The following is a 62,235-nucleotide window of genomic DNA, read 5'->3' as shown; positions in this document are numbered from 1 at the left end:
GGGGGGGGGGGGGGGTTGCGTTTGGCCATTTTCTCTTTTGCTAAATAAACCTTTTGTCATCAAACTTGGAAGAATTCATCTTAACAAAAACAAAATGTAGAACTCATAAGCTTCAAATGCTGACTCCGTCTCTGTATATAATATCTCCACAATAATGAGCTTGACAAGCTCCAGGATACCATCAAATCCATGTAGCTGCAGAATAAGCACACTCAAATAATAGATGGGAAGTTGTTCATCAAATCCATGTAGCTGCAGAATAAGTACACTCAAATAATAGATGGAAAGTTGTTGCATCCATGTTGGATCCGATGCGCACTTGTTGATATTTTTGAAGAGTCCAACCACAAAGCTTGAAACGATTCTGTGGATTGTAAGGCAGACATCTAAAAACTTGGTGACAAACTAGTCATATTAGAGATAACAACTAACTAACTAAGGTCGAACAAAAGTCGAGGTGATCTTTTGATTCCTAAAAGAAAGCTGACTCTGGAGATAGTGTGATGAAAGAGTTCATGGACTACCAGAACTAAGATTGTGGACTGTGCTAATAAGGAAAATGCAGAAATGAAGACTATATATATTGATATAGGGTGTGTTTGGTACAAATGAAGTACCTCTGATGTCTCGTTGATCCGGTGAAGGGCTGACTCAACACGTGCACATATTATGTTCCTCTGCAGGTGATGGTAAATGATGAGAGTTTATTTTATGCGAATTACAGGAAGCAAGTAATTTGAGGTCAAATACGAACAGGAAGCAAGTAAAGATCACGAATGTGATGCATGCAAGGAGAATAAATATCAGAAAAATTTAATCGAAGGTTTGGAAGTTCACCTAATGAGAAATAATTTGAGGTTGACTTCTTTTACCACATTTCGTGTTTCTCATAAATGTATTAGACAACACCAAATCATAAGAACACTTCTGATAAGCAGAACAATAGTCTAGAGAAATTGCATGAAAAATATTTTAGATGCCTAAAGGCCGAATACAAGAGAATATGAGGGAGGCGAGGGTATTAAAATCTCGCTATATACGTGGAGTGTGGTTCTCAATGACATTTCCTCTATATTCGTTTTATATAGTCAATCCAATTAGCAGAAAAGTTAGATTGGTTGGAGATCAGAAGTCATCAATATCCTTTTAAATAGTTCCATGATTGTAGTATACAGTAGAAAGTCATATTGAAGGACACCAAAACAAACAAGATAAACAAGGCAAAGCAAACTAAGTAAAAGCTTCACGTACCTCAAAGGTATCTTATCATTCTGATGTTGGAGTACAATAACTACATCTTTACATGTCCAAACAAGACTTCCGTCTTCCATTATAAGATGTTCATCCATATCTGCTAAAGACAGAACAAACCTGTAAACAAGGAGGAGATTGTTAGAGCATGGCACTATCGTTCACAATGGCGGTAATAGGAAAAAGATCTTGTGGAATCTAGGTTTTTAGATCTTGTTGGGGGATTTTTATGTCAGTGTAAAAGGTAGAGAATCTGATTTTTAAATTTTTGTTTTTTGATAAAGGTTTAGTTAAGAGAACTTGACTTATTGAGTATATGATGGAGATATGTCTAGATGAACCGAAAGGGGTGGTGAGGATTCACATAGCCGACCCTGACTAGGTTGTGATTAAGACTTAGTTATATTTTTTTCCATTCATTGTCAAACGAACAGAAGAAAAAAAAATCAAACTTCACAAGAAATAATCAGAACTACCAAATAGAAGAGAGATGTATCAAAGACAACTCCTTTTGTTTTACAAGTCTATCAAAGGTGATGCTTTTTTTGGCATTTTCTGATATATATCCTCTAATAATTCAGCAATAATATTGCTTTAGGCCAACTATGTAAAAATGGACCAGCATGCAGTACAAGTTTGTTTTAATTCATCAATCTTAATCATCACATAAATAAAAAAACGACTACGGGCATAGTGTAATATGCTATTATTGTTGTCCATGATGTCCAATATCAAAGATCAATTCAATGATTAAAGCAGAAACATTTGATGACCATATCTAACCATTCAGTGCAATATGTAAAAAAGTTCCTCATAAAATACACACAAACTCCTGAAAATTGAAGACAAGTCTTTTAGTAGAACTAGTAATTGGTCACTGAGCAAAGAAAGAAAGCTGCACTATCAATTTAGCTCCCAAGTAGGCACATGTCACTGGTTCGAACCTTGCAACAGATCAACCTTGGTATCTAAATGGAGAAGGGTAGATGAGCAGGCCTATTATCCACCGAGTATTGAGCCATGCACCACTGCTCCTCGGTGATTTCTCAGTTATAAGAAAAATAGTACAATCGATTTGTATAGCAATATTTCTGATGTGTTTATTTAGTATCAAAAGGCAATGTTAAATATCAGAGAGAGAGAAGTGGCATCAATACAACAATTATAAGCAATCGATAAAAGGCATGAGATAATAGATTGTTGCGCTCACACTTGAAAGACTTTGGTACCATATGTGCCGTGCAGATCACCTTGTTTCTTCTTTTCTACTGTTCTTTTCTTCTCCTTCTTCCACTTCGGGTTATAAGTAGCGCCAGATAGGTTTATGCTTTAGTACGGAATCACTTGTACCATCACTCTCATCCATCCAGTACTAGAAAAAGAAATAACATATTTAGAACAAGCAGGCAAGGGGTAGAAGGTATATGCATGTGCAATGGATAAATATTGATCACGTTACAACCTGCCACAAACATTCACCAATGCCATCACAAAGGAAGTTGTGCGAAGCAACTTTAATCTGCTTACTGATACAACAAGATAGCATTGCAAATAAAGTAGAAAGCTCAGAAATATTCTATTGTATGTTGTCAATCTCGGTACGTCTTTGTCTGTACAGATAATTAGCCCTTGTTTCATCACCCCTCTCCAAGTGTCTTGCGATCAATTTCTTATAAACATGAATGCTTGGTGTCAAGGATTGACCAATCATTAAAGATAGAAATTCGTCCGCTTCTTTCAATCTCCCACATTCACACAAAGCAATAATTAAATAATCAAAAATAGAAGTATTAGGAGAGATCGACCTATATTGCATTTCATAATAAAGCTTAAGTGCTCCCTCAACGTCACCGACGTTGGCATAACCAACAATGAGGTAACTATAGATGCTTTGATCTGGAATGAAACCCTTATCCATTAGAGTAGTCAATAGCTTATCAGCACACTTTGCACTTCCATTTTCACAAAGCTTGGCAACAAGCGTATTAAAAGATAAACAACTAGGAAGGAGCCCATTTCCTATCATTTTATCACAAATTTTCAAGCTTTCTTCTAATCTTCCCACTTCTGAACAAACCTTAATCAGGTGATTAAATGTTTCACTAAATGGTTTCATATTCAAACACTCCATTTCGTCCATCAACTTAATCGCTTCATCTATCCGCTTCTCCTCACAATATGCCCCAATGAATGAATCGTACACCAGTGCATTCCCTTCAAAACCCCGCCTAAGCATTTCATCATAAACCCCCCAAGCAGACTCCAGATCTCTCATCTTCACCTTTGCAAGAACGATCAACGAACAAGAAATTGTATCAAGTATCATATTCTTTTGCAACATTCTCCTCATCAACCTCAACCCGTCTTCAATTCTACCTTCCTCAATCATCCCATATATCAAACACGTATTCACAACAACCCCAGGTCGACATCTTTTTCCATGACTTTTCTCCACAACATCCAAAAATCTCTGTAACCTCCCTTGTTTGCACAAAGCACTAATCATAATTCTAGTTGTCATTTCATTCGGGTATATCCTTTTTTCAATCATATACTCATAGATACCCCAAACCATCGAAGTCTTTTCTGACTTTTGCACGACATGTAGCAGAGTATTATAACTAATTAAACTAAGCATAAATCCATTTCCATCCAACAATTTACAAACATCAAGACCCTTATCTATCATTCTCAACTTAGCACAACATTGCACAAACAAATCAAACACAAACGAACACGAATCAGCTAATTTATAACTTCCAATTAAACAATCAAGAACACTAAACACATGTTCATCAACCCCTGATTCTTTCCTCAAAACAGATTCAATCAACGCATTGGCATGTCTAACAAGCTTAGATTTAGCAAGAATATGAATTATAATGCAATAAATGAAAACCCCATGTCGAGAATTAAAACTTTTTGCTGACCAATGGAAGAAACTGAGGGCATTTTTGGCATCATGAGGTTCTTTGAGCTGTAAGAGCACTTCTTGAACAATTGGGTCAGTAAAGTGAAAAGATTGAAACTTTTTTGTTAAGACTTGCCAATTTTCTCCTCTGCGTAGTGAATTACATATAGAAGTGATGATGGGGTTGTTCGAATTGGGGGAATTTTGAAGAGCTTGGAGTGAATGAGTTGAATATGGATTTTGGTGGAATTGAGTGTAGAAATGGGAAGTTTTTGTGAGTAAATTGGAAGCTAAAGGGGAGATTATACGAGGTGATAGGTTCATTTTTTTCCCCATTTGAAGCTCAAAGAGGTAGTTTCATCTTCATGGCTGATTGAAGAGGATGACAGCAGAGCTTCATTTACGCAGATAGAAGAAGGGGAATTATACCAAGAATGGGGGCGGCGATGCAGAGTGGCGCTGCCGATGGGAGGGTAGGTAGGGCGGCGGCGTCGCGGTGGAGACGGCGAGTTGGGGAGGAAGAGCTGAACTGTTTGGATGAATTGGCTTAACTCAGGATTTTGAAGATAAAAAAAATAGTTTTTTTGTGTAACTTTATTGCGTATTTTTATAGTATTGAGTAAAAGAATAAAAAATAATTAAAATATTTATTTTAAGTTAAATTTTTTATTTAAAATAAGTCAAATGCTATATTCCCTCTCTATGGCATATCTTTCTTTTTATTCCTCGTCTTTGCATGCAAATTTTTTTTACATGAACATTTTTTGTTTGTCAACACTTTATAACATAAAACAAAATATGTCGAATCATCACTTTATAAAATTCACCTTTAAATTTTGACAATCATATTCTAACCGCAAAGTACCCTAGATGATTCATCCATTTTGCTCCAATACGATGTGCAACATCATCTCCAGTCTCAATGCCTCATTGAATTATGGAACAAAGGTACTTTCAGCTTCCTTTCTCGAGTATGACTAATGTTTTGATCTTCATTGAACTTGCATTCCTGAAAGTCCCACTTAGTCCGTAACTTCTCGATTTTTAAACTCCAATATCTCGTTAACCCTATCACATATCTCATCAATTAATATTATATTATTCGTGAATAACATACATCACCACACTTCTTATTAAATGTCACATCAATTCATCAAACACTTGTATAAATAGGAACAAACTAAAGATTGATTCAAATTGCAATCTCATCACGATGAGAAAATGATGTGATTCATCTTTCACTATCTTAACTCAGATCTTTGTCGTCATCACTCATATTCATGTATTCGTAGTAGAGCTGTCAAAATGGGCTGACCCAATCCAACTCTAATGGGCTAGAGAATTAAATGGGTTGGGGCGGACTGACCTTTTTAATTAAAGGGTCAATAATATAGCGGTTCGACCTAACCCTAAGCGGGGCCCTTCAACCAAAAAATGATTAATATTACTCTCTTAGAAGGAGTATCTAAGAGTATCAAATGTTGACGTCCATGAATACGACATGAATACATACAAATTTTTCTTCCGTTTATGAATCACACACTTCAGTAAATACTTACAGAAATACATTTATAAATCTCACACTTCGGTGAATGCTTACCAAAATTCACAATAGTCAACATAATATTTAGCGGAAAATGTTGATCAAGTGATGTTAGTCAACATATATATATATATATGTTGAACTCTGAGCTTTGCGGATTGGGCCTACAAAGCTAAAGGATCAAGTGATGCTGGACTAAAAAGTTCTATTTCTAAATGGGCCAAAAAAATTAAGGGAAAATTATATATAATAGCAAACTAATAACCTAAAATAAATAGAATAGTTAGGGTTTGATTTAATTGTGCTCCATAGCAAACGTTAGCTAAAATTTGCCAGCGTCTCTCTCCCAGAAATCTCGCTCGCCACTCTCCATTCTCGCTCGCCTCTCTCGCTTTATATACAGAAGTGTATAATTATGTTTTTGTTTTGTATAAAGCGAGAGAAAATTGTATATACACATGCAAAAATATATATCTTCGTGTTATACACTTAATTATACAATTTACAAACATTTTACTTCAAATATTGCAGAGAAAAAGGTCAACGAATTATACAATTGCGAATTATACAATTGCAGTAAAATAGGATAGCAAATTATACAATTGCAGCGAAATAGACCAGCGAATTATACAATTTAGGCCAGCGAATTATACACTTGTATATGTATAGCGAATTATACAGTTTTATGTTTGATATGGAGCGCAATTATGCAAAGTTTGCTATAGCATACAAATATGAATTTTTTATTTGCTATATATAAAAGTTGCCCAAAAATTAAACCTAACCTCACTTAATTCAAGAATTGAACCGACCTCGCGGATCAATTCCATTTCAAGAGCTCTAATTCCTAGTATACATCACATATACACCTTTAAATTTCAAACATCATCAAAGGACCATCATATGAATATTTTGTTTTTTAGATCAATAATCACCATATACAAGTCTCCCTTCGTGTCACTATACTACTCCAACAACCTATTTATAAGATAACTAACTTTTATAATAAGATCAATCGTAAATTCAAATTGGTTCTCGAAAATATGATAAATTCAATATTTGCAAATAATAATATCCAATTACTTAACCTGTCTATTTTACTAGTAATAAATTTTGATTAGATTAGTCATTAACTAAAATTAATTCCTTTTTTACAAAGTCTTAACCCTAAACCGAAAGTAACGCTCAAACCAAATTAAAACCAAATCACAAAATTAATCAAAATCTCAAATTCATGAACACAATAGCACTGTTATCGTCTTCAATGGTTCAGCCCTTAATCATATAGCCATGGACTCCACTCTTCCTCTTTCTCAATCAATCCAAATAACTCAACCCATTTTACCCTCTTCTCCTAATAAACTCCCTGTCAAACGCAAAGCAACCGACGACCCCTTTACCGGCGCCGGCGCCGGTGATGCCAATGGAGGAGTTGGAGAAATGGGTTCGGACCCACCATTCAAATTTCATAGAATATGGACTGAACCGGATGAGATCCGGTTTCTTCAAGGTCTACTTGATGGGTCATCGGAAAATCTCTTCTTCCCTCGTGATCTTAATGTTTTCTATACTCGTTTTTCGAATACTATGTCGCAGCCTTATACGAAATCTCAGCTTTCAGAGAAGCTTCGTAGGCTTCGGAAGAAGTTTCGGGTTATTTCTTCTCGTTTGAGTAAAGGGTTAGATAGGTCGTTGTTGTCTCCTCATGATCGTGCTTTGTATGATCTATCGAAACAGCTATGGCATCCTGATTTTTCTGATACATCGCCTTTTAATGCTGAGAAATCGAAGAAATCGAATTTGGTTGGGGTTAAGGTTAGTTTTTTGCCGAATATTTATGACCCAAATCGATATGGTATTGTTCCTTACCAAGATGAGAATGGGTCGAACTGTAATGGTGTTTCAGTGAATGAGGAAGTGGAACAGGGTGAAGAAGATAAAGAGAATGATGGTAATGTTGAGTTTGATGATGAAGATGGGAAGTTGAGTGAGGTGAATGTGGAATTGGATACAGGGGAGATAGGGGATGAACGCGTTGAATTTAGTCGTGTGAATGGTCCGGTTCCAGTTGGAATTGAATTTGGTGTTGGGGATACTGCTGCAAAAGTGGTAATGGATGTGTTTGATGAGTGTTTGAAAGATTTTAGAAATGGAGAAAGATCAAATCTTGGTGCTGTTATGAAGGAAACAAGCTCGAACGAGTTTGAAGAGAGGTGGAAGGAACAAAGAGTCGCGGAGTTGAAAGTATTGGCTCGTCGTATGAGGTTGGTACTTGAGCATTCTCTTCAAAGTCTATGAGTAAATGTGTTAAACTGTATATGGTTTGAGTTTTGAGTTTAGATTTCCGTAGTAGCTTTTTTTCGCTCATATAGTAGTATTACTACCTTTTGTTCAAGAAATTTTGTAAATTTATGGCAAAAGAAGAGGTTTCTTTTTCATATGGTGTTATTCTGGCTTGCTACTATTTGATTATCTCTTTATCTCGAAATGTAAAATGAGTTCAGAAGTTATCGGCTTAGGAACATGTTTAAAGAGAATGCAGTTACTAGCCATGTTTCGTGTCATAATGGAATTGATTGAATTGGTATGCTACTGATTGATACACATAGTTTTGTTTGAAAACGTAGTTACTGGCTCGTTAGTGATGTGTTGATAGAATGCTCGGATGACAGTGGTTGTGCAGGTTATCGATCCTGTTATGCATCACTTGCAAATATTAGTGTGTTTCACAAGAAGCTGTAATGGCATGAGTTGCGACTCAAGGTCGTTTTATGAGATATTAGGATAGCGTATAAACATAATTCACACTTTATCTAAAATATCAAACATAATAAGTTGAACTTACAGTAGCCAGAGAAACAATCGTAGCGTTTGGACAGTGATTATGGTACCAAAATATGCAGTTGTCCTGTTTGTGTGGTTTTAGAGTTGGCATGAAACCTTAAAGGTCCTAAATTTATGAACATAGTCCCCCGGGGAGTCGTCCTGTACCTCAGGTAACTCAACGAAACGATTTCATAAATGGTGTGGTCAAGATATGAATCTTCTCTTCTCTTTACTTTTGATCTGTCTTCCCAGATTCTGGTTATTGTCTTCTGTTCTGTCAGTGGACATTGCCATTCTTTAGAACTATGTCTTGTCTTCTTCCAAAGCTGAACTAAAATCTATGTTGCTCGGACTGTCAAAAGAAAATATTGTTGACATGATGAAATCCTCAGAAAATGCATTATTTTTGGAGGATAATACATTCAAACTTTTACAAGTGAATTATAGCGCAAGTAGTCTAGTCATGCAGATCGTGAAAATCGAGAAAGTAGTTTTGTAGAGTCGCAGTTTGTGTTGGACTAATTAATTTTTTAAAATATTTAGTTAATATTAGAATATAAATTTGTATTTAATCAAGCTTTTAAAAAGAGTTTTGTGTATCCAAAAAGTTTGATAAAAAACAAGCTTTTCAACTGTAATACCAAAACGCAAACAAAATGAACCAACTAACATTAGTTGACACAATCAATCCAAACAAAATAAGATACCCAAAAAATGGCTCTTTTTACTTTGTCATTATAAAAGAAAAAGTATAAACAAGGAGCTATGTCTTATCTTACTAATCCTGTTATGTTCGTAATCATGGGTGGATCCATGTCTTATCTTACTAATCCTGTTATGTTCGTAATCATGGGCGGATCCACAGGTAAGCTAGGGGTTCACTCGAACCCCCTCGGTAAGAAATTACATAGTATATATAAGGTAAAATTTATGTATTTATGTGAATATATATATTTTGAACCCTCTCAATGATAAGAAAAATGAGATAGCCCAATAGTAATTTCCTTTGAAACTATGTGTGACGTCCAGGGTTTGAATCCCTTGGCTAGCATTTTCCTTTTTACTTTTTTTAGTTTCAATTTTTTTTAGTTCCAGTCCGTTTTTTTTAGTATTTTTTTTAAAAAAACATGTTAAAAGTGTGGTTTTAGATCCAATAGAATTCAGGGTCACATTTCTTTTTTAAAAAAAATTATCGGCTTATTTACACATTTATACTTTTATTTTTCAAACCCCCTGAATGAAAATTCTGGATCCGTCACTATTCGTAATCCAAAAGAGATCCTTTGAAACAATTTTGGGCAGCAATGGAATTAGGAGTACTATAGGATGTAATGTAAATATGGTAATTCACATCAATTTTAATTTGCAAATAAGTTTAGGATTTGAACTCTAATTTGCTACTTATCCTTAAATATCTGTGTTCTGATTTTTATAATCATATCCAAACATGCTCAATAATCTTTTTACAAAATTTAAGATAATTTGCATCCAAGAATATGAAGCACAACTATGTTTTCAGCCCTTGAAATTCAACAAATCTTGAAATCATGAGACATAGTAGTCCTCTTCTTGCAAGTTGCAACAAAAAAATTACCTTCTAAATCGACATAGATCCATAACTTCAACTTCAAGCGCTAAAAACTAAACTCTAAATTCAAAACTTGTACATATTCAACGAATTTCTTAACACAAATACAAGATTCAGGACAATCTTACTAGCTCTAATCGAACCGTACGTTGCCTTCTAGTTCCACCCCTCATTGAAAAACACTATTTTTGTTTCTTGTTTAGGTCAAATGTTTGGTACTTTGCATCATCTTGGATAAAACTCCACCAAATACAAGTAAGAGGAATTGTTGTGGCATGCCAAAGTGCATGTGCATCTATTAGTCCTGCATATGGAGGAAAGTCACAATTCTCTAAGAACATAGCAACTCCACTCCCAAAAACAACTGTCCATATTTTGCTTTTAGATGGATGTTGACTAATTCCAGCCCAAATTGCCCAAATTAGAAGCTGAGCAACACCCATTGTAACACAAACTTTTGTATTCCATCCTGAGAAAAGTTTCAAAATAAGTATCAAATATCAAATGTGAAGAGTAATATTCATAGCAAAAACATAGATGAGTATAGTCTTATTATGCACGTGACAAAGAAGGGGCGAATTCAGAATTTTGAGTTTATGGTTCTGGACAAATTGTTTATGCATATTAAGCGGATTTTTTGAACACAAATAAAGAGTCTTGGACAAAACCAATAAGTTCTGTCGAATCTGTAACTAAAGCTCTAGCTCCACGTACCCCTTGGTTGGAGGTAAGTATAGTCACGTCAACAACTCACTTTACATAATATTTGTGTGATACAATAAAGAAGTAGAAAAAATAATGAGATGGTGAAATTACCATGGTCCATTTGATAGTTGTTGAGGTACAAAATATGAGTAATTGTAAAGGCAAAGAGTGGAGAAGAAGCCAATACTCTTGCAGCCTCATTATTTATGTTGAAACTTCTTAGTATTGATATAATTAGTGAAAATCCAAGTAATGCCACAGCAGATGTGCAATCTAACTTTTCTGTAATTTCCATGCCTCTGTAATAAAATTAGATGAATCAAATACAAATTCTCTATTATTATGAAAAAAATATTGAATAACAACTTACACAGAGTATAGTGACGGAGTCAAAATTTTGGATCTTTGAGTAGAAAAAGTGGGCTTTGAAATGTATCTATACTTATTTTTTCACACACATATTTATAACGAATATTGACACGTTTGACCTACTATTTAGCTCATCTTAATCCAAATAACTTTAGTTTGACAAGTAATGGACCCCACCACTTTATAAACTCGCATTCATTATAAATCGTCTTTAACTTTATCAGTTCAACCCGTCCATTTGACACCTTAATTATGACAAATAAACTCACCTGCTGTGGAAAACAACACTCCAAACACATGAATTTACAGACAAGAAGCCATAAATATGCCACAAAGCAGCATAATTATAGGATCTCTTCTTATTTAGGTTGAAAAATGACAAACATCCTTGGACATTCTTTGCAAGATTAAGTGCTGAGAAAGCAACTGAGAGAGGCTCCTGGAAAGTCAAGATAATAAAATTAAGTTATATACATTGACATTACACGTAAAAATTATAACATGTTAGCTATATATGACGTAAAAATTTATGTATTAAAGAAACCAATAAATATACAAATTAATGATGGAAATTCAATATTAATAAAACATAATTCAAGTATATCACTAAAAGGATTTGTATTTCTAAAAGTGTATCATTGAAAGGCTAAAAATTCCATCCTAAATAGTAACACGTAACATAACTAACATGCAGGGTGTACGTAGCATATCTTATAGTAGCAACCTACCCTTGCATTTTTGTTGTATTATTTTTATCAATCTGTGAGTTAACGTTTATCATAGAGATTTATTTACAACTATCTAACAAGTTACACGATTGTGTAAATAATTGTGACTAACGTATAAAACTTAGGTCCAAGATTCATAAAATTACAAACCTGAAGTCCAAATACTCTTTTTAATGGCCATTTACCATAATATTTGACAGGTCCAAATCCAAGTGAAGATCTTTTTTTCTCTCTTTGAACCATGCAATGGTACTTGCAATCACTTGGACAATCCCTTTGATTCAATTGCATGTATAGAGGCTCTTTTTGGCTATTTAATAAAGAGCCATCTAAAGAATATTTGCAATGTTGTAAGCATATTTCTCCAGCACATCCAGTCTTTTCACATTGCACAATACATGCCCTACACTCATAAAAATTCAAAAATTTAGAAGTGGTCATGTTTTAAATAATGTGCTAGATGATGAAACACAAATAAATGAATTCTTGGAATTAACGACAATTTGTGTTTAAACTTGAATGTGAGAAAATGAAGAGGTAGCCTTTTAAAATAAAACTCAATAGTTTTGATTCATATCATGTATATATGTAAAATGATTTAATATGAACATGATACATTAACATGACTACTGTTAACTTGACATCAGCTGACAAGTATGATCTTTAATTTTGAGTGTATATAAGTAGATACTTAAATGATTTTAGTGAAAAGGGAACGTTATTAACGCGCAAAAAAATAAGATGAAAATGATCAAATATTTACCTGTACAATGGATCGATATCCCCAATACTTGCATCAAATATTCTGAAAAGACAAGAAAAACATACAAAGAAAATGACCCAACAAAGATCTGCCATCTTATCACTATTTTAAAAGACAAAATTCAAAGATGTCATTTTTTTTTCATGAATCAAGCACATCGAAATATGTATGTTTATTGATGATGAAACTCAAAATCAAGAATGTTGTGAGATTTATATCTAAATCACTAAATGGATGATTGAATTGGATTTTGACTTGAAACAAATTTTAGAACCGAAGAAATCATGTATTTGTCCAAGAATGACATATTCGAAATCGTTTTTAAATCCAAAAGAGACACGTTGTGAGCAATGACAAGAGCTGAAAAATAACTTAATCGCGAACTTTAGTCTTTTTTTATTCACTTGGCTGATTATAAGCTTTTAGTAAATGTATATGGAATAGCGGAAGACCATAAATTCAGGAAAAATATTAGATCTTGAAGTCATATTGGAACTCATGTGTATATTAGTTAGGGGAAAAGTACAATAAAATTATGATATATACTTTTATAAGCAAACTTTTCTCTTTTTCTAAAATTACTTTTTATCTTCAATCTTATTTGCTTTGAATTATTCTTTTTTTTGAGTCGAGGTTTTATCACAAATAACCGCTCTAATTATAATATAAAAATACGATTTCCATATACAACTGCAAGGAGAAATCATTTTGAAACTTTAGAAATTTATTTGACAAATACAAAATGATTTCAACAACAATCACTATAAAATATGCCACGAAATACTCTTTTTAGTCCATATTAAGTGAATTGTTGGGTTATTACGGCACATCTTTTAAGAAAAAATATTTCAAACAGAAATTTAAGGTTACTTACTATTATCCTTCTAATTAATCATAAATTATTCTATTAGAAAACGTAAAGTAGTTTTATTTTTAACCTCATCAAAAGGAAGGATAAATAACACTACAACAAAAATAACTTGTAGCGGCATTAAGTGTTGACATTAATAAAGAGTGTTAAATCTTTATCGATATTAGTTAAGTATCATTAGAATTAATGTCGTTAAAAGCTTTAGGGACATATACTAAATATGTATTTTTAGTGACACTTAAGAATTACTTGTCGTTAATAATCATTTTTATGTAGCGTAAGAAAAAAAAGCGTAACTTTGGGATGATCCAATGGTTTGAGCTTGAAAGTTGAGACTTCTAAGTCGGAGGTCTCAAGTTTGAAACCCCTTGCCAATAAAAGCAAGAGTATCGCATCGGACTTGCCTAATGTAGGTTACCTCTCCTATTGGTTTGTGAGGTTTGTGAGGTATTGCACAGGACGCAGATATTATAACAAAATAATTCAGTCTTTTTTTGCTTTTTGCTTTTTTATTTTTCCCTCCCATTTCATTGTTTATTTTTAATTTTCATTTCCATTAATTACCTGGAGATGATTTTTGACGTGTATAAGTTTGAGATATCTATTAGCTCCAATATTGATTGCGGATCAGCCTCTAAAAATAAAGAAAAAATTAAAGATTAGACTTTTATATATATAAGGAAAAGAAATGTGAAAACAATCACTAAAATTTCGAAGTTATCAACAACTTTTGACTATGTGAAAACAATCACTAAAATTTCGAGGTTATCAACAACTTTTGACTTATTGGCAGGTCAAAATATAAGATGACATCAAAAAGAGAAAAAAACAAAAATATTTGTTAAACTTGTATTATATTTAATATTAATATGAGTATAATAAAATATTTTTAGGTTAATTATTGTTCTTTTCATGAATAGTGCTAAATTCAAAATAAACAATTAAAAGTGGACCAAATAAATAAGGCAATACATGTGAAGAGTGATTATTTGTCTCAGACTTGTAAAATATTTATTGTAACATTTAAAATTTTGATTTTTATTTATATGATATTTCAAACTTGAATTATTTATACATAATGTAAACAAGGAAACATGAGTTCACCTGAATCGGATATCGCCATGAAAATATCCATGGCTTTATTGGGGTTGTGTATATGATGGATGAACCAAAATCGAACCGAAATTGATTGACCTGGATCTGTTGTGGCACCATCGTGTTATACAATTTTCTGGAAAATGCTATTGATGGGTGTCTTCTTCTTTGTTAAAGATATTGTCATTTCTAGTTAACCAAAAGTATGTCATAAGCAAAATGGAATTAGTTCTTTCCATGATAAAGAAGTTAGTGTTGTTAATTATTCATTAGAAGAAATTAAAGATGATATTGTTGAGTAGAGTGGGATTAGAGCCCTTCTTCTTATTGATTAATGGTCTTAAGAAGTGTAAATATAAAATAAAGTTGGACATGCCTTTATTATTATTATTGGTCATAATCCAGCTGGAAAATGCACTTATAATATACAAATTTGTCCTTGTAACTTGACATTTATGTATATATATATATATTATGCCATTAAATAAATAGACACATTAGTCGTATGTGACGTCCTACAACGATAATTTTGTATTTTGTGTGGCGTTCTACGTGTATATTACGCTATGTAGGACTTGTGTATCTATATACTTGTTCAATTTTATATAAATTTAAATATCTACTTGTACGCACTCAAAATTGAAGGATATAGATGCAAGTTTAAATCAAGTTAAATGAAATATTCATGTATTATATCTTTATTTAACTAAAAATTATATGATAGGTTCTATTACATCGACTAAAATCAGAATTAATCAATAATTGAGGGATCAAAAATGTTATTCTACCAACCAAAAAAAAAAGTTGACAATTCCAACACCTCACTCTTTTATAGCAGAGCAGGAAGAGGAAGGTTAACTCCAACAATTTATTTTTGAAAAAAAAAAGAAAGAGTTTTATAGAGATGTCAATGAACACAATCACAGAAGAAGATTCAGATTCCTTTGATTCTAATACAAATGCAATCATCTACGGCATTTATTACGATTCTGGATCTGGTGAAAGCTTGATCTCTGATCCTAATATTCCTTCCTCTTCATCGTCTTCATCCGAAGAAGATGAAGACGATGACTTCCTACAGCAGCAGCAGAAGATGATCTCAACTGCTGCTGCTGTTGGCGGTGTTGGTACAGTTGATTTGACTGTACCAACAAATGCATCTTTCAGCTGGCTTACGAATAATGATGAGGAGATTGATGAGCCCAAGGCAATAATGATATTTAATGTTGATTTCAGGGCAATTACTTCACAAGTCAATAATGAAATTGAAGAATTGAATTTAAAGTTTTGTGGGAAAAGGGTAAGAGAAGAGGAAAATGAAGTATTTTTGGTGAATAAGGAAATGAGAAGTGAACAAATGGTATATCCATTAACATTAACACCATCAAATTGGTCCTCAATTTGGGATGGAGATGGAAATGGTATTTTTGATGTGCCACCGTTGTCACCACTTTCAAGTTTTGATTGAAGGAAGTACTGGAACACTTTCGATCTTGCAACATGTGACATATATCGTAAATGTTCATCAAGTTTAGAGTCGTTCTCGGCACTTCTTCTGGCTTTTTATTAAGAGAATCATGTTTCTACTAAAATTTGAAATTATTTGTTATGTCATGTAGGGCTGGGCATAAACACCTGAAAATCAAAATTCCGTATCAAATCGAATTTTTTTGGTATTTCGGTTTCGGTTTTTCGATTTTTGATTCGGTATTCGATATATATTTTTATATTTTTCTGTATTTCGGTTCGATTTTTCGTACGTAATTTTGTGTAATTCGGTATTTCGGTTTACCGAAATATATTATATTGTAATATATATTTATATTATATTAATTATTAATATTAAATAATAAATATTATAATTTAAAATAAAAATTAAAAAGTAAAAGACTTTTTTATATAACTATTTTTAGCCAATTAAGCTGAAAATCAAACAAAAAAAATTGTAAATTTTTAAAAGCCCAACTAAGCAGGCCCATTAAAAAAACCGAAATAACAAAATTGAATCGAAATAATAAAAACCGAACCGAAATATTTCGGTTCGGTATTCGGTACGCAATTTACAAAAATCGAAAACCGAAAAAAAAACCCGAAACCGAATCGAAATACCGAATGCCCACCCCTAATGTCATGTGGCAGATTGAGATGTATATAAATTTAGTTAGTCAAATAAAGACGTTTTTTAAGCTATGAATAGTTTTATATAAAATTAATAATTTGTCGTGAATTTTCTAAGTAAAGTCCTCGGAAAACTCATGTTTTTGATGGATCTTCTTCGTGAAATTTCATGTAACTTAAAATTATGGGAATGTTTTGAGTCTTGTTTGCTTTTATATTTCACAGATTTAAGTTCTATATTTATGTACAAATAAAAATAAATGTGAAAATTTTGTTTGACTAGTTAGTAACTCAAAGTTAGTAATTTTTGTATTAAAAAGGATAATTAAGTGATCATAGTGTAATAAGACCTAAAGGACTATTATCGGTTTCTTACATTAATGGTCACCAAATCTACTCATTTGCAATAAGATCTAGAGGATGAGAAAGTATTACTTATTGCAATTTCCCTATATTTTTACCTATATATTAGTGCACATTAAAAGTAAAGAATTCAGATGAACTGCGGTAGAAAGTCGTATTGGCCCTTGTGTGAACGCAGAAGGTTCTGTACTGAAAGACCATTTAGACCCTCTAAACGTGGAAAGTACATTATGGTATGAAACCAAGAAAATGGAGAGGAACAAAAAATAATCGAGAAAATTGGACTTCTGAAGAGTTGTATAGCAATATAGAGAAGATGTAAATAAGTGTCTTCTTGCCAAAATAGCGGTGAAATTAGAAATTTTATAGAGGGTGTTCAAAAAAAACTTTAATTGTTGCAACAAATGAGATTCAAAGTCAAGACCTTCTTGAGCCTAAAGTTTTCAGGCATGCCAGGAATTACTAGGCTATAACATTTCATTGTTTCAATGACGTTTAAAATATGTTATTTCACCATTTAACATATCATTTTACTTGTATATATAATATAATTTTTCAACTAAAGGTATCCGTTTGGACACCCTGAGTATAGTGTAGCGCTGCGCTATGCCACTGGCTGCAAGCCTGCAATGTAAGTTGATCTACTATACCTGCCTGATCTTTTGTTTTCTCAATGCAGTTTTAGGCTACACCAAGCATTTAGTAGTAGTGATTAGGAAAAAAAATAAGTAAATAAATAAGTACTCTTACCAATTGGTTAAGCTTTTAAATAAAATATGATCACACAGTTCAACATAGATAAATTCAAGATAGAGAAACATGCCGATGTTATATATGTACTTATGACAACTGTTGGTTTCATTTGTGGATACCTTATTGCGACTCAAATGTGTAATTCATGAACAATTCAAATGATCCAGAGTCCAGATCAGCTGGTAAAATCACTCTGTGACTTCAGTTTCCACCTATATATTAGCTGGGGCGGACCTACAATGTGTCAAAGTCGAGCCATTTCAGAAAAAACTAAATACACATAGTATTTAAGTTTGATAAAAACAATTCAGACAGGCTTTAAATATGCCAAATACAGAAGTAAGTATTGTCAGGAGTAAAAAATTTTTACAGAAAATTAGACTTTTCATCGTTACCTACCAATTAATTGAATAACATCAGCAGTTCCGTCTTGCCAAAACCCATGTAACATTAATGAATCTTTGATTGGCTCATTATCGCAGCTTTTGCAAACAGCAAGACGAGAAAGTTCCCCAAAATCAACGTTAAATATCATTACCGCTTTTTGCTCAATCTGCTTATTGTTATTATTATTATTATTATCGGTAAACCAACTAGAAGATGCACATGATGATACAGTCAAATCATCTGTCCCATCACCACTAGCTGCAGCAGCAACTGGTATTTGTTGCTGCTGCTGGTGGATGATGTCATCATCATCCTCCGACGATGATGACGAAATGTTGGGAGCAGAGATCATGCTTTCATCAGATCTAGAAGGATTAGAAACGCCGTAGACGATTGCGTCTGTGTTAGAATCAAAGGAATACTCATATTCTTCCATGATTGTGTCCATTGACATCTCTAAAATCCCTCTTCAGTATTTTTCTTATTGCAAAAATGAATTCTGATTTGTCAACTTTAACTATCAACGCGCTTATGCAAACGCCACCAACTAAAGCGACATTCACCAATACGAATAGTAAGAGAAATTTTATAGGAAATTTCTAAAATATATGTTTCCTCCATCCATTTTTTATTGTTATATTGCGTTATTTGAAAGTCAATTTAACTAAAATTTAAGAAAGAAAAAAAGATTTTTAGAATTTGTGGTCCAGAATGAATGATAGAAATTTATACGACATTAAATCATTTAATTAAGGATAAAACAGACATTTTATAGTTAAACTATTATTTAATATAGAAATGTGTCATTCTTTTTAGGACCAACTAAAAAGAAAAGTTAGTCACATAAATTGGGACAGAGAGAGTATAACTTACAATTTTTTACCTAGCAATATGATAAAAAAAAAATACATCGTAAAATGTTAGTTAAAATTCTTATCGTTTGACTCTAAAAAGAGAAATCGAGACAATTGAAAGTGAACATAGAACAGTATTACCTGCTTCCAATACCAGACATTTTATTACAAATATATGTTCCATATTACTTGATCACTTATTAATTAGGATAAAATTAATTATTTTTTTTCTCGTTTTACCCCTACCATTAATATGGCTTTGGAATTTTGAACAGCCAAAATTTCATTTTTTTCAAGAGACTAATTGATATAAACAAAGGGCAAAACAGTAAAGTTGATCAATTTATCAATGAATTTTTAATAATCATGTAAAATAAAAAGAGTTGATTTAATTAATATAGAAGGAAAAATCTGCAAGTTACCCCCTAGATTATGACCGAAATTCCATAGACACGTCTTAACTAAACTAAGGTCCTATTACCCCTGAACTTATATTTTTTAATAATTTTGTGCACCTTTTGTCTTATGTGGTACACTCCATGTCTCCTCGCAATTGAGCCTCATGAGAGATATTTGTATGCCACATAAGCAAAAAAAATACACAAAATTACAAAAAGAGTAAGTTCAGGGAGGTAATAATACCTTAGTTTAGTTAAGTTGTGTCTCTAAAATTTCGGTCATAATCTAGGAGGTACTTGTGCATTTTCCCAATGTGGAACTGAGGGAGTATACATATAGTCCAACACAAAATATTAGAGATGAGTGTTAAAACACACTTAAAACTATTCTTTTTTTTTGTTTCATATCTAAACTATTGGTAGCATGTGTTTCATATTTAAACTATCACTTATAAATTTGACAAATGCTATCTCTTTTATTGAGTTAATACCTCATATGGTCACTCAACTATGCACTCTTCTCTCAGAAAGTCATTCAACTTTCAATTTTCACTCAAAAGTCATTCAACTGTGCACTTCTTTCTCAGAATGTCATTCAACTTTGAATTTTAACTCAAAGTCACTCAACTATCCACTCTATCCTAGAAAATCACTCAATCTATTATATTGTTTTTTAATTAAATTTGTTGATATTAATTGTTTATATAACAAACCAATTTTTTTTTAAAAAAAAAATCATTTAAACCATTTAGTGATCCACCCTTCTAACTCGATCCATTAAAAAATGTAATATGACCCATTTTATTTTGTCGTTAATCCTAAATTATTCCTTTCTTTCTCATCTGCTCCTCAACATTTTTCTTTTTCATTCTCCATTGTTGGTGCCTCTCCTATTCTTTCCCTTTTAGCTAGCTTTTAATTTGGACATCACAACTTGTAGCTCTATTATTACGTTGATATCTGAATGGACTCTCCTCTTCCTCTATTTTGATTTAGGCATCTTCCATTATAGTCCAAAATTCAACTTCTCAAGATGGAGTATGCTACTGAATTAAGAGAACAACAATTGAATCTAAAATAAATAGCTCCACTCATGTCCCAGTCCTTGTTTCACGAAAAAAGGGACCATTACGCTGTTAACTCTCGAGAAAACAAGGTGTTATGCGGAATTCGAGATAATACGAGAAAATATAAACGCGAAAAACAAGACAACAGATTTACGTGGTTCACCAATAAATTGGCTACGTCCACGGGGAAGAGGGGGAGCAATTTTAGTATGGAGAGGCAAGAACATAATACAGAATAGGATTTGCCATACCGTCTATATATAGTGCTAAGCTACGCCCTAACAGGCTTGGGCCCAAAATACAGAATTGACAGATAATTAAGGGCCCAATACAACAACATTGTATACCGTCGGGTCGGGGGCGACTCCGTCCCCCCGGACCCCAGGCCAGGGGGCGCGTCGCCCCCCTAGACCCCCGACTCGCTGACCGGGCAGCGAGACCCCCGTTCTTTCTGCTGTAACGGGTCCGATTCAAGGCATTCAACACAAGGTGTACTTAAATTTTTTTTATTTAGTTATTTGTTATTGAATCGGAACGACGAGTGAAGTTAGGATTCTTTATCCATGTGGGTATTAGATTTTTCTCAATAAATAAGGTAAGGATTTATTATTTTTAGCACCTTAATTTTATCTGTTTTATGATATTTAGCTACATTGTGTTTAATCTGTGTTTTTAGGAAACACCATCACAATGTGAACATTTTTTTAGCATAATGTTGACTGAAGAAGTTTGGGGTGGTAGTGTACTGAGTTTAAAGGATAATGTAATAGGTATTATTCAAGATAATATGATTGGTGAGGTAAATGATAATAATTTCAATGATCTTGATTATAACTTGGAGGAAGAGGATGAAGATTAGCATGATGTTGTCATTGAGTGTCGTGGTATGAGGCGAAAGGTAGACGCAAAAAAAATTCTAATGGTCGAAGTGATGGTGTTGGTCCATCCACTACTGGAATTTTAATTTCGCAAGTGGATCAAAATGCAGAATCAGATTATGACGATTCTGATGAATTGTTGGAGGGGGGTACTGATTCAAAAGACGAGGTAGAATACACAGATTATAATGCAGAAAATGACAATCCTACTTTAGAAGTAGGGTTGAAGTTTGCTAGCTTTGATCAGTTTAAGGAGGTTTGTATGAACTGGAGGATTAAACATATGAGGCAAATATTCTTCACCACCAATGATAAACAAAGATGTATTTGTAAATGCAAACATTCTGGGTGCCCACTCCATGTTTTGCAAGTCCAATAAGTAAGTGTGATCCTACAATTCAAATCAAAACCTTGAATATAAATCATAGAGGTCCTACAATATCTGACAATTTCCATATGACACCTCAATGGATTGAAAGGAAGTACTTTAATATTTTTAGAGCTGATCCAACTTGGAATGTTACTGAAATAATTGCAATGGTGCAAAAAGACCTTGGCTACACTATAGAATATAGGAAGGCATGGAGAGCCAAACAACAAGCTTTAAAATGGATTTATGGGGATGGGGGTGCACAATACGGAAAGATGTTAAGGTGTAGGGTTGATTTGTTGAACACAATGTTAGGTTGTGGAGTTGTTAAAGAACTATTTCTAGAAGCAGAACATAGAAATTGTGTTAGACACATGTATCAAAATTTTAAGCAGAAACATAAAGGCAAGGCACTGAAGGATCTAGTATGGAATGCAGCAAGAGCAAGTAATGAGGTAAAATTTAAGATTTGTATGTAAAGACTCGAGCAAGAAGACAAAAAGGCTAGAAAATGGTTTGATCATCCTGAAAGACCATTTCAGACCTGGACTAGAGCATTGTTCAAGACACATAGTAGATGTGACATGTTCTTGAATAACCTTTGTGAAAGTTTCAATAGGCACTTGTGCGTTCTCGTATCTATTTAAAGTATTACACATACTTATCAATTCTCTAATAATATTTTAATTTGTAGGTACATACTTCATACAGGGGATAAACCAATTATAGCTCTATTGGAAATGATAAAGAACAAGCTTATGAAAAGGTTGTATAAGAAGAAGGAATGGATTAACAAGTATCAAGGTATTATCTTGAAAAAAAATTTGAATCAAATAAGACTTGAAGCAACATTGTTTAGACCAAATTTTTCTGGTGGACCAAGGGTGTCGGTTGAGGGTCCAGGAGGACCATATATTGTGGATATGCAATAAAACAGTTGTACGTGTAGGAACAGGATTGTCTTGTCCGCATGCTTTGGCTAGTATCCATGGAAATAGTGATAAAGTTGAAGACTATGTGAATGTATACTACAAGGTTGAAACTTTCAAAAATGTGTACTCAAATTTCATTAACCCAACCAACCCCGAAGATCACTGGCCAGATGTAACGAATGGTGGTGAGGTTCTTCCTCCTAAGATAATAAAAAAGAAGAGAGGGATAAATCCTAAATTAACACGAAAGGAAGTTGAAAAATTAGAAAAACAGAAAGGAAAGCTGAAAGAAGGTCAGCAAAAAAGGATGAAGAACTGGCTCTAAAGAAATTATCGAAAAAAGACTGTTCATATAAAGTGCTCGATATGAAAAAAAGATGGACACAATGCAAGAGGTCACTATAAGTATGTCAATATTGTTGTGCATGAAGCAAGACAACCTTTTGAAACTCAAAACCTAGTGTCTAATTATGTCTCGTTGGGATACTCAGACCAATTTAACCATGATATGTTGGATAATTCTCAATTGGATGTCGATTTGACAAATCAATCTGTCATAACTCAGGTTGTGATTTCAATTTTAATTTTTTTATACTTCTTCAGATGTTTATCAAATTGCAGATTTTAAATGTTAAAATTTTCAATTAGGAACCAAGCTAACAATCAACTGGTGTTGAATGTGTTCAAGATGAAGTTGTTCGAAGCACAAACATTGCAAATGTGAATGATGTGCGAGGAGTTTAGTCTGCTCAAGATGAAGCTATTGATTGTGCACGAAGAGCTTAGTGTGCTCTAGAGAAGAGTGATGATTGTATGTGAGGATCTCAGAATGATCAAGAGGAAAGTAGTGATTGTTTGCGAGGAGCTCACTGTGCTTAAGATGAAACCGTTGATCGTATACAAGGAGCTCGATGTGCTTAAGATGAAAGTATTGATTGTATGCTAGGAGCTCGGCACACTCAAGATGAAAGTGCTCAGGCAGGCTTATCAAAAAGAGGTAGACTTTACAAGAAAAAATGTTATGAATGATTATGTTTGAGAAGCGTCGATGAAAAGGTCTAGAAAGTATTAATGATACTGTATATTAAGTGTCTTATTTTGTTAAAACTTGTGGTCTTGTGACCTTGACTCATTAGTTAGGAAGTGCTAATATGAAACTGCATAAAATGTCTTATTTTGTTAAAACTTGTGGTCATGTGACCTCAACTCATCAGTTAGGAAGTGTAGATATGACACTATATCTTATTTTGTTAAAACTTGCGGTCGTGTGACCTTCACTCATTCGTTCTATGTGTTATGTTATATGCATTATGACCTTACCTACTGTGTCAAGCAAGAGTGCTTGATCTGCTGCTCGGATGACTGCCAGTAAAAAGAAACTAAAAGCAAGTTGTGTATGTAGATTATGAAAGATATATGGACTGCAACAAGGTTATGCTTCTCCTAGTCTAAGATATCACATATGAAATAGCTATCTGTAGTTTTAATGTCATTGCCTTGATTACATCTTCCTCAACAAACAATTCTCGAGAGTTATCAACGTAGTGGTCCCTATCTTCGTGAAAAAGGGATTGGGGAGATGAGGTGGAGTCGTTTATTTGAGATTCAGTTGTTGTTCTCCTTGATTCAGTAGCATATTCCATCTTTACAAATTGAATTTTGGACTATAATGAAAGATGCCTAAATCGAAATAGAGGAAGAGGAGAGTCCATTCGGATTTCTGCATAATATAAAGCTTGAAGTCGAGATGCCCAAATTAAAACCTAGCTCAAAGGGGAAGAAGATGATAGGCACCAACAATGGAGAATGAAAAAGAAAAATGTAGAGGAGCACATGAGAAAGAGAGTGAATAATTTAGGATTAAGGGCAAAATAAGATGGCTCAGATTATATATTTTTTTAATGGATTGACTTAGAAGGGTGGATCACTAAATGGTATTTTTTATTTTTTAAGTTTTTTTTGGTTATTATATAAATAATTAATATCAGCAAATTTTAATTAAAAAATAATTAAATAGATTGAGTGACTTTCTGAGGAAAGAGTGCATAGTTGAGTGGCTTTTGAGTGAAAACTGAAAGTTGAGTGACTTTCTGAAAGAAAAGTGCATAGTTGAGTGACCATATGAGGTATTAACTCCACTTTTAATTCATTAATCTCTTTATGATATGTACTACATTCTCTTTTATTTAAAAAAAAATTATCATATCACACCCTATATAAACAAAATATTGGACGAAAAATTAAAGAAGTGATCATATAACCATATGTGAAATAAGACCTTGAGGACTATTATCGGTTACTTATATTAATGATCACCAATTAGCAAATCTAATCTTTGTAACACTAATAAAGTAACCAATTAATTTTTTTAACAGTAAAGTATTTAAAGTAATTTTTGTAATCATAAATTACTAATTTTTTTTTTAAGCCAAAGTTGGTATTATTAAAGACAAAAAAGGTTCAATATTTGGTTTTTTATTTATATAAAAGAGAACCGTAGGCCCGCCTACATGGCGTCATCATTAACTAAGATTTCCTTTTAACTTATTTATTTTCAAAATTAGTCTTCCCTTTCATGAAAATTGTGACTTTTATGAAAAATTGCAACTTTTACGAAGAGTTGCGATTTTTATAAAGAGTTGCAACTTTTAAGAAGAGTTGCGACTTTTATGAAGAGTTGCAACTTTAATGAAGAATTGCGACTTTTATGAAAAGTTGCGGCTTTAATGAAAAATTATGACTTTTATGAAAAATTGTGACTTGTCCAAAGAGTTGTGACCTTTTCGATAAGACACAATAACATTTATTTACAATTCATTTTGTTATCTATAAATAGAGGGATTTCCTATCCTTTCAAAATAGCAAAAATTTTGAACTACTTCTTCTTCTCCTTCTCCTTCTTCTTCTTCCTCCTCTTCCTCTTCCTCTTCTTCTACTTCTTCTTCTTCTTCTTCTTCTTCTTATTCACAATATAATTTTCGTGTAGTTTGCTCCGTTGGGTGGCTCACTAACACCATTATTTTTGTATCAACATACTAGTGAATAGAATCGTCATGTCCTGAGAGGATCTATTCCTTTAAACCTCGGATGTTGGAATGGAATAATTTTCTTAAGGGGAAAATGTGCATTCAGTTGGCTCGATTTTTCTTATAAGTTTTATTTTATTGTTACAGATTCTGGTATGTTTTTTACCGTCATTAATTTATGCTTATATTATTAATTTTGTTTTAGAGTACATGTTTTAAACTTTATTGTGTATGTTTATACTTTTGATCATTATGTTGAAGTAAAGATATGTTAATCAAGAGTTTGATGTAACTATTAGACTATTGGTGTCACATATATTAGAAATCTTAAACTTGTAAAATAAATAGCTTTGATCTTCATAGAGTTCTTAGTGGGTAAAAGATTCATGGGATGTCCAAGAAAGAATTTTGAGTGTTAAAAAATTATGGTGGTTCTACACTACCTTGAAGTTTTATTTATTCAATTTTCTATCTTATCGAGGCATTCGATTGATTAGTGACATCAAAAAGATTAAGAAATGTAGTGGGATGGTAAGTATTGTACTTAACCTTAAACAAAAGTTTGGGGTTCAAATGTTGGTTGGAGTCAATGAATTGCCCGTCAAAGTAGGATGAATCTATATTAATCAAATATTAAAGAAATAATTATCTCCTTATAAACTTTAGATTAAAAGTCCCCAAAAATAATGTTTTAACCATATTGGTCGAAACATAAACAACAAAATATGTCTTTTCGCTATCAAAGTAGTGTAATCGATTGCGAGTAATTTTGAATAAGGAACTTGCCAAGACATCATTTCCTCCAAATTATTTGAGCGACATACGTTATTGCATTGAACTCCAAGAGATGTGTTTTTATTTTGGGGAAATGCATGAGTACCCCCTCCCCCCCAATTTATGCCCCGAATCCCAGAGATACACTTATATTATACTAAAGTCCTATTATCCCCCTGAACTTATTTTATAAATATTTTTTACCCCTTTTTGGCTTACGCGGCACTATCAACCAAGTAGTTTGAAAAAATTCTCAGCACGTGCGGGACCCAGAAGATAGTGCCAGCCTGCCAGGTAGGACAAAAAGGGATTGAAAATTATTTTTAAAATAAGTTCAGGGGGTAATAGGACCATAATATAGTATGAGTGTGTCTCTGAGACTTTGATCATAGATTTAATTTAAATTAACTTATCAAATACACAACTAATTATATAAGATGTATATTTTTAGATTGTGTAGAGGCCTTGAATAGGATAAATCTCTCGCAATTGATGAATAAAATATTTGTACCACTTTTTTAAAATACAAATGTACACACTAAAACAATTAAATATCTTTTCTAAACACTTTGATAATGAACAATAACAATAAAATGAAGATTTAATAACAAAATTCATAAATACTTAGAATCAAATATTTATGAATTAAAGATTAAAAAAATTCTTTCATTTCTTCTTTGAATAATATATTCTTGACAATTTATCGTAGAATTGTACCCTCTCAAAAACACTTATATTATAAAATGTTCAAAAGTAGATTATTGATGTAGTTCCCACTGCTCGAAGCGCGAGCAATTTACCTAATTTACCAATAAAATTACTAAATTAGTACTATGTGTTAGTTGCTGAGAAACAAAATAAAAAAATGGGTGAAGTCAAGTTTGGCGCCGGAGAAATCGCTTATCATTTTGCTACTCATGTACGTGCCATGTAAGCTATTTTATTAGTATAATTAAAAAAAGGAATAATTACTAAACTACACAATTTTACTTTACCTATTCTCAATATTTCCTTACTCTTTTATTAAAATTCAAAAATCCCCTTTTTATACCCAATGATACTTAACCTACTTTTTATGTTGGAAATCAAAACTGGAACTTTCCCATCCCAAAAATTTCGCCCAAATTTTTTCTCCCTAAAATTTTTGGATAAAATTTTAAAGTAAATTTGAAATTCAAAAAAATCCAATCCCTATTCATCCGCTTTAGAGTTCAGAATTTGTTTATCATCTTCTCCATTAAGATTTTTTCCCTTTTTTTTTTTTACTTTTTTGTGTATCTAATGTTCTTCCTTTTCAAAAAAATTTATAGTTTTTTTTCCAGAATCGAAGGTTTCGAAGATTTGAGTTCTAAATTGTTGCATGACCCTATAATCATGACAAATCCAAGTTCTAGCAAGAGATCTTCTTCAAAGAACAGACATGCATCAACTTCGAAAGACCCAAAAACCCCAAAGAAAAGGGATAGAAAGGCGGCACCTCCGATTATTCGACTAACACTACCTACGGTATCTACATTTGTATCCCTATCCATCCTGATTTTTGTATCTTTTTCAATAGTTTGATGATTGCTTTTTTCATTTAAGTATCGTTTATTTCAAATTTTTATTGCACTCATGGAACACAAAATTTTTTTGATACTTTTATGTCTTACACATAAATATTAATGTTTCGTAGATAATATTTTAAGTATCAGTTTATTACTTTTTGATACGTTATTTTTTGTCTATTTATATAATGATAAATTAAATATTTAGATATTTGTGTATCTTTTATGTGTTGGACAAAAATATTAACGTATTTAATCTTTTTAAGTTGGATATTTTGTTGATATTTAGTATAAAATTGCATGAACATTAATGTATCTAATATTATTGTTTAAGTATCATATTGGTATGTAGGTGTTATTTAGTATCAATTTTCATGAACTTTAATGTATTTAAAGTGAAAAGAAATCACACTAGGAATATTGATTTTTGTGATGCTTTTTTTAAGTATCAGTTTGATTATTTAGTATAAAATTGCATGAACATTAATGTATCTAATATTATTGTTTAAATATCATATTGGCATGTAGGTGTTATTTAGTATCTAAAGTGAATAGATTTCACACAAGGAATATTGATTTTTGTGATACCTTTTAAGTATCAATTTGATATGTTTATAAAACGACTAATCAAATTTGTGTATTTGTGTAGCTTTTATGTGTTGCGCATGAAAATTATTGTATTTAATATAGCAATATGTTTAAGTTTAAATGTTTGGTTGTTATTTAGTATCAAAGTGCATGAACATATATATATGTAATACTTTTGTTTAAGTATTGGCATGTGTGTTTTATTTAGTATCACTATTCATGTACATTGATATATGTAAAAGTTAACAGTGATACTCGTCAATGTGATGTTGTGTAACATTCTTCTTGTTATTTAGTATCAATTAAACCACAACATGATTATATGTCGGTAATAGTATAGAAACTGATTATATCTGTTAGAAACTGATTATATCTGTTGGAGATTGATAAAAATTATTTATTTAATTGCAGAATATGATTTATGTAACTAAACATATTTCAGGAAATGCTCTAAAGTGTGGTCCAACCTACAACACCGTTTATAGATTTCCATTGGTTGTTGGTTGTTGTTGTTTTAAAGGAAAGGTTGATAAGAGCGTATGACTCATCTATGGGGTCAAGGAAAAGAGTGCATTCCGTAGAGATAAATCAGTTGTCTGTAATGCTTTCAAACTGTCTACATGATAGTGGTTCCTTTGATAAAACGGAGAGAATTAATTGATTGTTATTGAAGGCGTACAAAGACAAGGAAACGGGTGAACTGTTGGATCCACAACATTCCTTTGCAGTGGAATATGCTCAAGATATTATGAAACAACAAAGTGATAGCCTGTTAGTATTGTAAATCAATTTGTTTACTTAGACATTGAATTCTTTTTTTAATGTATCTTCATGTTCTTTTGCAGGGATTGTGGAATGTATGTAGCTGCTTATGGAGAATACTTGAGTTACGAAATCAACATTCCATCTGTTAGTTTTCGCAACAGATACGGAACAGTGTTATGAAAGTATGGTATGGACAAAGTCAAGGATGGATATGTTAGTGATACCGACGATCCTGCAAGGCCAAAGAGTGGTTACACTACACAGGTAGAAGGTGGATTGGTTAATTTAGAGTAGTTAGGTTTATATTCTGTTGAAGTTAAGTTAATTAGTATTTTGTTTTATAACTTGTCCTTCCAGCACGATATTAAAGAGCAGTTATTAATTTGAAGAATTCTTTTTGTCAAGAAATGTATTTCTATTTCAATTTTTGTCTTCAGATATATAATTTAATTAACAGTAACTCGCTGTAAATTAATTTTGTAAAAGTAATATACACACAATTATTGCTGATACACTATAAACTTTGTTAACAGTATACATGATACTATGTTTACACAATTATTACACAAATGATACAAAATAATTAACTTAAAATGTTTAGTATTTCAATAAACCACAACGTCTGCTACAATATTATCATCAGATACACAATATTCATAGAGTTATTAAGTATATGATACACATTTTATTATCAAAAATAAATTTATGCATCTTTAACAATTAATGCACAATAATGTAATTAATATATTTAGTATCGTTCAACATGCTGCAACATATAAAACTCTATATATATTTAGTATCGGTTACAATTATGTGTCTGATAACAAAAATTTGTTATCAGATCCATTATATTTTTACCGTTTTATGTAAATGAGACTATACAAATTATCAATATTATTACACTTGATATAATAAAATCAAAATCGATATATTTAGTATCACTACACATTTTGTATCTTGTGACATTTATATGAAGTTATAATCACAATAAATGAAAAAGTGCAAATCTTATTAGCAAACTAAAAATATCCAGAAACATTATTACACATGAAGCATAAAACAACAACAAAAAATAATCATCAAGAATCTTTTGGAAAGAAGGGACATGTTCTTATATTGTGACCTTCTTGTCCACAACGTCCACAAATATTACTTTTTGTTGCTAGAGGATACATTCCGAATCCAACCTCATGTTTCTTAATTTATATGTACAATTTCAAACTCATATCAGTCCGAATACACAAAGGAGACGAATTACCTTCAACAACATATCTATTCTCGACATTTTTTTTCGATTCATCAACACCCAACTCAGCCGTAATTGCTGAAATAAGATTCATGAACGAAATATTTTCTCCAACCATTATCCCATTACTTTTGTATCGCTCGTATATAACATCACTTTCCCATGTTCTGGAATGTCTTAACAAGATCGAAATATTCATTATTTGAATCTTCACAAATTGCGTTCCAGAACTTTTTTAAGACAAACTTTGTGTGTGTTTTTCGAAGAACAAAGTGAAGGTTTGACAATTTGAAATTCACTAATGTCATCAGTCAGTTAGAGGTTTTTGCAAATTAGACGCTAATTTTGTTAAACGTCCGCTTGAATCGTGGGATAAATTTTATCCCTTTTTTTACGTTTATGCAGATTAGACGCTAATTTTGTTAAACGTCCGCTTGAATCGTAGGACAAATTTTATCCCTTTTTTTACGCTATAGCTGATAAGAACAAATTAAATATTAAAGTATCTGTCAGCTCTAATTTAAGTATCATTCCTCAATATTAAGTATCCGGATTTATATAATAAAGGGAATTTTTGGTAAATAAATAAAGAGTAGGGATAAAAAGTAATTTATCCATTAGACTATGTGATTTGCCTAATTCTTTTTTTTTAAAAGTACTTTGTCGTAACCTATTTAAACATAAATAATCAAAAAAATATTAAAATTTTAAAAAATGAAAAATAATTTTAACAGGAAAGACGAACCTCTGGTCTATATTAAGCGTATTGTTGAAATTTTTTTTATCACTATTCAAATAATTGAACTTATTGTTATAAACAATTTGTATCATAGTGAATGTCTAATTAAGTGGAGTCCTTGTAGGATATGGTTAGGAATCCTACTTGGGGACCAAGTAAGGTTTTCCCTATAAATAAAGGGTTTTCTTTCGTTGTAAATAAGATTTGTGAAAGATCTATGAATCCTGAATATACTTCAAGAGAAATAAGAAGTCTTTTCTCTTCTCCCTACTTTCTTCTTCTTCTAAATTTATATAGTTTCATAACACGTTATCAGCACGAATCTCAAATTTTGTGATTAAGTTTAGATAATTCAGATTGAGCAGGCTTCTGCTCTCAAGAATCGTGTTAATATTGCAAGTGGGACACCAAACATGTATGTGTAATATTTTTCTTGATTAACATTTATTGTTAATTTTGATAATCTACAAACTAATTGATAAAATAAAAATGTGGGATAATCGCATATAAATTCAAAAAGAAAAAAAAAGACGGTGGCAGTGAACATATTTTTTTTATTTGAGCATATGTACATGTTCAATTTTAATTTGAAAATTATTATTATTATTATTATATATGAGCAATTAATTCAAAAAGATTATTGGAGTTGATGTGGCATAATATCATTAGAGACTCATGTGAGTCTCCATTGAGAATAAGATGATGAATCAATTTTCATCGCATCAAAAGCATAAGACGATGGATTCATGTTCAATTGCACCAAGAGGGTAAAACATCATGATTCTTGATGCTCTGTGATGAAAGATGTTGGGTTCAAGTCCCTCATTGAATTATGACATAAGACGTTGGATTTGAGTCTCAAAGCACCATATTGATTATATAATAATGACTAAGGCAAATAATGAGTTTTTGATAGTCATGAAATATATCTCGTTGAAGCAGATTCATTTCCCGAAGTGAATGTAGCAGTGCATAAATGTCTAAAAGAAGACAATTGATTAAATGATGCACATGAATATGGAATGAGGTACTAAGTAATCAAAATTTGATGTACTTAGATGATTGTGTTCTATTCATGAAGAATGAAAACTTTTGATAAATGCTAAAAATATAGATTCATTCTCTAAAGGGAATGAGGTATAAGCCACCATGCTAGGCATGAGAAAGATTGCGATCTTTAATTAACGATGTGGTATCATCAAGAATGTCTCTAAGAAGACATGTATTATAGAAACGTTACATGCTTTATCTTCAGACTTGTATTGGACAAGAATTAGTTCAATTGAGGCACGTTCTATGATAAATAAGAAGTTTTCTAATTTCAATACTTTCTTAGTTGGACACGATTGTCTGGGACATCGTTAGTCTAAAATGTTTAGACGAATTATGAAAAATTAAAATGAACATTCATGGAAGAAACTAAAAATTCTTTTAAATGGTGAATTTTCTTGTACTACATGTTAGCAAGACAAGCTAATTGTGAGACCATCATAAATGAAAGTCGAGATTGAATTCTCTGCGTTCTAGGAACGTATACAGATATTTGTGGACCTAGTCATCCACCTAGTGAATTGTTTAGATATTTAATGGTCCTAATAAATGTTTCTTCTATATATATGGTCTCATGTGTGCCTATTATTATCTCACAACTTGATGTTTGCAAAAATATTGGCAAAAATTATATGTTACATGCACAATTTTCTTCAGATTAGTTCATTCAATGATGGGATCACGACTCACCTAAAGGGTGAAGTAATTGAGAAGAAATAAATCTGAAAATTACTCTTGGATTAATAAAATTGAAATTTACTCATATAATAGTAAATCAGAAAATTACTAAAGCAAAAGACACATGACGTAGTAAACTTGGAGTTTACGAGTACTAATAATTTTCTTAGTTGGCATGAATAATTTGGTCATCCCAAAGATGTGCTTACTGAGTAATGGACATAAATTGAAAAACTAGAAGATTCTTCAAGAATTCTTTACATTGCTTGTTCTCATGATAAAGTTGATTGGATCAACTAAAGTTGGGACTAAATCCCTAAATTCTGAAAAGTATAAAAGGTGAATATGGGCCCGTTTACCTATCATGTGATATGATAAAAAGATGCATCAATAAGATAATCACATGTGCGTTTGTTATCAACTTGTAGTTTGACATTCGCAAAATTGTTTGTGCAAAAATAATTGAGATAAGAGCACAATTTCAGAATATGTAATCAAGACAATTTATCTTTGATAATATTGATAAATACTCAAGATGTTGTGATATTAAATGTCTGAGATAGTGAAATCATTGCTTGTGAAAATAAAGCTCCATATATTGATATGAAATACGATATTGCATACAAAAGTAATTGTACGCATCAGACCGATAAATTATGATCAAATTTTCTTTCAATTGATTTATGGTCGGGGACCAAATATTTTTCGTCTGATTATTTTGATATGTGGTATATAATCAATGAATATACACTGATGCACAAGGATAGATTCTCCAAAGATTGATATATATATGTTAGTTTGTTTAACATAAAGGGGAGATTAGAAGCAACACAAGAGATGTTCCTTAAGGATAGAGTCTACTACATGCATGAAGCATGATAAACTAATCAATTCTAAATAAAATAATCCTTGAAAAAGGGGTAGGATCAAAGAATCAAAATAATCATAATAAGAATATAATGTGCTCTTGGAGAGCCTACGACATAACACTTTATGAAACCTCATGAGAGGGGTAGCTACCTAAAAATAATGAAATGATGAGATCTCAATAAGTTGTGTCATATTGTGAATCAATGAAAAATGATATATCATTGACGGTATCTTTGATGCAATAGCATGCAATATTGTAAAAAATTATTATGATATAAATTCTACGACTATTAAAGCATGCTTGTGTAGAAATAATTATCAAGTGAAAAGTGTAATGATGCATCATGGTAAGCGTAAAGCTTATTTGACATGCAATCTAGACACTAGAAGATGTCATACTTCTAATATTAAATGCTGTTACTTGACAAAATTGATATGAAAATATCCAATGGGTTCAAAATCTAAAGCATATACAAGTTTTTGGAAAACTTGTTTATCATCCTCATAAGGATTAAATAGATCCAAAATGCATAGAGCATATACAAGTATTGTAATGCAAGTTGATAACTATAATTTAAACTCTTGAAGAGTTTTCAAAAGGCAATAGATTATTTGCTTAAAGAAGTTGAAGTAAGGAACTTGCAGAAATCTTTGACCCTGAAGGAATTCATAAAAGCAGATAGAAGAAAACATATTTCATCAAAGTTTTTCTACACTCATAAGCTCCCAAGAATGATGATATCAACATGCAAGAGGTCTGTTCAAGTAATATTATTGTTGATTTATTCACCAAGTCTCTACCAACTACAACTTTCAAGAGATGGTGCACAACCTGAGAAAACGAAGATTCTAGTCTCTGAATTGATATTCTCATAAGGGGAAGTTAATACGCGATATACTCTTTTTTCCTCACAAGGTTTTGTCCCATAGGGTTTTCCTTGTAAGGTTTTTAATGAGGCATCCATAATGCATATATTAGATATGTGTACTCTTTTTCCTTCACTAGATCTTTTTTCCCACTGATTTTTATCTAGTAAGGTTTTAATGATGCACATAATCTACCGACATTCAAGGGGAGTGTTATAAACAATTTGTATTATAGTGAATGTCTAATTATGTGGAGTCCTTGTAGGATATGGTTAAGAATCTTACATGGGGACCAAGTAAGGTTTTCCCTATAAATAAAGGGTTTTCTTTCATTGTAAATAAGATTTGTAAAAGATCTATGAATCCTGAATATACTTCAAGAGAAATAAGAAGTCTTATTACTTCTCCCTACTTTCTTCTTCTTCTAAATTTATATAGTTTCATAACACTTATCAAAATTTAAGAGAATTTGAAGGAATATTGATTGTATTTAAGTGTTAACCTAATAAGGGAATACATGGGAGATACATATAGGAGATATAGGAAGAAGTACTAATCCTAATAGGACTAGGATTAAGGAGTACTAATCCTAATAGGACTAGAATTAGTACACAGTAAATACTAATATTATTTAATACTATTTATTTAATACTATCTGTTACTATCCCCCCTCAAGCTGAGCTGAGCGGAAGCGAATGGAAGCTTGGAACTGAGGTAATCGTGCTGTCGGCTCGGGAGAGGCTTGGTGAGAATATCAGCCGGTTGTTCTTCAGTGGGTACATACTGCACAGTCATGGTGCCGGATTGGTTTTTTCTGATTTGTCCGTTGGCGGTGATGACTGCCGGCGGCGGTTCTGTGCTTCCATCGACGTATTTGAGAAGGTAATTGGCCTCAAGGGCTGTAAGAACGGTGATTTTCCATGTAGGGTAATTTATGTCTGATAATTTTTCGGGAATCAGGGCATGAAGATGCCTGAGAAGGAGTTTAACGCCAGAAGGAAGTGAATCGAGAGGATCCACCTCGGTTGTCATGGCTGCCGCCGCCCAAGAGAAGAGAGGGAAGGATCGGTGCCCTAAAGAGAGAAAGAAAAAAAACTAGAGAAAAGAAGATCTAGGTTTTCTGGCTCTTGATACCATGAAGGAATATTGATTGTATTTAAGTGTTAACCTAATAAGAGAATACATGGGAGATACATATAGGAGATATAGGAAGAAGTACTAATCCTAATAGGACTAGGATTAAGGAGTACTAATCCTAATAGGACTAGGATTAGTACACAGTAAATACTAATATTATTTAATACTATTTATTTAATACTATCTGTTATTAGAATTATTGAAAATTTTCTTTTTTAATAATTACCCTTCCCTTTAATAACACTCTTAACTATTTTACTTTAAAGAATAATATTAAACCTTTACCTTTGTCTTTAGTTTTTTATCTGTGTCAATTTAAACCTTGGGATTTGTGGTTCAATCCTTGCTACTTCTATTTTGTAACATAATCTTCTTCAGAGACAATTATATTTAGGAAAAAAGAAAAGATTTGTGCAAAGTTACTTCCACCTTATTTAATTTTGTTTTTTTGTATTTTCTTCGCAGGCTTTATTATTCATTCTTTAAAATATATTTTTTATCTTATTTAGTTTAAATATATTTGTGTGTGCATTTTCTTGATTATATCATCTGTTTTTAAAATTAAATTTTCATCTTTTTAACTTCAAAATAAAACTCTCATCTTATTTAAATTTTAAAATTTTCATTTTATTTAGCTTAATAATAAAACTTTTATCTTATCTAATTTTAAAATAAAACTCTTTCTTATTTAGGTTTAAAATAAAATTTTCATCTTATTTAGTTTAATAATAAAACTTTCATCTTTTGTTTTAAAATAAAAGTTTCATCTTATTAAGCTTAAAAATATAACTTTCATTTTTAAGTTTATTAAAGTAAAATAAATTTTATTATTAAAGTTATCTACATTTTAATTGGTATACAAAATTATTTAGTAAAACTATATAATTTAGTAGTGGAGCGAACATTTAAGAGAAATCAAAATATAGATATACAAACATAAGAATTAGGCAAATAAATTCAACTTATAATGTATTCATACATAAAAAACTGTATCTCTTAAATATACCTTCTAATATAAATCACAAGTAAAACCTAAAACGCAATATTTAAAAGTATATCAATTATGAATGTCCAAACATAAAACACAATACTCAAGAGAATATCAATTATAGATCGGCCATACACTAAATCACAATAAAAGACAACAATTCAATTTTGATTTTTTATTTTTTCTTTACTTTAAAATCCAAAACAAAACCAAAAATGAAAAAAGAAAAGAAAAAGAAAAGGTAAATTATTAATCTAAAATCAAATTAGAATTTAATTTGATTTGATTTTTCGACTTATTGCAAATATATAGTTCACAACCCTAGTTTTTAGTATTCATAAGTGAGAGCCTTCTTCATCAAAATTTCTTCATCTTCATTCTCTCATCTCTTACCCTTTTCCTACCAAACTTCAAATTCAATTCTTCAATTTCACTATTGGCTTTTGAAGAAAGTGCCCTGAAGTCAACATTAAATATCCTTACCTCTCCTTGAGTATTAGTATCGTTATTATTATCATTATCATTCATAAACCAGTTAGACGATGCACATGATGATGTTGTCAAATCATCTGTCCCATCACCACTACCATCAGCACCAGTGAAGATCTGCTTTTGCAGCTGGAAGTCATCATCATCGTCTGAGGACGATGATGATAACATATTGAGTTCAGAGATCATGCTTTCACCAGATCCAGAATCATCATAACCGCCTCCGCGAATGATTGCATCTGTATCAGAATAAAAAGAATCAGGATCTTCTTCTGTGCTTGTACTCATTCTAAAAGTGTCTTTTCTCTTCTTTTTTTCCCCAAAATAAATTGCTATTGTTACTTTCATGCTTTGCTATAAAAGAGCAAGGTCTTGGGCTCTTTGGAAATTGTCAACCTTTATTTATTTTTTTGTTAGGATAACATTTTTGCCCCCTTGCACTTTGTTTGAAAGGTTATATTTTGTATTATATTGTGTTGTATTGTTTGCATTACATTGTACAGTATAACATTCAAATAGATTGTACTATTCTCATTGATTAATTCATATATTTATAATTTAAATGATAAATCTACACAAAAATTTTAGGATATGAGGTAAAGCTATTGTGAAAAAGCAGGATGAATATTAAATAGAATTATTATTTAATAATACGTAAAGATAAATTGAGAAGAAATTTTAAAGTTAATGACACGATTTCACCAAATCGATCGTTACATAAATGAATTTTTTTGTCGTTACCAAACAATGGATTTAAGCGATACGATATAATAAAATTTAAGTAACAATTAAAACAAACATTGTATTTAGACTAACAATATAACGGTAACAATCAACCAAATTGTTAGGGAACTTTGATTTATATGGTTAGAGTTGTGTTAATATTAGTAATGATTGAAATTAGTTATGAGTGAGTTTATGCATTATTTTATTTGATTATTAGTTGTGGATGGATTAATTTATGCAGATTTTTAAAATAATACTTATATTTTCTTATAACTAATACAAATATTATTTATGCAGATTCTTAAATTGTCAATCAACTATCATATTAATTTATACATGAAAAACTTATATCTATTTTGATTAATTATTTATCAATTCTGATCTTAGACCATATATTAAAATTTATCATATTTATTTTAGTAAATTAAAATGTGTGTTTTTAATTTGATCTGGTTAAAAAAATGCATATTATCATCAAATGTAATAAATTTTGCCATAACTTATATAGCTATAATACATATGCAACAATGGTTAATAAATTTGAAAATTTGTGAACATGATAAACTAAGAAATCAAAAGTGTAGATGTAACATATCATTAGAATTAGAATTAAAATTTAATTCGTTAATAGCTGAGGGACAATAAATATTAATTTTATTCAAACATCCAATTTTATTTTTTTTATATGACTTTTCTTTTCAATTGGTTGATCTGTACCTTTCATACGAGTAAAAAATATATAGATTGCACTTGATAAGAATGACAATATATTGACAACTTGGTGAGGATGACTCTATCATGTTGACTTAACGAAAGTTAAAATTTTATTTGAATATAAAATTTAGATTTTTTAAATCTTCATTATTGTGTTGTGTGTTATTTAGTAGGGCATTCGGTCATGCGATTTCATTTCATGATGTGAAATCATGAGATGAAATCAACGTTTGGATCAATATGTGATTTCACACTGATTTTATTTCACAATCTTATATCATGAGATAAATCTTAAATTCTCCAAAAATCATGATTTGAAAATTTCAAATCTTAATATGAAATTTTTCGAAGACAAAATTTGACCCACAAATTTATGTTTTATATAAATAATTCACATTTAATTTATATATATCTACTATTCACAAGTTTAACATAAATGAAGCCAAAAGCGAATGAAGAGTAGTTTCCTATCGATTCAAAATAGTTAGGAGGCATTTTATGGCTCTCTTCGAAAATATTATAAAATGACAATATTATAAAGTAGGGCTATTTTATGCATCTCTTAAATAACACCTTGATCTCAAATTAAAAAATATGTATTTATTGAGTCATTTTTCTTAATAAAAAATGACCCAATTTTAATTTATTACATAAAATGGTCATTGGGCGTATGTTATTATTGCCAATAAGTGCATATATTAAGAAATTTTTTTTCTTGGTTTTAAAATTTGCCGATCTATGAACATGAATTGTTGCGTGGTTTAAAATATTGAAATGGGGGTTCATATCTAAACTTAGTAGTACTTTTTGGGGAGATTTGAGTTAGTCGGGATTAAATTTTTTTCAAGATTTTACATGTTGAAAACGTGAATTGTTTCAAAAGAGTAAATTATTAGAAGACTTGAAACGTTGAAAAGAAATCATATTCAAAATTTGAGAGGAGATTTTGAGTTGGTAGGGATTAAAGAAAAACCCTTAGCTATTGAAGTTTCTCCAAAGTTCTATTCTAACATTCATTGTATCGCGAATGTAAATTGTATATCAAAAGACTTGAAACATCTAGATGAACTCATATCTAAAATTTGGGACCGTTTAGAGGAGATTTGAGTTGGTTAAAATTGTAAAAAAAATAATCAGTCTAATATATTCTTAAACATCACATATACACATTATAGTTATCTATCTATACATTACATATACAAGTGATCGTTTTTGTTAACAAGTTGTGGAACAAGTTATCCCAGGATTAATTATCTTGAAATAACTTATTTTGTCACTACGATATAAATGACAGGATAAGTTATTCCAAATATAATAACCAGTACTATTTATTCTTATTCCTCACGCCCAAACGTCCCCAAAAGTGTCAATGACCCCAAGATGATAATGGTGATTGCTTGATTGGTGGGCCATTATTAGATGGGCTTTTACAAATCTTTTTCTCATAGGTGGGCTTAAAATTCATTAGGTAATTATATAGTCCATTGTTATCTTCTTGACTCACAAAAAAAGACAAAAGAAAAGACACGTCATATATCCTTGTAACACAATGTAACAAACATTCTCAACCGTTTGATTATTTTCCTATCTTTCAATCTTAAGCCACTCATCTACTATGAATATACTTTTTTTTTCCCAAATATTCTTTGTTCTTTAATTCCAAGTTGTGAGTACTTGTTAGCAATTTTTCAACTGTGCTTTTGAAGCTGACACTCTTTTCTTTCTTGTAGGGACATCTCTAGAACACACTCTCTCTCTCTCTATCCATGGCTACTCAAAGCTTCAACCAGTTCCCTTCATACCCTGAGGTAAAAACTAAATTTCAAGATTTCAAATTTCCCTTTTTTTAAAGCATCTAATTGTTAACATTTTGAGCTCAAATTCATCTTTTAAGGTTCTTTATGTTATAAAGATTTGATCTTTTTACTCATATATCAGTGTTTTTACCTTAATTCTAGATGAAAGATGTAATCTTTGAAGATACATGCAAGAACCCTTTTTACTTTAACCTCATTGTAACATAAACACAAAAAAGATTCTAGCTTTTTGCCCTTTTTATCCTGGGATTAGTGGTTGTAAAGTTTGAGGTTTTGTAACTGTTAGAACCCCAAATGAGTTTTTGTTTTTTTTCCTTCCCAATTCCCTAGTTGTATTTGTTGAAAAAGAGAACAAATGATATCAAGAATGCATTTTTTGTTTGTTTGTTTGCTAATAGATCTGTGCATATGTTTGTTTCTTGAAAAAATGAAGTTTTTTTTTTTTTTTGGTTAACAGATGATTTATGAAGCCCTTGATGAACTAAATCAAGAAGGGGGTGCAAACAAGTCATCAATAAGTAAGTACATTGAAACAAAGTATGGAGATCTGAATGAAGATCTTTCAAAGATGCTACCTTTACATTTGGACAACATGAAGCAAAATGGAGATCTGATTTTCCTCAAGAACAATTACATCAAACCTGGTCCAGATGTTCCAGCAAAGAGGGGTCGTGGTAGGCCACCAAAACCCAAAGCTCCATTGCCTCCTGGTGCTGTTGAATCTGTTGAACCTGCATCACCAAGGCCAAGAGGGCGCCCAAGAAAAGACCCTAATGCACCACCTAGTTCCAAGAAGCCAAAGCCAGAATCTGTTGCTGGAGGTCCCAATTCAACAAATCTTGGTTCTACTACTGGAAGGCCTAGGGGTAGGCCTAGGAAAGTTAGGCCACAGCCTGCTCATGATGATGATGATGATGATATTGAGGAATGCTGAAAACTTTTAAGACTTGTTATTGGACTCTTGCTGATGGTGATGACTCTAATGACTTAGTTGTCTTATTATCCTCTTTTTTTTAGGTGTTAGTAGTATTATCTTATGTAATAGTTTCAGTTTGAGTTGCCCTAGTGTGACTAGGGGGTCATGGTTTCAAAGTTAAGACTGCGTAGAATAGACTAATTGTCGTTATGCGACTAGGGTCATGGTTTACAGTGTGCAATAGACTAATTGTGGTCCGGTTCTTTTCTGAACCCCGCATGTAGTGTTAGCTTCGTGCACTGGTCTTTTTTATTAGTATGTTTAATGCCCCTATTAGTTATACAGGTTGTTAGGGGTTTGTGTACTTGTGTGTTTAACTCTTTGTTTCAAGATTCACTGTGTAGTCTGTGTAATTGTTGCACTTTTCATTATGTTGATGAATCTTTTTGTTACTCTTGTCTCTTTACCATTGACCTACTAATATGAACTTCAATGTTTACAATTGAAACTTTTTTATGGAGTAGGTTCTTGATGGTGACTACTGAAGTAATGAAACTCAAGTTGAAAGAAAAAAAGGAAAAAGAATAGATTCTTGGTTTAAGTGGATAATGAAATGAAGACATTGTAGTGGATAACATGTTTTTGTTGGGACAAAAAACATAATGTGTACGAACTAGATTGTCTGTGTTTGAAGACATTATCTCTTATCCATTAGAAAAAATGTTTTATAATCATGTTTTTGTCATAAAAAAAAAAAAAAAGGTCCCACTTGGGGTTGGAATCTTGATGTATTATGACAAGTCCTCTGATGCCTCTTGGTGGGAGTAGCAGAGTGTTGGAATCTTCTTATGTGTCTGGAGTGAGTAAAAGGGTCTAATTGTTGTTAGTGGAATGAAGAATATATTGTTTAGAATGTTTCTTAAGTGGTTGTTGGGTGTGCGAATAAAGTATAATCAAATGTTAATACGAAAAATAAACTATATATAGTGTAGTTTTTATAGGAAATATCAAGCTTAAACTAAAATGGATAATGTTACATCACTAAAAGTTAGACTAGCCACAACATCATCCTTAACTATAATTACAATCGCTGTTAATCACCATACTCGACAGGGGCGGACCCATGTTGGTTTCAGGGTGAATCTCCTCGGCAAAAAGTTATGGTATATATAAGGTAATCTTCTGTGCATATATGGATATATAAAATTTGAAACCCTAAATGACAAACTGAAACAGATAGCCTAGTGATAGTTCCTTTGAAAATTAACCTTCATATCAAGGGTTCAAATCCATGCGAGAGGAATATGAAAGAAGGCTTTTAAGAATGAAAAAAATATTATCTTCAGGATAGAGAGCCCCCGTCTGCCTTATTTGCTATGAATAAATGACCTCTCTATTTATTATCAAGCTTGCTCTTCAAACGGGCCTATCGCTCTCCTATATGAAAAGGTTCTTCCGTAATTACTCTCAATAAGACATCCATTCTCCTTTCAATTGAAAAGAGAACTAGACTTTTCTCTTAATCATCGAAATCCGCCATTCAATTGTAGTGCGGTGTTCATGTTTTATTTTTTTCAGTTCCGATTTTACACTTTTTTTTTTAGTTTTTTATTTTATAAAGCATGCTAAAAGCGTGGTTTTAAACCCCAAAAAAATTCAACGGTCAGCCACTAAAGTTATATATAATTACTTCCTTGAAATTTTGTTCTGTTGGCTTATATACACGTTTATACTTTTATTTTTCGAATTCCCTGAACGAAAATCCTGGGTCGACTGTTATCATCACTAATCATCACTATCACAAGAGTCACCAACACAACTCAAATCACCATTATCAACTATTATGGTCATCAACATTAGCTAGCACTATCAACCGCCATCGCCACCGCCATTACTACTACAAGTCATCCTCAATTAGTTTTTGTGAATATAAATAAAGACAATTTTTACAAAATACGAACAAAGTCCTTTGATATTAATAAACAAAAAAGAAGCTACATATAAGTAAAGTACTATTTATGACCCTAAAGCAAACAATAGCACACTAATACATGCATAATTCTATCCATCTACTAAACGACCCTATAAAGTTTACTAAAGAACTCAAAAACTCCAAACTCAGCTTTCTTAAATTTTCAAAGAAGCGCCATATTTACTTTTGCTATATTTGAATCCACCAATGGTACAAATGGTCTTAAATTGGCTAATGGCCTACCTTATCAAGTATATTTTTTAAAGACAGTAGCAACAGTAGACATTGAATACAAATATCAAATTCAATAAATATAGATAAGGGTTACTGTAAAGTTAGAAAATTGGCACATGTTAAGCACCAGGACCACCCCCATAGTTTTTCATTCTTTGAAATATCTTTTCAACAGAAAGATGCTGGACAACATGATGGTCCATCATTAAAGCCTCATCTTAGTACATTTTCTTTAGAATCTTTGCCATGGTTGTCATATTTTTTTTTTACTCTAGGGACCACAAAGCATATGCCTCATTGTTTCACCATTGCCATTTATTTGTTCAAAAGTAAGTATCGATATGCACTCCTTCATTCTTAATCAGAAGTCTAGAATTCAAGTCTCCTTGAGTATGGAGTCATCTTATGTGAAAAGGATTTACTCGGACTCCAATGTGGATACCAGACACTGAGAAACCAAAACATACTTGTTACTTTCTCTGGAAATCATAAATTCAAGAAGAAAGGATAACATGGTTCAGGGGGAAATTAAACTAGTACTTGTAAATTTCTTGAATAAACCCGTTCCTAAAAAGAGAGCACCGTCTACTCACACTGGCAACGAGTAGTAACAATAGGTAGTGGCGGAAGTAGGAATTAGGTTAGCTTGAAAATAGACTCGTAACTAGAAATCATAATCTTCCACATCAACTATCTTTAGAATGTCTTGTATCTTCCTCTCTTCAACGCTTTGAAACGAGCAAGAAAGTTTCAGCTAGCTATTCAATTCAAATGAATTCCCTCACTCTCTTTCTTTCTACCATATGCCCAAAAAAAGAGAAAAAGAAAGCCCAACATCTCAAAAAAGGATGATACATATTATTAGTGACCTCCTAGTAAGCATTATTTGGCAGTCTTCTACAAAAATCCTTCTTTTTTTGGCATAATACAATGATAGACACTTTAACTTGACCTCAACCGACAACTAAACACCCCAACTTTCATTTGACCATCTAGACACTTCAACTTTACCTCGGTGCGTCTCACGAACACCTTAACTTTGAAAATGCATATCAAGACACCTTTAAAGGGGTGCATTCTAGATGTGCATTCTCAAAGCTGGGGTTTTCACGTGGCCAACTTAATGAAGTTAAAGTGTTTACTTGCACATTTTCAAAGTTGGGGTGTTCCGTGGCCAGTTAAGGCCAAGTTAAGGAGTCTGTATTATGCCTTTTTTTTTCCTTTTATTACTTCTAACTAGTCACGATTTTACAGCTACTTGAAAATACACTTGTAAAAGAGGGGATGTGCCTGAGCTTTTACCCCAAGGACTGAACTTGGCTAACAGAGTTTTAAAAGCTAAAAAGCCAACTGCAAAAACAAATACAAAGAGGCTATAAAGCTGAAAATTCAAGGAAACAGGCTTCAAATCTGTCCAAGTAGAGCTCCATAAGTATGAGTACTATATATACAGAGCTCTTCTTGGTTGTGACTAAGAGACGCCAACTTGTCAACAACTCGATTGGCTTCTCTGTAGCAATGTTAATGTCATAACCCTCACACGATTGCTAAAACAGATTAACATACAATCAAATATTCGTCAAACGTATGAAGCATAACATGGCTAGATATTGTTTCAAGACAGGACACAAGATGCATTTCTAATTTGAGTATCTTAACTGCAAACATACCTGAATCGTGGAGCGAGAGCTCTTCCACGTGCAGGATTCCTGAAAAATTATGGCCGACTTTCATCTTTGTTTGACCAGTTGGTCTCAGTCATTTTATTCAAACAAGTATAGAGCCAAAATGAATAGTTTTGTGTCTATTGCCAGTTCTTCCTCCTGAATCAAAGATCTATCATTGAGATGGACAGCGAGTTGGCATGGACAGTAAATTGATTCCATTGAAATATGGCTTTGAGTAACCTGGGGAGCTTTGTAGTGACCTCTGATGGTGAAGCGTGGGATGGCCTATTTTCACGTCTAAATTGGGAGCCCAAAAAGGAGTTTTTATACCAATCAGATAAAGCTCTAAACTTTCTTCATCGCTAGTCTGGTATTCTAATAGGAAAACATGTGTATTAACGAGAAATATTACTACTGTTTCAACATATTTGGTTGGAAACCTGAACCACTACACAGCGTTCTTAGGCAAGGAATAGGAACAGTGAATTCAAATATATGGACAAGGACCAATATTGTATCTTCTAGAGAAATAGCACATTTCCATGGCATCGAAGAGGCTAACTTGTTTAAACTTAGCCATCCATCATAATTGGAAGATCAAGAATTACTCATCCCAGCAAACACAGTCAACAATGTGACAGGGAAAAATTACAATGTTAAGGGACAACAAATTGAGAGGATAGCATCAGAAAACCAAATGAACATGATTCTACAGGGAATTATAGCACAAAAATATTTGCAACCGTACTTTTGATGGGGCTGCAAATTGTACATCAATGGTGGCGCTCGTGTACAAAAAGAAGAATTTTTACAGGGCTATAAGGATACAAAAGAATTATAAGTTGTTGGAACATGACTAATGCTTTTATCAATCATACACAAAAGAGAGAAAAGCACCTTGGAACAGAGTTGCTACTCGGGACCAGTTGATTCTCTCTTTAATTGTAATTTCCCAGATTCGTCTCTATTGTGAAGTTTTTCAACTACTTCATGCCAGCTAGTTCTTGCATCACTTCCCTGGGCTTTGCTTGTGGATGCATCTTCGTCGTGTTTTTGAGATGCCTCAAAAGTTATATCCTCTATGGGTTCTTCTTCCTCTTTTTGTGTTGAGGATTCCTCTTCCCCTACGCCCACAGCGTGTGGTATATTTAAACTGACGGCTCTTTCGATTGCATCCTTGTGCTCTTTTTCTAATGTCTTCAGTCTTTCAAATTTCTGCACTTTAGGGGGAGAAGTGGTGGTCTCCGCACTAGCCTCCTTAAGTCTCTGCATGGACGTATTCCTCAACAAGATCAGAGTCTTTCAACACAAGAGGATTCATTTACTCTACCCCAACCGATTCGGGATTGAGGCACAGTTGATGTAACCACAAAAGAAAATGATAATGACTTGCACACATGCAGATATATGCTGGTTCTGCTGCTATGCTCTTCGGGGATCTTAAAACTGAATATTTTAATGGAAAACAGACATTCTAGTACCACTATATGCAGCATGTTATCCAGATGGTGAGTAATAGCGTATTTCTAGAGTTAAACATTGAAAGGCAATGGTTACACTATGTTTTTAGGGACAGAGAAAAGCTGGAAGCTTTTTATAGGTCGCAGAAGTTACACTTTGATGCAAAAAGCTACACCTTCTTACAAAGGAAATCCTTGGAGTAGTTACTAGTTCCCAAAGACACATATATTTAGTTTCTTTTTTTATGAAGACAATCGCCCTCTCACTAATGACAAAATGACTAAGTTCATGCTTTTGTCGTTGAAATTTTAGTGCGATAAAGTCAAGTCATTTACTCCTTACATATTCCATCCTAAAATGTAATGATAGATGACCAACTACAGCTTTCTTTCCAAAGTACAAGGAATATTGATGCTACTTACTGCAAATGCCTTTTCAGATTCTTTTTCTATCCAAATGATCCCATGATCGGATAGAGAGTTGCATGACAACACAATATGTTCAAATCTTCCGTCAACGGGGATTGCAGTTCTAACATCTGGAGGGTACCTCCCACATCTGGCAAGCACAAAATTACACATCAGGAGTAGTCAAGCATCACCGTTGTCAAAATATCATAACAAAAATAAAGCAAGGAATGAGAGCTACAATCACAATCAAGAAGTCGGTGAATTAAAGAGTTCTACTTGTTAGGTAAAAATATTTTCTATTTACTGATAATTGAAATCCGAAACAGTGGGAAAACCCCATGGTCTAATTTGAATATACTCTGCCATAGCAGCATCTGTACAACAATTGTACATGCCTAAGCATGTTCAGATATTGTGCTGACAGTGATGTGAAGAGAATATGCAATAGAATCAGAAGACATGATGAATACACAACATACAAGCAGGAAATTTTGTTAGGTAGGTAGATCCTGACAAGAGATAACTGAACCAAGAATCTATTCTTACTGCTTAAGGTTCTTATTTCCCCCACTTGAAACCAACTCATGTCGCACTTTAGGGAGAAGAATGGGAAAGAATAATCAAATTTATTATGTTTAAATTAAAGGAAACTAAAGCAATAGAGACTTAATGCTGCAAGCTGATTGGTGACAATGAAAAGGAATTGAAACAAGTACTACAAACTACTTTTATGCGCAAAGATGCACCATCTCTATTATACTTTTCTTTCTTTATCTTCAAACCAAATGTAGGAATGCAGCACTTCCAATGTTTCGTAGTGGTACTCGTAGTGGGCTTCATCTTTTTATGTGAGATTGATACTATTCTGCAATCTTCTGCTTAATATGCTATAGGATATGCTGATGACGATGCATTTCATATGGTAGTTCTCTGTTACATCTCCAATAGTTCAGGGACCTAAGCATATCCTAATCCAAGCATCTAACTAGACGAGGGCAAAGAATAATGGCGAGATTGATAGTTGTGTGAACACCGCTTAAGAGCACATGACCAACTCATGATCGAGTATTAGAAGTTACATAAATAGTAACACACTAAGACCGTTTCCAGAAGAAATTCCATTTTGGAGATCATAGCCACCAGATGTTTGAAATGACTCATACTAGTCGATAGTGGCAAGGATCAGACCCCACCCCAACACCAATTCAATAGACTTGTGACCCACACTATGAAACTTAAATACGGAATCAAGATAACAGGATATTTAAAAAGAATGAAACATCACCAGGTAACTGAGGGAACCTATAATTCGTAAAGAAGACAAAGTTAAAGCACACAATGACTACAAGAAAAGTTACGCGGTTCTGTGAAACTATCCGACAGAGATTCTTTTTATTATATATAATCATTAGTTTGCATTACTTTGACTATTTGACAGTACAAGCCATACTAGTATCACTCATTTGAATGTGGTTTACCTGCAAAATCTTCTTTCTACAATGTGATACATTCGGCCAGGTGCATAAAGTCTTCTTGGATCTCGGAGTTTTCTGCCCTCAGGGATGAAGGTATCTCTCAAGCATATCAAAAATATCAGGCAGGGTAAACTGTTGAAAGCATTAATGCCTGATATAAGAGATAATTATAGCAATCACTCAAAGGCAGAACATAGAGAACTCAAGGGCATTGTTATGCACACACAGAGTGTATAAGGATTGTACTAACCAGAAGATGGATTTAAATATATCTTCAAGTGGTGTGGCTGTTCTTGGCAGGAAATCATCCTGCAGAAGAAAAAATCATTGTACCATTATTAATTCACATTGGCAACTGAAGAGAAAGCAAAACACACATATAATTATATTCAGTATCCGGGTCCTTTTGTGGTTTCAAGGCCAAAATTTTAGTCTCAAGAATTTAAGCAAGATAAATAGCTGCAAACAAGAAACTTCCTAAGTTTGCAAATATGATCACTGAATAATAGTGGAAAAGATTACCACTTTAGTGGACAAATATTTTACTGAGATATCTCAACTAATTTCTCATAAATCGAAAAAAAGAAACCCAAAGAAACAAGATATCCCAACAATTGCACTGCCCAACGGTTTTAACTAATCAGTAGCTGCAAGAATGAGTAAGACATTAGCTCATCCGTAATTAACCTATATTCTGAGCATAATGTGATAAATTATCATTAGCAACTAAGCTATCAGCTCAGTTGGAATTAACCTATATTCTGAGCATGATGTGATGATTTCGTCACTAAAGATCTTTTCGGTCCTTCGAGATATTTTGTATGAAGAAAACGACAATCAATCCTCTGAGAGTGATACACAAAAATGACCAAGGTGGATCCTATCCTAAAGGAGAAGGATGAGGAGCAGGCGTTAGCTTTAGCAGTGAAGCCAAATGTTAACGAGATAAACAATGAGATAAAGGACAACATGTAAACAATTTAATTTGACTAAACAGAAGCCTGCTGGTAGGAATTCCACAGGATACACTTTTTTTCATCTAGGGTGTGGTTCAAAGGGACTACGGCGAAGAACTGCTCTAACGTAGCACTTCGTCAGTAAGAATTATAGAGAGGATAGAATATAAGCCTAATTGTTCTTTTTTAAATAGCATACAGTGGACCAGGAGTCAGCCAGAGAAAACGAAACACAATAGAAGAGTTGTTTCGCTGCATAAGATCCTCTAATCAACTACTACTACCATCAGCAGTTCATGGAGGTAGCGCAAAGCTAGTGAACTCCCAGTAAAAAAAGAGGAATAAGAAAGGAAAAGAAAGAGGAAATATTGCTAAGGAAATGCAACAACCACCCAAGCCATTGCATTGTAAATTCACCAGAACCGCTCTTCTGTCTGTTTATTTATCATCAAAAAAAAAAAAAGGTAGGTCAGTAAAACCTCGCCCAGGAAAGAAGCCAGCTAACTCAGTGCATAGCATACACGTTCTGACCACTCACAATCTCCAATGTTACTTTTTCCTTGCTACTCTTTAATTTTGTCTCTTTGAAAGGTGAAAATTCCAGTTAGTTCCACTATAGTCAACCAAAGGGTGTTTCAATCATCTCATCCCTGATATGATCATATGAATATACTTTGTTTACAGTTTGCTCCTCAAATGCTAACATACGACACGGATGGTCAAGATTCAATTTGTTGTAAATCAAAGGAAAGATACACTAACCATTAATATTCGTTCTTTAGGTAGCATTGGCTGCCTGCTTTCCTGGGCGAGGTTTTACTGACCTACCTTTTTTTTTTTTGATGATAAATAAACAGACAGAAGAGNCTGTCTGTTTATTTATCATCAAAAAAAAAAAAAGGTAGGTCAGTAAAACCTCGCCCAGGAAAGAAGCCAGCTAACTCAGTGCATAGCATACACGTTCTGACCACTCACAATCTCCAATGTTACTTTTTCCTTGCTACTCTTTAATTTTGTCTCTTTGAAAGGTGAAAATTCCAGTTAGTTCCACTATAGTCAACCAAAGGGTGTTTCAATCATCTCATCCCTGATATGATCATATGAATATACTTTGTTTACAGTTTGCTCCTCAAATGCTAACATACGACACGGATGGTCAAGATTCAATTTGTTGTAAATCAAAGGAAAGATACACTAACCATTAATATTCGTTCTTTAGGTAGCATTGGCTGCCTGCTTTCCTGGGCGAGGTTTTACTGACCTACCTTTTTTTTTTTTGATGATAAATAAACAGACAGAAGAGCATAGCATACACGTTCTGACCACTCACAATCTCCAATGTTACTTTTTCCTTGCTACTCTTTAATTTTGTCTCTTTGAAAGGTGAAAATTCCAGTTAGTTCCACTATAGTCAACCAAAGGGTGTTTCAATCATCTCATCCCTGATATGATCATATGAATATACTTTGTTTACAGTTTGCTCCTCAAATGCTAACATACGACACGGATGGTCAAGATTCAATTTGTTGTAAATCAAAGGAAAGATACACTAACCATTAATATTCGTTCTTTAGGTAGCATTGGCTGCCTGCTTATCCTCAACTCAGTACATTATCTTATTCTATCACCCTCCTAGTCCATCTCTCTATCACAGTAAAAGCTACAAAAGGAGCATGCATTAGAACATCTTCATTAAGTGCAACTTTAGCAGAATCTATTATGGGATACACTCTTTGGATAGATCACCTTAAGGCTATGAAGGCCATTCAATGAAAAAAAAAACTGATTTTGGCTTCGCATAAGCATTCTTACCATGTGTGTATGCCACATACAAAGATAGCGTCTTTCTATTCAAATTACAAATATAGTCTTAACTTTTTTCTTTAAAATACAAAGTTCATGTTACATTTGCACCCATTGATTTAATTTCGAATTAGCTTTGACACTCACCTGCAATATGACTGAGTGTATTACATCAGCATACTTAACAGCCAAGTTGAGTGACATACATCTTGCTGGTGCAACTGCATAACACCTAACAAGATTCCTTGGAATCCCGCCTAACCTATCTTTATGATTCACCACAATTATTGTTAGCAACGACGCCACACCAGAACCCAAAGAATGCCCTGCGAAATAGTGGCAGCAAAATCAACCATTTCTTAGTAATCCACCCAATCACTCGAGTTTAAACAAGTTTCGGCTGGTTAAAATGCAACTCAAATCCAAAAATCCAATTGTATTGGGATTGGAAATAGTGTAAATTTACAAGAGCTTAATCTAAGGGCCTGTTTTGGACATCAATTTCAAATGTAATTGATTTGAAATCATGCTGATTTGAAGTTGTAATTTCGTTTGGATATGCAAAACTTCTCCAACTGAAGTTGTATTATTTTCTTATTAATATGAAAACCCCATAATGTATGAAAACTATCAAAACTTCTCCAACCCTTATACAATCTTACCAAATAAGCAAATCATAGTTTCCAAATAAGGTATCGAAATATCCTAACGCACCGAACTAATAAATCACACATCTCCATATTCCTTCGGTTGGTCACATGCTATTTACAAACTTTCAAATACCCATAATATTACAAAGATTCACTGGTCTAACATATCTACAATAGAAGTAACTAGATATTCTTTGATTAGTGACGGATCTACGATTTTCAGTTAAGAGGTTCAAAAAACAAAAATATAATGCCTAAGTTTAGAACTTTGAAGTCAAACTTATTGATGAGATGAGCTTTTTTTTTTTTTGCAAAAAATAAAAAAATCATGGGTCTTTTTTTTAATGGCAAAATATAAACTTATAGATCATTAAAAAAATGAAATCACAAATAATAAATTTGTGCAAAGTTGAAATTTTACCAGCAAATATCATTTTGTAGCTCCTTCCATTGTCAATCCAAAGCTTACTCAAAGTTTCAGACTCATTATTTAAAACCCAAATAGCAGATTTCAACAAGCCATGATGTACATATCCTCCATCAAACATCTGTTTCCCCAATCTATTATCCAACAATACTTTGTAATCACTTTCACTCAGTAAATTCAAACCCCTAATAGCAAGCACAATCTCCTTATGCTCATGATCACAGTAGATCAAATACGGCGGTGCCCGGCCGGAGGTTTGTTCATAGGTAACCCGTTTTACAACCCAATCCGGGTTTAACCGATACCCACCCGGCGGTGGGAATTTGGGTTTATGGAGATTTGGTTCATATACAGCTAAAATTGTCCGGCAGAGACGGGGAACTGGCTCGAATTCTTCACAGGTAGCTTCCGGCCACGTAGCACTGTCGTTATTCCCGATGTAAGTGCAGCGCTTCCACGCCCAACGGATACAACCAACTACCAATACACACTCAACTCCGCAAGCAACTGACATTTATTAGTGTTGTTAAAATTCAGCTTCAAATAATATGGTAACAAACGTGACTCAATAAAATTAGTCGCTTAAAATCAAATTCTATTCTAACAGAAAATTGAGTAGATTCACAATGAAAATGAATCAGAGAATAAAATGAAAAATTTCTGATTATTTAGTAAAGCCTCTACTTGTTGTGATGAACGAACGAACGAACTGTATTGCTGGTCCCAATTATTACAGTTTGAATTAGCACCCCCTTCAGTTTAAAATATTAATATCGTTTTTAGTTACTCTTTTCGTCCTAATTTATATGTCTTCGTTTAAAAAAATAATGACATATTTTTTTTAGTCAGTTAGATTTTATAATATTTTAATTTTAACTTTTCAACGTGATATGTTTAATTATAAAATTAAAGATTATTTTGATATATTTATAATTTTAATTTAAGATTATAGAATTTAAAATAGTGTTTCTTTTTGTTTTATGAAAATTTAAATCAAGTTAAATTAACACGTTCTTTTTTAAATCGAAAGCGTGAAACACTTTTAAAAAATTGAGATATTTTTCTATTTAGTTATAATTTAATTTTAAAATATTTATTTTGTCCTTAACAAAATGATTGATTCATAATCAAACAAACATGTACATATCATTTATTTTTTACATATAAGTTTCAAGCAAAAATTTTGCGTCAAATTAAATTATATTATATAAAATAAATATTAAAAAAATATTTTTATCATTTTGTGTCAAGTCAAAATATATCATACAAAATAATTATTATTTTTTTAAAAAATATATATTTATCATTTTGTTTAGATCTAGTCTTACTGTTGAATTATATAATGTTTGGCTAGACTGTATTGTTTGTTGTTGTTTAATAACATTTTAGTTGTTTGGTTTGATTGTATCGTACTGTATTGTAATTTATAAATTTACTAAAATATCCTTAATTATTCTAGGGTAGGAGGTTTGATTGATTTAAGTATTTAAGGTAAAGGGTAAAATAGTATTTTAAAATATTATGTAAAGATATAATTGAAAAAAAAAATTAAGTAACAATAGGACACACCAAATTGGTTGTCCATAAAATAGGACTTCTCATTGTTATGTAACAACGAAATTTAACAATACAGTATAATACATTTTAAGTAATAATCAAAACAAATATTGTAGGTATAGTAACAATACAATACAATACAATGGATAACAAGGATCCATACATAGTGTTAGTGAAATATTATGGACAAACAATAAAATAACCAAGTATTAGAGGTTATTTGTTAAAGAGATTTAGAAAAATATATAGTAGGGTTAGAATTAATTTAATTAATTAATCGTTTTTGTCGTCCTCACATGAGCAATTTGTGATATTCAAATTCAATGTTGTTGTGTACTTCGAATCTTCCCATGTCACTCTCTATAGACTAAAAGGTTCATTTTTTTTAACCCTTGTCTTATATGCACTAACATAATCTTAGATTATTTAATTAACTAATCTTAATTATTTTATGACCCGGAAGACATGTTCCTACCACATGGTTAATTAAGGCTTTTTGGCATCTTTCCCACTAGAATTAAAAGAAAATTTTGAAATATATTTGAATTGTGGTCGAAATTATTATAATAATCTTAAATTTTAGACAGATTTATTATTTTTGTAGTATTTAATATTTTGTTCTGTCTCTATTTAGTTGTTCATTTTAAAAATAGTACACATATTAAGATAGCAATAATTAGTATAGTGGAGTAATTAATTATGTTTTCACAATGAATGAATTAAAACTTGAAATTTTTCAGAAAGTTTAAATGAGGATATAATAGGAAAAAATTTTATCCTTTCTTTTTTGTTAAAATGGACAAGTAAATAGGGACAGCTAAAAGAGAAAATATGAACAAGTAAATAAGGACGGAAGGAATATTGTACTTTAAAGATATCAAAATGTACAACTGGATAAGTTACCATATATAATGATGTCCACGTGGACATGAACACATATATATCTTTAAATACACTATTAATAATGCAGGGGTTAACAGGTCCTTCTCAAAATTTGAAATTGTTATAGTAATTCAATCAAAATTTGAATATATTTCAAACTTTTTTTCTAAAAAGAAAATTACATATATTTACGTACGAATATATTAGATATTTGATACTAAATATCGAATATGTGATAGTAGTAATGATACACTAGATATTTGATACATGATATATTGATAAAATTGATATCAGTTACACTAGATGAGATTGATATTAAAGACATTGGATGAAATTAATATTAAATACATGAATACATAAATTGTGAAAGTCAAATACATTGTATAGTACATATACAATAAAGGAGAGATACGCACAACAAAGAGAGAGTTTATGTATCCAGATATATGCAAATTATACTGTACAATACATTTTATCAGAAATAAATTACACTAAATTAACTTGCATGTATTTGATATATATAATACGTATATCTATTTATTCCGTCAAATACATATATTCAAAATAAATATTTCTTTTTCCTGTTTGAAAATATAATTGGAAAATTATTATTTTAGTGTGTAACGAAAATAATCAACGATCAACATACACTCAACCCCCACAAGAAACTGACATCAATCAATGGTGTTAGGTCAACTTCAATTACTACTCAACAACAATGTGCAATTATTATAGAGATAATAAAATTTAATAGTCTAAACTTTTTTTAAAAAAAATGTAAATTATGTTCTGGATTTTTAAAGAGAAAGTAGGTAAATTAGCTGGATTGAAAGATTTATTAGTATTTTAAGTGGATTTGACAGAGGACATAGGAAAAAGTAGGAAAAAAATAAAGTGTTTAGTACATAGAGGATTCTGGTTGTTCTTGTCTTAAAGGTCTCATCACTAGGAAAAAAAAAACTTTCTGTAATTATTAATTGATAACAATATTTAATTAATGTTAAATATGTATTTTAATGATAATTTTGAAAAAAAAAAGAGAAGAAGATTTATAATTTTGTTCATATCTAATCTTACTGTTTTAATTAGTGATGTAAGTATTAGATGCCATTCTTAAGAGGTTTAGGAAAATATATAGAGTAGGCTTAGAATTAATCAAATTTGTTTATTGAAATCAACTTCTTTAAACCTACTTATATGAGGTTATATTAGATAAGATATATATGTTATTTGTTGTAGTTAAGTTTGATTATTTAAGGAATCTTCAAAAATTTATGATTTGATAATTAATACCTATACACCCTAAATTGCAATCACTTCTAGCTTATATTTCTACTATCTTTCAAAATATTATATTTATGTAAGATTCATAAATGTTTTATTTGAAGGATCTAATCTATGGTAGCACACTAATGGTACACTATCCAGTAAGTCCTCGTTTATTTGCATTTAATGAAGGTTTTGATTTCAATGAGTTCGGATTTTTAACTATTAAGTAGAGTTTTAATATAGATATTAATGTTTTCTTACGCTTAAGTGAGCTTTAATTTAATATTACAAGCATTTAGATTTTCAATCAAACTAATTTAACTATGCATAAAAATAATTTTGATTAATTTTAATGTTTTCTTAAGCTTAAATTAGCTTTAATTTAAGAATTTATCTTCTTTTAGATCCACCTAACGCGATCCATTCCATATTAATTTTTAAAAATTAATATTTAAATTTTTCCCGTATTCGCCCCGTCTCATTATCATCCTACCATAAAGGGCTAACCAGCAGGGCAAGAACACATGCATATGGCTGTCTTTTTCGACAAATTGACTAGGTGGTCCAACAACGTGAATATAATGTCAACCGCTACTTCTTCTCTTCTTCTTTTTTTTTTCGAATTTATATCACTAAATAGGAAAAAGGGTCTGACAAACCTCTCAACTTTATCATTTAGAGCTGATATAACCATTGTTATGAAAGCGGCTCATATATACGCCTACTTATAAACAAATGACTCACATATACCTTTTTTCTCTAACGGAAATGAATAAAAAATTAATTTTAGTCTAATTTTTTATTATTCTTTTCTAAAAAATATAATCTCATATAAGTAAATTTAAACCTCGTTAAACATTTTTTTTATATTTTTTTTCAATGACTAATTTAGAATTATTATTGATACTCAAATTTGTTTATGTTTCACTAATATTCTTAAAAAAACTTATTGTAAATGAACAAATTGTTTTATTCGAATACAAAAAATCAAATTACAATATAGGCAAATAAAAATAGTTTAAATTTATTTTCTTTAAACTAAGGAATGAAAGAAAAAAAATAATATAAGAATAAGAAACTCAAATAATTATAATAAAAGAAGTCAAAAAATAATTTATGTATGAAAAAATTTAAAATATACCTTGAACTTTGATAGAAAAATCGTATATAACCCTAAATAATTTTTTTAAAAAATAAAAAGTAAAAAGTATAAATTTAAAACTAATTTTTTAACTTCCGTTAAATGAAGGGTATATGTGAGCTCATTTTGTGACGACAGGGTAAATGTGAGCTGTAAATATAACGGTAAGGGTATATATGAGCCACTTTCATAACGAGGGGTATATCAGCTCCAAATGACAAAGTTAAGGGGCATATCAGACCCTTTTCCCCACTAAATAAAATGTTTAGTGGTTTTTAATTTAAAAAAATAAATTTTCAATAGAAATAAGTATAAATTAAATTAAGGGGTTTAAGTCTTTAACTTACTAATCCTAATAAGGTAACAACGTTTAATTAATTAACAAATATGAAAAAAGAAAAAGTAACAACTAGAGAGGGCTAGATATTTTATATGGCTGGATTGGTTCAGATTTTTCAAATATCAAATTAATAACTAAACATTGTCAAAATATGTGAAGCAAATAATTTACTACAATTGTGCAGTACAACAAAAGAAACATTTTGTGACAATAGATTTTCCTTTCAAAAACAATATTTATTGCCACAAAAATATTCAGCAACAATTGGGTCAATAGGCGTTAGGCCATGCAATACCATATTAGGATATGGTATCGTGAGATGGAATCAGGGTTTAGACATGTGATTTTACGCTAATTCCATATCATGAGATGTGATTTCATATTCTCCAAAAATCATGATATGGAATCAGGAATCATATGAGAATACCATATGATTTGAGATATTTTAATATAAAAGTTGATCTACAAATTTATATTTTGTTAAAACAACCCTACATTTATATTTACTAACAATTTATTTCACATGTAAATAAAATTTATAGTCACATTATTACTTTTTAAAATTTATTATTCTCACCAACATATATTCACTTTAACTCACACTTCACGATTGTTGAGTAGTAAAATCTTGAAGGGCCTGTATAATGTGTTTCATTTTTACTCAAATATATTGATAAGAAGTGAAAGTTAGATTCAAACAATTACTTAAGTGGAGAACAAATAGTTATGTAACAATTTTTTTATGCGATTTCATAATTTTTTATTTATTTGGTAAGATTGAACAAGCAATTGGAGCTATTTCAATAGTTTTAGATTATGAAATTTTTATGTTTATGAGAAAATATGCAACACCAAAATTTCATATCGCATGTCCATACAATACTTCAATGTCATATCATGATTCCATATCATTATATACAAAATCGTTTAAAGCTTTAGTGACATTAATATAGAGTGTTAATTATAAACGTCGATATTCATTATTGCTGCTACATATAATATAACGACAATTATATTATTGACACTAAATCCCTTTATTTGTTGCAATAAGATGTATTTGCTCCCAACACATTTTCATTAATAGTAACATTATTATACATGAGAAACATCACATAGTAGATACCACCATTGTAATTCATTTTATGAAAGAAACAAGACTTGTAAACTTAGCTATGAAATTATGTAGCTTGTTGTTTGGTCACTAGTTCCAGAGCATCTTCAATCTGAGTAGACATATAATTGTTGTAACAAATATCCAATTCGCGACGTTGATGAAGAGATGAAAGTAAGCATCTCTACATGATTTATTGAAGACTAAAGTTAATTAAGTTGTTTCATGAAAGGTTTAGTGAAAGTAGTCCATCTAATTGCGCAATTTCTTCAGGAACTCTTCCAACTAATTTGATACTTGAAAAATCAATGATCTTCAACAACCCGAGTGTTTTATTGTACACATATTCATTATTTTTCCACTGAACTAATGCATCCCCATGTATTCTTCAACGGAAGAATAAAATTCATCTCCGTTTTGTTCACTCAAATAAAAAAAAATCTTGAGCTTGAAGTACTACTATGAAACAATGATGTGATTTTATTGAGACAATGAGGGATTTCTCCTGATAAGAAGTTATGAGAAAGATCCATAATATGGATTTGATTCAGATGACACAAATTCGAATGTATATTTCCATTAAATTTATCCATCAAATATCCAATTGAGCTAGGAATTTTACGATATAGTTTGTTGCTAGCTAAATTAAGACGAATCTACCCTTTCTGTAATTAACTTATAGAAAGTAGTTATAATAACTTACTGAAAAAGACGAATCTACCCTTTCTGTTGTTAACCGACTTCAACCCTTAATCTCACCTACTTTATATCACAACTCATAGTCATTTCGTCTTTAAATTCAAATTTTTATACTCCCTTCCCCTCATTTTAGTTATGCGTTTTAATTAATGGGCATAAAAATCTAAAAATATATATGGAATTTTATAATTTTAAATTAAAAGTTGGCATCATGCAACATTATTTTTTTTAGGCTTAAGTTATACGTGATCTCTTAATGTTGTTCGCATATTTCATAATGTGTTATATTGTATTTATACTCTATTGTACTGTATTGTATGGTAGATACAATGTTTGGCTAGATTGTATTGTTTGTTGTTGTTTAGTAACAAATTTATAAATTTACTTAAATATCCTTAATTATTCTAGGGTAGGAGGTTTGACTAGATTTAAATAATTAAGGTAAAGGGTAAAATAGTATTTTAAAATATTATCTAAAGATATAATTGAAAAAAGAAACTAAGTAACAATGGGAACACACCAAATTGGTTATTCCATAAAATAGGGGTTTTCATTGTTACGTAACAACGAAATTTAACAATACAGTACAACACATTTTAAGTAACAATCAAAACAAACATTGTAGGTATAGTAATAATACAATACAATTACAATGATCCAAAACATAGTGTTAAACGCCTCAACTTAGCCGTGTATCTATTGAACACTTTATATGTTAAAAAGTAATTACTATTAGACGCAAAATGCTGACATGACAAAAAAAGTGTAACCACTCTCCTGAAACACGTGAAAACGATTACAAATAATATTTTTTTTCTTTTTCTTGCCAACTCATATAGCTAAATTAATGAATAATAATAAATAATATAAAAAAAATAAAAATATAAAAGGGAAGGAAAGTCTTTCTCATCTTCCTCTACAAGTATTTCATGTCTCTTTACATGCCCCACCCTCCACATTTCGCCCACCCTTTATAATTCGTCTACTGTTTTTTTTTTTAAATTTTATGATAATCAGATTAAAGTCTCAAATATTTCGATGAATTTCTATTATTTCTGATAAAAATAATATTTCTATGAAACTCCATTATTTAAGATGAAAATAGTATTTTTTTCGAAAAACGTCTATTGTTTTCTAATAATTATGATAAATGTTCACTAATGAAAAGAAGATGAAGAGAATGAATGGAACGTGTTGTTGCTATTAGAACGAAAGATAAATGATGAATTAGCTTAGATGGATAACAATGGTGTATTAAATAGGATTCGATGGAGAAAAAGAAAGGAGTAAATGTTACGATTTAGGGTGAAGAAACCTTACCCCAGAACAAGAACCAGGTTCTTGTAAGTTGCTTTTAAGTAAAGACACAAACACTTATTGAATTAAAAACCTTCCTCACTCAAGGAAGGAAAAACCTCGTTTTATTAATTCAATTATAAGATTTTGTGATTACAACTCAATAATCAAAAAGCCTTATCTCTACTACCTCTCTCGATTGACTCCAATCGATCTCTCCAAAAGGCCAAACCCCCCTTTTGTTACAACTCTCACTAACACTCAACCCTACAAAGAGCCAAACCCACCCTTTGTACAATAAACTGTAAATTACAATCAAGAACAAAACAAGAAAATAGTTTTACACGTTGAAAACCTTCTCACTCAAGAATGTTTTAAACTTAGCAAACCTATCGATCTTGAAGACTTCAGTTTGATGAATAAATCTCACTTTTCTCTCTATGTGAAGTCGTAGTCTTCTATTCTACGTATGTCCTCTTTTTATAGATATTCCTGCTGCCTTGATTCCTTATCAAATAAGGTAAGGAAATTGTATTTAAACAAGGATTACTTCTTTTGTACAATCCCTTTTATATACAACTTCCTTCCTTAATTATTAAAGTTTCCTTGTTTGCATTAACTTGTATCTTTAATAATTAAGGTTTCCTTATTTGTATCAACTTGTATCTTTAGCACTAATTGAACGTGTCAATATGCTGCATTTTCGTGACAATTTCTGCGATCTCTGGCGGGCATCAAGAAGCTTTGAAGCTTTGCTTGCATTGCTTGTCTATCATCAAAATATCAATATCAACTTGTAGAATTAAGATTCTATCAAATTCCCCCTTTTTGATGAAGACAAAGCAACTCATATATGAACTCATATATCTTCCCCCCTTTGACAAATCAAAAAGAGTCCAACAACGATCAACCATAGTAGCAAAACCAATTAACATCCATAACAGCAATAAAAGCTCAGCTAGTTGAGCATAATAAAATATTCTGGCAACAAAACAAAGAGTAACAACACATAGTTTAACCAACTAAGAGAACCAGGTTCAAACAAAAGCTTTTTCAATGTGAAGGTTGACCAGACTTGGTTGAAGCAGAAGCCAGCATATCCAGAACTCTGTCAACTCTTGCATTGTTAGCAAGTTGCTGCTGCACTAACTGATCCTTCAACCTGTGAATTTCAGCAT

General features: G+C 31.7%; 8 protein-coding genes across 8 annotated transcripts; 3 read left to right on the top strand and 5 right to left on the bottom strand.

The window, feature by feature from the left end:
• Positions 1 to 41: 41 nt before the first annotated feature.
• On the bottom strand, positions 42 to 4,748 carry LOC107018531. Its single transcript, XM_027917288.1, is given in 4 exon segments — positions 42 to 364; positions 1,252 to 1,371; positions 2,462 to 2,562; positions 2,564 to 4,748. Coding segments are annotated over 4 exon segments (564 nt in total). The 5' UTR covers positions 2,618 to 4,748; the 3' UTR covers positions 42 to 75.
• LOC114073841 (pentatricopeptide repeat-containing protein At1g66345, mitochondrial) lies at positions 2,828 to 4,486 on the bottom strand. Its single transcript, XM_027916897.1, has one exon. The coding sequence runs from the start codon at positions 4,484 to 4,486 to the stop codon at positions 2,828 to 2,830; it is 1,659 nt and encodes a 552-aa protein (XP_027772698.1).
• Positions 4,749 to 6,753: 2,005 nt separating the features above from the next.
• On the top strand, positions 6,754 to 8,145 carry LOC107019100 (probable transcription factor At5g28040). The gene has a single exon (XM_015219678.1). The coding sequence runs from the start codon at positions 6,996 to 6,998 to the stop codon at positions 8,001 to 8,003; it is 1,008 nt and encodes a 335-aa protein (XP_015075164.1). The 5' UTR covers positions 6,754 to 6,995; the 3' UTR covers positions 8,004 to 8,145.
• Positions 8,146 to 10,028: 1,883 nt separating this feature from the next.
• LOC107019759 (post-GPI attachment to proteins factor 3-like) lies at positions 10,029 to 13,050 on the bottom strand. The gene is made up of 5 exons (XM_015220132.2): positions 12,685 to 13,050; positions 12,072 to 12,324; positions 11,463 to 11,632; positions 10,936 to 11,123; positions 10,029 to 10,588 (listed from the first exon to the last, which is right to left on the bottom strand). Exons 1-5 carry the CDS (start codon positions 12,777 to 12,779, stop codon positions 10,302 to 10,304), a joined length of 993 nt encoding a protein of 330 aa, XP_015075618.1. The 5' UTR covers positions 12,780 to 13,050; the 3' UTR covers positions 10,029 to 10,301.
• A 2,504-nt stretch (positions 13,051 to 15,554) lies between these two features.
• Positions 15,555 to 16,118, top strand: LOC107019757. The gene has a single exon (XM_015220131.1). The coding sequence runs from the start codon at positions 15,555 to 15,557 to the stop codon at positions 16,116 to 16,118; it is 564 nt and encodes a 187-aa protein (XP_015075617.1).
• Positions 16,119 to 17,884: 1,766 nt separating this feature from the next.
• Positions 17,885 to 18,823, bottom strand: LOC107020044. Its single transcript, XM_015220383.2, has 2 exons — positions 18,284 to 18,823; positions 17,885 to 18,118 (listed from the first exon to the last, which is right to left on the bottom strand). Exons 1-2 carry the CDS (start codon positions 18,723 to 18,725, stop codon positions 18,060 to 18,062), a joined length of 501 nt encoding a protein of 166 aa, XP_015075869.1. The 5' UTR covers positions 18,726 to 18,823; the 3' UTR covers positions 17,885 to 18,059.
• Positions 18,824 to 40,615: 21,792 nt separating this feature from the next.
• Positions 40,616 to 42,159, top strand: LOC107020888 (HMG-Y-related protein B-like). The gene is made up of 2 exons (XM_015221415.2): positions 40,616 to 40,782; positions 41,249 to 42,159. The coding sequence occupies exons 1-2, from the start codon at positions 40,741 to 40,743 to the stop codon at positions 41,723 to 41,725; spliced, it is 519 nt and encodes a 172-aa protein (XP_015076901.1). The 5' UTR covers positions 40,616 to 40,740; the 3' UTR covers positions 41,726 to 42,159.
• Positions 42,160 to 46,166: 4,007 nt separating this feature from the next.
• Positions 46,167 to 53,512, bottom strand: LOC107020907. Its single transcript, XM_015221435.2, has 6 exons — positions 52,757 to 53,512; positions 51,833 to 52,011; positions 49,177 to 49,235; positions 48,930 to 49,058; positions 47,464 to 47,599; positions 46,167 to 46,846 (listed from the first exon to the last, which is right to left on the bottom strand). The coding sequence occupies exons 1-6, from the start codon at positions 53,274 to 53,276 to the stop codon at positions 46,493 to 46,495; spliced, it is 1,377 nt and encodes a 458-aa protein (XP_015076921.1). The 5' UTR covers positions 53,277 to 53,512; the 3' UTR covers positions 46,167 to 46,492.
• Positions 53,513 to 62,235: the final 8,723 nt, after the last annotated feature.

The sequence above is a fragment of the Solanum pennellii genome, chromosome 5 (assembly GCF_001406875.1).
Source record: "Solanum pennellii chromosome 5, SPENNV200".
Classification (NCBI taxonomy): Eukaryota; Viridiplantae; Streptophyta; class Magnoliopsida; order Solanales; family Solanaceae; genus Solanum; species Solanum pennellii.
This window is presented reverse-complemented; position numbering and strand designations above follow the sequence as displayed.

Bases quoted from the DNA above. Each gene is read 5' to 3' on its own strand.
- LOC114073841 (XM_027916897.1), bottom strand. From the start codon at position 4,486: ATGAACCTATCACCTCGTATAATCTCCCCTTTAGCTTCCAATTTACTC.
- LOC107019100 (XM_015219678.1), top strand. From the start codon at position 6,996: ATGGACTCCACTCTTCCTCTTTCTCAATCAATCCAAATAACTCAACCC.
- LOC107019759 (XM_015220132.2), bottom strand. From the start codon at position 12,779: ATGGCAGATCTTTGTTGGGTCATTTTCTTTGTATGTTTTTCTTGTCTT. The intron at 11,633-12,071 runs GTTTGTAATTTT...TTGACTTTCCAG, and splicing joins AAAGAGTATTTGGACTTCAG to GAGCCTCTCTCAGTTGCTTT. The intron at 11,124-11,462 runs GTGAGTTTATTT...ATTTTATTACAG, and splicing joins AGTGTTGTTTTCCACAGCAG to AGGCATGGAAATTACAGAAA.
- LOC107019757 (XM_015220131.1), top strand. From the start codon at position 15,555: ATGTCAATGAACACAATCACAGAAGAAGATTCAGATTCCTTTGATTCT.
- LOC107020044 (XM_015220383.2), bottom strand. From the start codon at position 18,725: ATGTCAATGGACACAATCATGGAAGAATATGAGTATTCCTTTGATTCT. The intron at 18,119-18,283 runs GTAGGTAACGAT...GACACATTGTAG, and splicing joins TGATGTTATTCAATTAATTG to GTCCGCCCCAGCTAATATAT.
- LOC107020888 (XM_015221415.2), top strand. From the start codon at position 40,741: ATGGCTACTCAAAGCTTCAACCAGTTCCCTTCATACCCTGAG. The intron at 40,783-41,248 runs GTAAAAACTAAA...TTTGGTTAACAG, and splicing joins AGTTCCCTTCATACCCTGAG to ATGATTTATGAAGCCCTTGA.
- LOC107020907 (XM_015221435.2), bottom strand. From the start codon at position 53,276: ATGTCAGTTGCTTGCGGAGTTGAGTGTGTATTGGTAGTTGGTTGTATC. The intron at 52,012-52,756 runs GTAAAATTTCAA...ACTATTTCGCAG, and splicing joins CTACAAAATGATATTTGCTG to GGCATTCTTTGGGTTCTGGT. The intron at 47,600-48,929 runs GTAAACCACATT...TGTGCTTGCCAG, and splicing joins GTAGAAAGAAGATTTTGCAG to ATGTGGGAGGTACCCTCCAG.